We start from the raw sequence: 72089 nt of genomic DNA on the forward strand, positions 1-72089 counted from the left end.
GCCCTGTTTCCAAAGCGAAACCCAGACTGACAGAGGACGGAGAGTGTACCAATGGAAGTCCAGTGAACTCGAGTAAACATAGCTGTGCTGCATTCGGGGTACTGGGAAGTGTCTCTGCCGACCCTCAAAAGCACACCACTGGAGACCTACTGTTAGCTGCGATTGGAGGGGATTGAGGCCTTTCCACTTCTCGATCCAACTTAATGGATCTTTGGTTGCAGCTTAACAGAATGGTCCTAAGGGTGTTTACTCAAAAGTAACATGAGGCCCAATGAGTTCAATGCACTCCCTCCCTAGCTTACGACTTGGAGCCTAAGTCATCTAGAATCTTGCTCCGGGATCTAGCTCCCTGTCAACAACTTCAGTTGCAACAGAAATATGAGCAATTTAGACTTGCTTCTGTTGAAAGCCCAGAACCAGAAGAAAGCCCATAAGGAACGATCTTTCCATCATCTATCCATGCAGATTTCCTCCCTTATGGACATTTTCTGCAGGCCCCTCCAAAACCAGCGGCGTGCATCTCCAGTTTGCTCCCAGCCAGTCTATGCTAGGATGACTTTATTGACTCTTAGGCTTACACCAAAGTTCTGAACTTCACCAAAGGGGCGGGGGGGGGGGGAGCTCTGTCAGGCTTAAGTGTAAAGATATGTCCAAGACCTTTCTTTCCTTGGCCTCGTTTTGCGGACTCAGGTTTTTCCCAGGGTGTTGGAGGAGAGAGATCCTTAGATCAGTCCTCAGAACAGGCCCTGACGTTTCCTTCCGGCAGAGGCCAGCAGCTGCGGTTTTCAACCCAACCCCCAACCCGATCTACTCGGGTTCCCGTTTCCAGCTGCTGAGGTTTTCAGATTCGAACAAGGTTCGGCTTGATCCAAGTAATCCACAAGGGGTGTGTGAGAGAGCAAGAGCGAGAGCGAGGGCGAGAGGGAGAGCGACAGACAGACAGACAGACAGACAGACATTCCTTCCTGGACCATTAACCACAGTTTTAACAACAATTCCTAAAAGACATGTCCTTTCGCTCAGAGGGCATCCTGCTTCAACTAGGAACTCTGCTATTTCAAAACAACCCCAAATGAATAAATAAAAGTAACAATATCAACAATAACAGCATTTCTATAATGGATTCAACTGCTCAAAGCAATTCGCTCACATTCCCATTTTCCAAATCCTTACAAACAACCCTGCAAGGTGGGTGTTATTATCCTCAGATGCTGGGGCTAAAGCAGAGTTGCTTGGCAGGCCTAACTAAGGCCACCTCTTAGCAAACTCATGCAGAGGCCAGATTGCAACCGGGGACTTCCTAATTCCTAGCTTAGGCTGAAGTCCTGTATATTAACACATGCCCATTCAACTCATTAATTTAATGTAATATAGGGCCCACCCTTCATTTTTGGCTTAGCAGCCCGATTTACTCAAAATCAAAGTGCACTCGGAGGAACACGAAGGCTCTTTGTTTCTTCTTCTTGAATTTATTGATCGTATTTAAACTCATTTTTAGTGGCCGGCTGTTGTTTTCGGTAAGCCGTCTCCAGTTTGGGAAAGGCAAGACAGAAATGTTTCACAAATTAAAACAAAAATAGTCTCCTGGATTTTCATGAGACGTGCCTCATGACCCATTTAAACATCTTTATTCAAAAGTACCCATGGAAACGTGCCTTGGTCACATCTTTCCGTTAATGCTGTGTCAGGGAACATCTGTCATAATATATGGTGGAACCGGGTAGTGAGCTTGCAGAATAGGAATCAGCCAGTTGTTATAACGTCGCATATAGAAACGCATTTGGGATAAATGTCCAATCTTTCCCCCTCTCTCTCTGTCTCTCTCTCTTTAAAATCCCTTTTCTTTTTTTGACTTGGTCTACATTCAAATTCCACTTGCAGCCCAGTTTACGCATGTTTATTTGGCTGCTAAGTCCTCTCAAGACAACGTGAAAGCCTTCGGCTGCAGTCCTAAACCTATTTACTCGAGGGCAAGCCGAGAGGAATTTCAGAGGCCTGACACCTGAGTAACACTGTATAGTTCTGGACTGTTAGGCTGCCATCCTATGCACACTTACTTGGAAGTAAAGCTTACGGAATCCCGTGTTTGCGCTGCAATGAGGATTGCAGTCTAGATTTATTAGAGACACAGCGAGATGTTTTTGTTTTGAAAATTCCCCCACCCGCTCCACGGATCAACGGGAAGCGGATTGCGTACTTCAGCTTCGTCTGCGCGCACTTCCTGCACCCAGATCTGAACTCCATTATTTAGATAAGGTATATCGCTCTGAAATCGACATGACCTTTGGAGGGAATTTGCGTTCAGGGTCAAGGTACTGACCGCACACCGTTGGAGGCGCAGGCAGCAGTCATGCCGGAAGAAATCCCGTTAATTCAGCGAGATAATTACCAGCCTGAAGTTGGTCTGGCTCTAAGGACTGCAGAGAACAACAAACAGTAGGTTTTAAACCGATTTAGTCCTCTGTTTCGGCTGCAGTCAGGGGGAAAAACCCTCCCCTGTTTTTGTTTTTATTGTAGCCTTCCGGTGTTACTGAGCTCTTCAAAAAGAAGTCGAGTTTTCCCAACAAGATCTAAAACTCTTTCACAGGTCTAGCGGAGTTTATGCCCTGAGAAAGAAGATGAGAAGAACCGCGAGAAAGAAAATCTCAAGCTGTTGGTGAAATCAGTCAATGAATGAATGAACGAGCAACTGTTCCATCCACGCCCAATTCAAGCTTCTCCGCGCGAAGCCCGGGCTTCCCAGCCGCGGATCCTGATGATTCCTCTCAGTTCCACTTCCAGCAGAACTCCGGAGTTCCCAAGTGGCCACTTTCCCGCGAGGCACCAGCTCCAAGCTGATCTCTCCTCCTCCCAACTTGACCCAGAGTTCTGGAGGCGTGTGCGCGCCGGAGGCCTCACGCTGTTGTCTCGCCGAGAAAGCGCTTCGGAGAGACCCGCAGGGTGGAACTTGCTGAGTTGTCGCTCGTGCTGTGTAGGATCACGGCACAGGGGATGCCCCGGCGCTTCTGAGAGGGGTCGTTGGGTTTCCCACGGTCCGGGCTGGAAAAAGAAAGGGGTAATAGCTCAATGGCTTCAGAAGTGGTGCTCCTGTGAATGTACGAGAGCTCCTCGCCGGTCTTCACCTGCTTTCGATTCTACAGTTATTTGACAAGAGTTCCATGGAGCATACGCAGAATACTTTTCCTTCCACCGGTAATTGCGACCAACTGTGCGCGCGGCTAAGGCCTTGGCATTCCAGAGAATGCGGCTTCGAGACGGTTTTGAAGACTGAGCACTATGGATCTGCCTCCGTCTGCACTAGTCAGGATGAGGGAAAGTTGACCCTCCTTGTAGGAGACCGAGGAAATTGGGACTAGCGAGATAATTTGCGGAGCGTTTGCGGGGCTGAGGGCTGGCCTGGCTGAGATGGGACGAACTAATGCGAGCTGCAGATCTCGGGCAAAATGCGATCCCAAAAGGCACCCAGAACTTTGAGCTCAGGCACCTCTTGTTCATTGAAACTGCCTCTGACGCACACGTGAAGCCGAACACGGCTGCCGATCTCCTTTCCTCTCTCTATCGCCTTCATTACATTTTCTATTTGGAGCGAAGAGGTGAAATTAACAGATGCCAAGGAATAAAACGAGGGAGAGGAAATAGACGCTCATATCTCTCTATCTTAATAAACGGCCCGCCGATTATAAGCAAAGTGTGCCTGGATAGAATCCCTATTCTGAAGACTAGGTGTTTTGACTTCAGTGGGATTCTTCTATCTACGATGGGGTAGATAGGGAGGTGGAGGGGTGGGGAGGCAAATCTGCAATATTAAGATATAACCAAAAGATACTTTTTCTAACAGGCACCCCGGTTCTAAACACAGGAGGCTATTTCCCAATAAAGTGTGTTTTCTGTTTAAACTTATTCACCAAGTCACTCCCTCTAAGCTCCCCCTGCACCGCCCCCGGCAGAGAGCTGTACTAAATACTTGCCAAGTTAAGTGGACACAGGACTAGAGCGTAAATCGGTTTTAGAGTTTCCGTGTTAGGCTGCATACCTCCCCTCCTAAGAAGAAAATTACACTGAAATTAAATCTGCTTGTCATCGGGTCAATCTGCTTCATTCAATAAAAGAAATGTGCGTCATTAAGAATGGATGCGCCCCGCTACAGATGCACCAACATTCCAGTTAAGCTGCAGTTGGGGTGATAGCGAATTAAATTTTCCTTAAAACCCTAGCATTAAGTCTTTTACACTGAATTTGAAAAAAAGAATAAGGCAGGACAGTTAATGACTGGTAAAAGCGAACGGGTTATAAGCCCGGGCGTTTGATTTTTTTTTTTTTAATGCAGTTCAATTACTCCCAATGAATGTTCTAGGATCAAGGAAGAGGCAGTGTAAACGCTTTGAATACTGTTGGTACTTTCGTTTTCATAACTTACTACAGGGTGGAGGGACCGTAGGAAAGATGACCGCTGCAAAAGTTTGGAACTCTTCATCCACACGGAAGCTTCCAGTAAGATTTTCCAAAATTTCAAGACGCTATGCGTGCACACCCCCCCCTTTCCTCCAAATTTGAGATTGTTTCGAAGTGAAAAGCATCAAACTAGAAGTCGAAACGGTAGGATTGGGAGACCTGTCGGTGTTGTAGCGCCCCCGCTGTCAGTCAGCGGTCAGGCCTGGGTGGGACTCCCCCCTCTTTCCGTGTTTTGCAACGTCAATCACAGCAGACATTTATTTCTCTCCCCACCCGCTCTGCTTTCTCTCCCCCTCCCCAACCAGGCATCTTCCACTTCTTAGTAATATCCCAACTCTAAAAAAGCCCTCCTCCGAGTGGCTCAAAGCAATCTGTCAACCGAGCCGGGGAGCCACCTCAAAACAGATCGGGTTACTTTTGATTGACAGCGTCACCATGGCAAATAATTTGATTAAAACAATTGTCTTCTCCTTGGCAGTCCCCGGGTCAAATAACTGGACCAATCACAGCGCGGCTAATCACTTTTTCATGCCAGTTAGAATAATATTATTTAGTGGGGGGGAGGAAAGAGAGAGAGAGGGAGGCGAAGAGAGAGGGAGGGGAAGAAGAGGGGGAGGGGAAGGAGGAAGAAAAGAAAAAAGAGAGAGGGAGAGAGAAGACCCGGCAAGAAGAGAAGGGGAGGAGAGCGAGGAGACGAAGAAGATGAGGAAGGAGGAAGAGGGGAGCAGGACTTTTTAAAGTACTGGATTACATGTAAAAGATCCTATCGCTGAAAGCGGGGAGGGGGGGAGGGAGGAAGAGAGAGAGAAGAGAGGAGCGGAGAGAGGAGAGTGGAACTCGCAAGCCCGGCCAGGGGGTGGGGAGAGCGAAAGTTCCACTGTTGCGAGCGCCGCAGCCTCTCACACAATAGAGCCGCAAAGTTTGCTGATCGGAACTCCGGGACTTACAAACCAAGCGGGCGGTCAAAAGCCGAAGAGGCAGGAGGAGAGCAAGCGAGAAGAGGTGAAAGTGAGCGCTCGCCTCGCTGTGCCTTTGATCCTCCCCCGCGCGCGAAGATTCTCTAAGCTCCAGGGGCGCCGGCGCAGCGGCCCCGCCAGCGCTGACCTAAGCCCGAGGGCTCCATTTGTAAGTAGGTTAGCCCCGGCGCTCTGTGGTTGGCTGGCCCCTTGCGAAGCCCTCTCTCCATTGGTGCCGGCTGTCGCGCGCGCGCGTCCCGGACACCCCCCTCCCCCGCACGACCCGCCGCCGCCAGTTCTGCCCCCCAGGCGGTGCCTGCGGGGCGCTCGGCCGCGTTGCCCCCCACCCGGAGTGGCTGCCCCCTTTCGGCCAGGGCAGATGCGCTAAGAGGCGGCGGTGGCAGGAGGAGCAGGGCCTCTCCCGGGCGCCCGCCACCATGTCCATGCTGCCCACGTTTGGCTTCACCCAGGAGCAAGTGGCGTGCGTCTGCGAGGTTCTCCAGCAAGGGGGCAACATCGAGAGGCTGGGCCGCTTCCTGTGGTCGCTGCCGGCTTGCGAGCACCTGCACAAGAACGAGAGCGTGCTGAAGGCCAAGGCCGTGGTGGCTTTCCACCGGGGCAACTTCCGCGAGCTCTACAAGATCCTGGAGAGCCACCAGTTCTCGGCGCACAACCACCCCAAGCTGCAGCAACTGTGGCTCAAGGCGCACTACATCGAGGCCGAGAAGCTGCGGGGGCGACCCCTAGGGGCGGTCGGCAAGTACCGGGTCCGCCGCAAGTTCCCCTTGCCCCGCTCCATCTGGGACGGCGAGGAGACCAGCTACTGCTTCAAGGAGAAGAGCCGCAGCGTGCTGCGGGAATGGTACGCGCACAACCCTTACCCGTCCCCTCGGGAGAAGAGGGAGCTGGCCGAAGCCACCGGGCTGACCACCACCCAAGTCAGCAACTGGTTCAAGAACCGGAGGCAGAGGGACCGGGCGGCCGAGGCCAAAGAAAGGTACGAGTAAGTACTTCCTCCTGGCTCCCTCTTTCGACCCCCAGCCCCTGCTGAAAAAGATTTCTGATTTGGGGACCAGGGGAGGGGCGGTGTGGTGCCGGACTCTTCCTAAATTTGCTTAACCATTCCAGGCCAAACTGCGCGGCGCTGAGACGCGCACAAAGGCGCTTTTGTCGCGTAAGCTGCCTTGAACTTAGGGAGCACTTGCTCCCGAGTAAACTCGCAGAGGATCAGGCCACGGGGGAAAGCGCCACCGGCCTTGAGGTTCGCTTAAGGCGAAGGGAGATGGCAATGAAACTAGAACGTGGCGCTTCATTCTCTTTGTAAAACAGGCATCTTAACTTTTCGCCGTTTCGTTCATATAATGCTATCGGAAAAGCAGGAACACACAGGTCCCAACCAGTTGACTCCCCGCCCCCCCCCCCAAGGAACTAGTTTTACTCGAGAGCAACACTGGGTTGCCCCGCCAAAGCTAAATCGCTTTGCTTCGGCTTCTCTACCAGGCCACTTCCTCGGAAGTGATTTGGAAGAAATGGAGCAGAGTTTTAAAGTAAATGGAACAGGAGAAAGCTGGATCTTCCTTCGTTTCTTTTCACAATCAGGCCAGCTTCCTATTCTGACTGTTTCTTTTCCGCTTCCCGGGAAAATATCTGTAGTTTTCTCAACTTTAATTTACTTCGCGGCCCCATCCTTATCTGCTTGGAAGTAAGCGCCATTGAATTCAATAGGGAATACTTTAATGAATCAGTGTTGGACTGCAACCTTGGCTACATATTTAAGTAACAGAAACGTGTTGAGTGAGCCGTTTCTCCGTGCAGGAAGAAAGCAGTCAAAACAATACTAAAAAAGGGGGAGATAATAATTCTGCTAGTAAATATCTCTAATGCATATTGAACAAATACACCTGAACACTTTACAAGACCATCAGGTCCTTCCTCGCCAGCAAAATTAACCACGTTTAATACACAATCCCGAACACACGAACTCCTGGTGGGAATCAAAATTAAAAGCTGCAATCCTAAATTCACTTACCTGGGTGTAAGTCGCATTCGAATCGGTGCTCCTCAACTTCCAGCGCGTGGGATTGAGCTGCATGAGTTATATTCTTCCTGCCCAGCCCGAGTTTCCGCGCTGTTGCCGGCAATTCTACTCTTTGCAATGGGACTCCACACCAGTGTAGTAGTTTAAAGTGGAGGAAAGGTTTTAAGTAACTTCACGCAGCACTGTTGGAAAAAGCTGCTTGCTTGTAGAATGGTCCCAGTAGGCCCCCAACTCTATAAAAGTGAACTTCTTTGCCCCTGGGGCCGGTGAGTGTGTGGCTAAAGCCACGATCAGCAATGATTTTAACCCTTGGTGATGATCACAATTAACACGTTTCCTGCGGCCAGCTGTAAATCTCTTTCTCACTTTGACAAGCCCTTGAATTCACTTAGGATACCAGCTGAAGACAAAGCCAGGGTTTTCAAAATGCGTTGGGCCAGCAGCACACAGACGTACCCCACATTGTTCAGAAACTGCACATTTTCAAGGGAAATAAATCTCAGGAGTTTCCGTTCACGTTAAAGTGGCTGCTTATCTATCCGGATACAAGTTCCCTTTCATTCCATTGCTTCAGTAAGAGGGATGGGACAGACTCCAGATAGTAGATGGAAGGATAATAATGAACTGTGGGACAGAAATATGCTATAATAATTTCATCTTAATCAGTGTAAACGCCTCCCATCAATTACTAATAAACTGTGAACACAAGAGTGTTCGTATAAGTCAGAACACTATGATCTAGAAGAAAAATCGGCGGATGTTGCATTATGTTTTAATTCTTCTTATGAAACTATCTTCCGAGATGGAAATAGTTGTTCAGTAGCTGACTCTTAAGGAGCAATGAATTGGCGTTAAGACAGGGCTAGCCTAGAATAAATGGGCAGCTTTTCGATCGTAGCACAGGTCCGAAACTGCGGCCCTATGTCGGCTGAATCGGATCAGACCGACCTGGGGGCCTTAACTCTTGAGTAAATAAATACACACGCAGTTGCGCTGCCCCTAACGGCATGGATTCTCTCCCTGAGTAAAGCAGCCTCGTATACAAACCCGTAAAGGTTTACCCATCCTGTTTCGAGGGGATATGAAATTAGTGGTGGAAAACGAACCGAACTGGCTCCAAAGGGATTCTGAAGGCTGCAGGCATCGAACCACATTGAGACAGAATCGAATAGAATCTCGACGCCAGAGAGAAGAGCCGAAAAGTTGGACACTGCTAGCTTAGGCCTTAAACGCATTATAGGAAGCCTGTTTAACGTGGACTTGCCAGCAGCACCCGAGCCGCCACGGTATTGTTAGCTCTGTCGGCGGATTAAGGAAGCCCACGTTGTTGTGATAGCCTAGCAACTCAGATAGAACTACTCTGGAGTAAGTGGGTGGTTGTTTGGAGTTTCGGGAGGCCATCCACCGCTACTAGCGTCTTCCCATCCCTCCCTTGTAGTTCGTACCGGGACACGGGTCCCTTCGAACAGGATGGATTTCTCAGTAAATTCTCTGTGTGAAGCCGTGGGGCTGTCAGTGCTCCCGAGCGGACGCTTGTACGTTGCAGCCGCGCACCGCGACCCTAAACTCTTTGGCCGAGCAGTCATCCCCTCTGATTTCGAGTGAGTCTTTTGTTTTGCTGAGGGGCACTTTCCCTAATCTCTCATTGTGTAACTAGCTAGCTTGAGAGGGTCCCCCCCCCAAAAAAAAAATTATATTTAGAAACTGGGTTAGGGGAGCCGACGGAAAATAACTTCAGAACCTTGTTAAACGGGCCTGAAATGGAGAATATAATATGGCTTTAAAAACAAATACGGAGTCTAGAAGGACGGGTGAGCCGAAAAAGCCCAGTCTAATTCCTCGCAACAGAAAGCTCGCAGCAATTTCGAAACCCACTCACACAGCCAGAGAGGGCAAGTGTCAGCCTTTGTACAATTAACACGTGTGAAAGAGCCAAGCAGCCGAATACCTGGAGGACCCGGACGCGCACCTTTGATGTGCAATTCTTCCGCGGGCCGGCTGAATTCACTTTTGGCACCCTCCTGCGCCATAAGTGAGTTCAAAGGTATTTTCTGGTGAGCTAGCGTTGGTAGAAAATCCAAAACATAGTCGCGGCTCCCTCTGCTTCTACCCACATGTGGGCCTAATAAAGCAGATATCATCTGGTTGGACCGGCGCTCTCTCTCCCTTCTACTGTACTCTGAGGCGGCCATCCAGAAACCACTCTCTTGGAAGACTCGCCGGAGAATCTGGGTTCCACTTTAGAGGTGGCCGGCTGGATTTTGCATGCAAAAGTGAACTTCGTCTGGAGGTCCAAGAAGGGCCACCCACAACCCCAAAGGGAGCCGGATCCCATGCGTGCCTTCACCGGGAGGCACCCGATCACCGGGCTTACTCCCCAATAAGCGCGTGCATTGATGGGATCGCAGCTTTTATTTGAAATTAGCACCAGGATCCCGAACATTTGGGAAGCGGGGGTGGCGTAAGGTATAAATCCAAATTCCTGCGTACTTGAAACCCAAGCGCCAAGGTGATTTCAATCCCTGCTGTCTTTAACAGGGCTGAAAATCGCTTTGAATCCAAGTCGTCTGTTTTTATCATTTATGCACCGAGCTGTTGCAAAAAAAAAAAAAAAAAAAAAGGCGCTAGTTTCTCTTGAGCAGATTCTGCCTGGGTTGCAGGCGGGGCTCCGAGCTGCGGGACAATCCTTTCCGCCCCGCGGAGTTGAAAGGAGCTTCCTGCAGCGCGCGTTTGTCACTGCGTGGGTCCAAATTCTGAGAATATCTACCTTTGCTGGTCTTGACTGGGAAGAGGATCGCCATTTTGCGCGGGTATCTAGGGACAGGGGGCTCTGCCCTTTCTAATGAATAAGCGGCCTTTGGGGCGTTGGGCCCTTGTTTGAGAGACAGGTGGCAAATCTGAAAGCTGTTAGCAAGCCTCTGTGAATTAAAACGCAGTTTATTCTCACCCCAAACCACCGCCGCTGCGCAATTCCGTCTCCCAAAGCGTCTAACCAAGTAGCTTGATTTTACTAGAACCTGCTAAAGGTGACATCTCTTTCCCATGACAAAATTCAGGGTCGCCTTCTCCAGAAAATGCGCTCTGGAGGCTGCAACGCGTGCACGCCAGTGTCCTTGAAGGCAGTTTTCCCCAGTCTCCAAATATTATGTTTATATGAGTAACTGGCAGCAGCTGAATCTAGAGGTCCGGGAGGAATTTACGTCCGGGACAAGACTAGCACTTGTGCGCTTATTTTCGATGGGGGTCAATAGGTCTAGGATCGGGCTAGTCGCTCTGCGCAGAACGTTTAACCCGATTCTAGATACGTTGCCCCCTGTCGAAAATAAGTCCCTCTGAGTTCTAAGTCCTTGCGACTTAATTGTCATAACGCTGCTGCCTCAGTGGAAAACACACACATTTTGAAACTGTTAATGGCTCAGGTAAAGTAGCCGAGCGGAGTTCAAGGCAGGCGGTTTGACTCGATTCGGTTCGCGGCCTCCATCCATTTCGCTAAGTTGACATAAGCTTATTTTCTCCCGCGGGTGGAAAGCGGAGAGACTCGCCTGGCCAGTCTAGGATTGGTGAGATGAAAGATGCCCATTTACTGCTAATCGGAGGAACACATCATAGGCGCTCTCTCTCGCTGAGGTGGAAGAGAATTAGCATCTTGAACAGGATACTGAATCCTCTTTAACAGACGGCAGCGTCCCGCAAGCAGGGTGGTCCCTCTTACCGAGCGATCTCCGTTTTTCCAGATGAAAATGGGACAAATGTCCCCTTTCCCCAATATCACCCTGCCGTGCCCATAGCTATAGCTTTAGCTTCGCCTGGACGTCTGCAGTTTGATTCCCAGCTGAGTAACGCTGCGCGCTTATAGGTGTGATCACAGGGCATTAAGCCCTATGCCACTGGGTTATCTGTGGAGACTGCTAACAACCTTCCTCAACCTGGTGCCCACCAGATGCAATGCTTGCGCAGTCCTGGCTGAGAGTTATAATGCAACAACATCTGGAAGGTACGGGACTGGCGAAGGCTGATGTCAGGCATTGACGTATTTTCCTTTACCTGGAAGAGAACGTTGCCATCATTACAAGTGACGCTTAGGATAACAGTCCTAGAGTTAATTCCGCTACAGCCAGTGGGGATAATATGATTTTACAGCCCAATTTTAAACCAGTCTTCTTAAACTCAGTCCCACTGGGTTCAGTGAGATTAACTCTCTAGGGAAGGTGTTTAAGAGTGAAGGCTTACTTGGGAGTAAAGTAAGGCAGCCTTCTTTTGGGCACTTACGAGTTAGCTGTCCTGACCTCGACGGGACTTACCTCCGAGTACACATTTTATTTATTAGCTAGTTGTACTTTTATTCTGAACCATCTGTGTTCACAGCATGTAACCAGAAAACATCATACCTGTATAGCTCAATTGGTTAGAGCATGGTGCTCATAATGCAAAGGTTGCTGGTTGGATCCTGGTACTTGATGATCCTCGGGGTCCCTTCTATGATTTTATGAAATCTACTATCAAAGTAGGCATTAAAATACCAAAACCATGCCATGAGATCAGAGTTCGTCTTTAAAAAAAAATACATATGGCATGAAGAAAGCGGATAGACTAATAATAATAATAATAATAATCTCTCATAATACTGCAACTGGTTGACATCCAATGAAGCTGAATTTTGGGAGATTTGGGACAGATCAAGGAAAGTACATCTTCACGCAGCGCACAGAGAATCCTATGGGATCCACTTCCCCAGCGGGCAGAGATTAACCACCAACTTGGATGGCTTTAAAAGGAGATTTGGTGGAGAGGGCTACTAGCCACAATGGTTATGCTCTACCTCCACAGTTCTTGGCAGCAGTGCTTGCAAATACCCGTTGCTGGAAAGGAGGGAGTTACTCTTGTGTTCATGTTCTGCTCCCTCGTTTCCCATAGGCATCTGGTTGGCCACTGTGAGAACCCGATACTAGATTACATGGGCCTTTGGCCTGATCCTGCAGGCTCGTCTTGTGTTCTTATGTGGTGAACAGTAGGTCTTGCTTGCAAATAAAGGTAGTTAAGGTTGGCAGCAATTATTGTCAATTAGCAATTACTGCTGATTGTTGCGAAACTTTGCTTAGGAGTGGTGTGCCGCTTTCTTAAATAATTAGGCTGTGCATCCATACTGAATCACCCGCATGTCCTCAGCTTTATGAACAGCGCCGTCCTGTATGTGTCTGCTCAGTGGTAAGAGCTATTGAATTCAGTGGGAATTGTCCCCCGTGCGAGTGTGAACAGGATTGCAGCCCGAGCGCGCTTGGATTTGAGTCGAAGTCTCCTCATTGACTTCAGTGGAAACAAGTCTACTTAAACGCGTGGATGTATCTTGAGTTTTAAATCGAGCTTTTAAAGGGTTACATTTATATAAACGCATAACTTTATTAAATAATGTTTCAAGAGGCGTGTAATACAACGTGGATGTCCTATGTATTCTGAAATATCCAAGTACAATACAAAATGCGTTGATGTGGATTGTTTAATCCTTCATCTGCATTTAAGTGAAGAAAGGCCGGCGCATCATAGTGCTTAATAACAGGTTTCTGCTCATGTCTACTCCGAAGTAAACGCCATCGGGTGCAATGTGGCTTGCTCCAAGGTTAATAGGCATAGATCGTAGCCTAACAGCGGTGGGTTTGAGCCTAGTCCTGGAATTTCCTCGGTAGGATTTGGCTGGTCTTAGGCAAACCAATATATCTCAGTCCTCACCCATCCATACCCCCAAATCTGTAAAATGGAAATGATAATGTAGTGACCTGCCTTACAGGATTAGCGATCTAATGCATGTGAAAAGATCTGAATCGCGACGGGAAAACCCAATTTAAAGATAATATGTTGCCAAGGAGAAGGTCAGCATGCTACATATTTACACGCAGCCCACAACCTATCCACATAACCCAGCAGCCCAGTTGACTTCAATGGGGTGGGTGCTTGCAGGGCTCGGTCGTTTCCCAAATCGAGCGGGTAGTCTGAGCAAGGACACAGCAATACTGAAGAAAGGGGTTAAAATGCATTTTGTTGCAAAGGAAGCCGTGCGGGGAGAGACCCAAGAACCCTCCGAACTGCATCGCCTCGTGAAAATGGGATGGTTTCCGCAAAATAGCTTGCGGCAGAAATAGGAGGGAAAGTATATTCTCCAGGCCTTGGAAGCGTTCAGGGTGGTGAGAGTTGGAGTAGTAGCCTAACGAGCTAGTGATACCACTGAATTGTTAGGGCTAAGAATCTACCAGATAAAACTACAGCACAGTGCAGGATTTCAGATAAAGTATTAGCAGCGCCTCGATGGGGCGCTTTTCTGCCCTAATAAGGAAGCCGCTTTTGGTTCTCAGTTCTAGAAGACGACCCTCCTCCGCTTCTTTCCGAGACTTGTGGCACCTGGGAGCCTAGCCATTTTATGGTGGCTTAATTTTCGGCCGCGGAGAAGCTGCTACTTAGATGGCGTGGAGTGTCCAGCGTAAAGACGATTCATCCGCTTCCTGCATCCAAGGAAACAGGCTCTCTCTCCTATCCACGCTGCAGAAAAAGCGAACTGCGAGTCTTCCAGTTGCCACAACACTCTTCGGCTGCAGTCTTGCGCACGCTTAGTCTCAGTGAATTCCGCAGGAGCGTCTTCTGAGCAAACGCGCATGCCGATCATCGGGGCTGGTTGTTGATTTATTTCAAATAAACTCCTTTACAGCGATCTCCTTCTGTTAAACAAACTTTATTGGAACTCGGTGGCTTTCGCACTTAATCCAGCGGCTGCTACCCTAAACTACCCTAAAAGTTCTCTTGAAATGCTGTGGGGTGTACTTCTGAGTCAACGGATTTAGGATCGCGCAGTTTAGCATCGAAGTGTTAGGCTGCGAACTTAAGCGTGTTTACCTGGCAGTCGGATTCCATCAAAATGACGCCAGTTGTGAGACTCTCAGCATACTTATTTAGAAGTAGATATTTTCTCCTCGCTTCCTTCCCGCTTCCGATGGAGCTCAAATAAACGGGTTTAGGATCGCGTTCTTATTTGTTGGGAAGCCAGGGCAACTGAAGCCAATTCCGCTCCCCTCCTCCGGCCCCAGTAGTGTGTGTAGCCACCGAGGTGTTGCCGGATGAAGGAAATATTTGCGTGCCACGAGCCACGGAGGGCATTTCCGTTCCTGAGTCAAGAAAATAAAATGCCTCTCGTTTGCTACTGTAGGTTGGAATGTATTTCAGTATATATGTAGACACACACATTCGAGCTTCAGAATGGACGGGGAGGAAAAGGGTTTAACCCCAGCCGAGATCTGAGGAAGGGACCCCAACGCAGATATATTTTTCCCATTCCCATATTTGCGATGTTAGATTTAGCCGGAGCAAACGGCGGCCAGAATGCGCTGCTTTTCCTTTCTGGGCCGAGGACTGAAGTGCTAACGCGTCCGCTTCTCCCACCCTCCAAAGGCTTCCTAATCTCTGCAGGAGAGAGAGGGAGGAAAGGAACGTTTTTATCAGACCACACTTTTTTACTGAGCCGGCCGCAAACTGTTTACAAGACCCGAGATCGACTCAACGAGGCCCTGGGGGGTTGCAGGGCAGGCAGAGGCTGTGGAAGCCCGAATTTTATTTTCCTCCTCCCTATCCACAGCCAGTTAAAGCAGAAATCAGATAATTGGCATCTCGGTTCTAAATCAGTGGGACATTATTTCCAAACGTGTCATCCGCCAAACTCTTTCTTTTCGCGCCTTTACGCGACTGCTTCAGGATGTGACACCTTGGATGGGAAGTTAGTATGCGCAAAGCACTGCGCGCAGTGAGCGGTCTTGTGAAGATGGCTGCACCCAAGATTTCCTGCCTAGGGAACAGGGCGTAGGCCGAGATCCTAGAGGCTCCAGTGAGTTGAGAAAAGAAAAGAAATGTTTGTGTTGCAGTTCCGGGAAGGTTAGACTACAACTCTCTTCATCCTTGTCCAGGTGCCCTGCTGGCTGATGGGAGTTGGAGGTCAGCAGCATCTAGAGGGCCAAAGCTCTGACTATTGAGAATGGGGCTCTCTTTAGATGATAATTACCTGGACTTTGGCCCCCACAGTTCTGCTCGGAGGGCACCACAGTGGAGAAGGAAAGAACATGAGTGTTTCTAGCAGGAGGTAGCTAGAATAGGAGTGGTGGTCTTGGAGTCATACAAATTGCTCACTGCCAATCAGAGACCCCTTTACTCTATGTTTATATGTGTGTGTGTGTGTGTGTGTGTTTAAAATAAAAAACAAAAACAAATTGGGCTCCAATGATAAAAAAAACCACAAAACAGAAAAGTATGAATTAGTTATATGAAAAAACTTTATAACAAGCAAATGAAAAAATCACTATAGTTTACTATTCTTTAATCAAATCAACCTTAACGTAACTAAACATTCTGCATTCTTCAGTGGTCTGTTTTAGAAACACACATAGAATATTAATGTACACAAAGAATGTAGTGATTTAAAATGCCCTATAGAACTTGAGCAAAAGAGAAAAAAGCAAATCAGAGTAATCATACCTGCAAATATGAAAATGTTGTTGATGATGATGATAATTAAATTTCTATACCTCTCAAGGATTACACTGCAGTTTACAATATAAATACACAAAAATGCATATCATAGTAACATGCAAAATCAATACCCCCCACAAACAGGCCATTACTTGTTTTATTAGCCAAAGGCCTGGGATTAGAGAAATGTTTTTGCCTGGTGCCTAAAGATATGTAACTAAGATATAACCAAGATTCCACCATAGAAAAGGCCTATTCTTGTGTGGCACAGATCTCTTGTGGAGGAGGCACACAAAGGAGGGCCTCCGATGGTATCACAGGCTCCAGATCAGTTCATATGGGGAGAGCCAATCCTTGAGGTATTACGGTCAGGGGTGGATATACTATGCTATGAAACTAGTAAAGCTTCAAGGCACCTAATCCTGGAGGGCCCCCAGAAGTGACTTTTGTCCATGTTGCTTAAAAAAATTGGGCCTAGTAGATCCAATTTGAGTTGCATGACTCAAACTGATTAATTTTTTGTTGTATGTCTTTTAACAAAAGTTCGAGAGTCAGCAGCACAGATGTTGTGAAGGTGGAACGGCCCCATCAAAGAAGAAAACAGTTGTTACCTAGATCTTGTTGTTGGTTGCAAAGTGGACCTGAGCTGCCACCTTTGCCAGGGTGATGTGTGGGTCCCTGTGGAAGCCAATGCCTACATGGGGTGCCTGGTTGTACCCCCTTAGAATTTTGTGCCTCTGACCATGCCCCCCACAACACCACTGGCTGGGGAAGGGGTTTCCTGCAACCCCTACTTTGGGGGGTTTGTTTCTCACCAGAATGCCCTTAAAATTGCTGCAATCCCATCTTCTCCTCTAAACTGGAGATGTGTATCACACTTTTCATACTCTCAAAGGAGATCAGAGTGATGATTTCACACCCACATCTCAAGCGTGGTTGCTCTGATTTGACTGTGCACTTCCAGGAATAACTGCCCTTAGGATAGCAGTTGTGCAGCTCAGGTCCACGAAACATATTTTCCAGTAAGTGTGCAGCTAGCAGGAAGTCAGTCGACTGAAATAAGGACAATACCCTGACAGCTGACTTTTGAGTAAAGATTAAAATGCATCAGATCCGTTTGTTATCCTCACAACAATCCTGGTAGATAGGTGGGGTCTGAGAGACAGTGGATAACTGAAGGCTGCCCAGGAGAGATTAAGAGTTCCGCAGGGATGCCCAAATGTTTTTCAAAGAGGGCCAGATTTGATGAAGTGAACATGCGTGAGGGCCGACCAGGATTGAAGGTAAAGGTAAAGGGACCCCTGACCATTAGGTCCAGTCATTACTATGTCCTCACTCTGGGGCTGCGACGCTCATCTCGCTTTATTGGCCAAGGGAGCCGGCGTACAGCTTCCGGGTCATGTGGCCAGCATGACTAAGCCGCTTCTGGCGAACCAGAGCAGCGCACGGAAATGCCGATTACCTTCCCACCAGAGCGGTACCTATTTATCTACTTGCACTTTAATGTGCTTTCGAACTGCTAGGTTGGCAGGAGCAGGGACCGAACAACGGGAACTCACCCCGCGGCAGGGATCCAAACCGCCGACCTTCTGATCGGCAAGTCCTAGACTCTGTGGTTTAACCCACAGCGCCACTGAGCTTTTTGGGGGATTTTGCCCCAGGACATAAACTGCCACAGATTAAATCGACCGGCGGGCCAGATTAGGCCCCTGAAACGGACTTTGGACATGCCTGCAGGGTCTCATACCTTGGTTCCTGGTGTAGTACTATAATTACAAGAGGTACCTTTTCTGAAGACCTAGATCAATGGGGATTTAGACCTGGGTTCCAAAGACTGTGTATCCAATGAGCATTCAATGGGATGAAACACACTTAAATACGTCTCAATGGGTTGCAGATTGTGGGAAATTGTACCGTGTGATTCTAAAGTTAAAAAAAAAGGAAAGAAATAAGCTAAAATCCAAATTTTGAGTGGCAGGAATAAAACAAACCTAACTTTGGGGTCATTTTTTTGGGAGAAACTGTAATGTAGTATAGAAACATAGGAAGCTCTAGCTCAGTATTGTCAACACTGACTATAGCAGCAACTATCCAGAGTTTTCAGGCAGAAGACTTTGCCAAACCGATCTGGATATGTCTGAGGATGAACCTGGAACTGGATGGCACTGTGATCTAAACAACTGAGCCTCCTGGGCTTGCTGATCGGAAGGTCGGCGGTTCAAATCTGTGTGATGGGGTGAGCTCCCGTTGTTCTGTCCCAACTTCTGCCAACCTAGCAGTTCAAAAGCACACCAGTGCAAGCAGATAAATAGGTACCACTACGGCAGGAAGGTAAACAACATTTCCGTTTCTGTCATGGTGTTGCGTTGCACCAGAAGTGGTTTAGTCATGCTGGCCACATGACCCGGAAAGCTGTCTGTGGACAAATGCAAGACAAAGTGAGATGAGCGCCGCAGCCCCATAGTCACCTTTGTCTGGACTTAACCGTTCGGGGTCTTTTACTCTTTTTTTACCTACCTGTATGCTCTACTACTGAGCCCTTCAGTAGGTCATAGTGAACAACAACAACAACAACAACAATTTTATTATTTATACCCCGCCTATCTGGCTGGGTTGCATGGAGTTGTATAGATTATGATTCTTCCCCTTTCCCATGTTATTCTCACAATAACCCTAGGTGTGTGGTTGAGTCCAGGTAAGTGCATTCATGCTCTACCACAGAGGTTTGGCCCTTTCTCTCAACAATGTCAGGTTTCAGGATCCAAAGGGAGAAATGGAATCAGCATCTTCGTCAGTGACAGACGTGCAGCCCAACTCGTTCCATCATGGTGTCCCGTTTTGCAAGAAGCGGTTAAGTCATGCTGGCCACATGACCAGGAAAGCTGTTTGGGGACAAACGCCGACTCCCTCGGCCTGAAAGCGAGATTAGCACTGCACCCCATAGTCGCCTTTGACTGGACTTAACCGTCCAGGAGTCCTTTACCTTTTACCTTACTAACAACCATAACTCTGTGAAGGGTAAGCTACAGTTCTTTGGAGGGCATGTGCTTTATATAATAATAATAATAATAATAATAATAATAATAATAATAATAATATAATAATAATAATAATAATAATAATAATAATCTATTATTTAAACCCCGCCCATCTGGCTGGGTTTCCCCAGCCACTCTGGGTGGCTTCCAACTGAATATTAAAAACAATACATGGGCCCTGGATTAGTGCTGGCCCAGGACATTTTGGCACCTGAGGTGAACCACAAAATAGTGTCCCCTCGCCCTGCCAGGGAAGAAGGGATGAGTGAATATATCAGGAGCAAGGAGGGAATAAAGATCTACATTGGGATCTACTGCCCCTGTGGGTCTTGCTGCCGGAGGCGATTGCTTCACCATGGATGGACGGGTCCTGCCGTGGACTGCCCTGCAAGTCCCCTTCATTGCAGAACTTACTTCTGAGAAAACATATGCCTATGGTTGGACTCTGTGCTTGGGTCACGAACTCAAGCGAGACTTGCTTCAGGGAACCATGCATTCATTCCGGTCGATACCATCTGCATGAAGGGGGGGCGGGAAGGGAAGGGAAGAGACTGGTCCCCTTTTACATCCTATTTTTCCTCTCTCTTTTCCTTTTCTCCCTTCTAGGGAAAACAACGAGAATTCCAGTTCCAACGGCCACAACCCGCTTTCCTCCTCCCTGAACGGCAACAAGGCGGTTTTGGGCAGCTCCGAAGACGAGAAAACGCCCTCGGGGACGCCGGATCACTCTTCGTCCAGCCCGGCTTTACTGCTTAATTCGAACCCAGGCTTGCAGCCGCTCCACAGCTTGGGTCACCCCCAGGGTCCTAGTGCCATTCCTGTACCCAGCGCGGACCCTCTGCACCACCACAGTTTGCAAGACTCCATCCTCAACTCCATGTCCTCCAACCTGGTCGACCTGGGCTCTTAAGACGTTCGTGGCACCCATGATGTCCCTTGAATCCATGCTTCCCACTCGGCTTTTTATTATTATTTCTTTTTTTAAAGAAACAAAACACTCATACCTATTACCTGAAACATTGAAAGGGATAGCAAGCTCCTTCACACGGATCCGTTGTCTGGCTTTGGATCAAGGCTTGGTCGGCTGACTAATGACTTTGGGGGAAGGTACTGTAACCTCAAGACCCTGGCAAGTCTTACGAGGGTTTGGCGAAGCTGGTGGACTCTTCCTTAGGAGTTGTTGCTGGGTGTGTGGTTTTGCAGGGGTGGGGATGGTGGAAGGGGAGCAAAGGAGGTCAGGGCAGCCCCTCTCTATGGGAGTTTATCAGGTCCAGTTTGGGGGTTGCCAACTTCTCAGCCGGGCTCTGGAGCTGTGCTTGAACCCTGATCAGCAACAAGTGAAGCTTTGTAGGCCTTGAAGAGAGAGACCAGAAGGTTCACCAGGCACCAGCAGCACCGTCTTCTCCTCCATGGCCAACCAGAGGCCTCTGGGAAGCAGAGAGTTGCCCCACTCCCCAGTTCTGAACCCCATTCTGAATGTCGATTGCATCCGGTAACATGGTCTTCAGAGAGGCGTCTGCTGCCTCTGACCGGAAGCTTCCATTGCCATCACGGCTGGCGACCTCCAGATTGGTACATCTATTGTCCATCCAGTTAGTTCTAATCCCCTTTCAAAACCATCTCTAAAGCCATTGGCCCTCCTCGTTTCCGCATCTGAAGCCGCAGAGAGTGGAGGGAAGGCCTATTAATCGAGCGCAGATGCTGCTTGCGAAGTTGGCAACTCCATCCCATCCGGTTTGTCCTGCTTCTGAATCTTGGGAAACAACGTGCTTGGGAATAATGTCTGGCTGAAACCAGGGGGGCTTCTTTCCAAACGGGAGGCTTCTCCCCTCAACCCCACCCCGCCCCAGATTTTTGGATCGGACTCCAGCCTAGCAACCCTGTTGATTGTAAAGGGGCTACTATAGCCTGAGAATGACAGAGTGCACGTTGCATCGTGGGGCTGGATCCGAAGGCTGGTGAGGAGAGTAGCAGCTGAAATTCCAGCGCTGCAGTTGCTGCCAGCTGCCGTATAGGCAACCCCAGCATAGCTGTCAACTTTTCCCGTTTTTTAAGGGAAATTCCCTTATTCCGAATAGGATTCCTCGCAAGAAAAGGGAAAAGTTGACAGCTATGAACCCCAGCCCTTATTCTTCTCCTTTGTAGCTGATGCTAGGCAAAGAAAGTGGGGAAGGGGGAGGGACTTATTTCGTCTTCTTCGTGTGGTCCCCCCTCCCTTAAGCCATTCTTTAGGTGTGAAGGACGAGCAAGGTGCGATCCACAAATCGCTTAAGCCACAGAACTTGCCTTCAAGCCGATCCAGCGGCTCCAGAGTTGGACTTGGAAGCCGGGAGATCTGGGTTGAGCTCCTCGACTCAGTGGCGCTCTTCAGCTTCAGTTCCCTCATCTGTAAAATGGGAACAAAGGCGAACTACCTCGCAGGGCTGTTTGTGAGGATAAAGACTGTACAGCGTTTTGCACATTTAACATTGAGATAGCCTATATCACCCTTATTATTAATAATATTTTTATTCATAATAATAATATTCCCCTCTATTCCTTCCCCTTCGGAGTCTGCGGGGCCACCCAGGATAATGAGCGGAATTGTCCGGGCTTGTGCGCCAGGCCCGGACTCTGACCCGCTTGGAGCCCACGGCACCCATTTCAAATCATAACAGGGCCAAGAGCAGGCGTTATATCTCTATCTCTACCTATCTATATGTGTATATTATAATAAGCCATTGCTGCTCATCGAAACCCAAGGAAAGTTATCACGCGCCAGCGAGGCCCCCTCAACTTCTCTGTATTGTTTATATTATGTGAATACGGTATTTGGAAAAAAATAATAATATTTCTGCTTCTATTTTATAATAAAATCGAGAAATCCAGCCTACTGTGCAAAGGGATCCTGGGTTTCTTTTTAACCGGCGCATTTTCCCCTTTTGGTTATAATTGCATACGTATCTGCACTATGAACCAGAACCGGTTTAACTGTCACGGATTAACACACACACACCCTTTTCTCAAGAAGCTTCTGCTGGGAATGAGAATTCCAAAAGGCGGCGAATGTATCCAAGCAGACAATTGTGCCACAGTCGAAAAATACATTTCCCTAAATCTTCAAGGAAGTCTTGACAGTTTAGGCAGTGTAAGTGGACGCTTGTGGTTTAGTACAAGTAAGAAACTGAAGCTTTCCTGGAGATCTCTCCTCTCCGACCCCGTGTTCAGAAATAATAATTAAGCGGGCCCTGCCCATTTCCTTCATTTATTGCCTAACCAATCCTTGAACGAAACTCGTAAAACAAACAAAAAGAAAAACCAATCACCTGAATTAGCCTTAAAAACTGAATGTTGGAGTATTAAGTTGACAGCTATCATTTCCCTCTCCCATCTATTTACCAGCGCGTTTTCCCATATCCCACTTCCACTCCTCAAGTTCCTAGTCCTCCTTGAGAAGAGGGAGAGAGGGCGGAGGAGGCGAAAGTCCCCCCCACCCACTTTGAAAAGAAGAGACTCTATCGCTTATTGTGGCGTGGTGTGAAGCTCCCGAAGAACTCAGAAACTCTTGCGGTGTGGGGTTCGATAAAACGAAGAAAGTACCGGTTGTGTTAGGGACATGATTGAGTTGATTTAGAAAGATGCAGTTGGATACAGGCAGCAGCCGCAGTGGTTGGAGAGAAGGGGCCTTGTTCAGTTGTAGAGCATATGTCATGCATGCAGAAGGACCCAAGTTCAATATCTGCATTTTCGGGTAGAACAAGGAAAGTCTCCATTGGAAACCCTGGAGAGCTGCTGGCAGTCAGTGTAGACAATAGTGGGCTAGATGGACCAGTTGTCCAACTCGGTATAAGGCAGCTTCCTATGTTGGGCCGGGAGATTTGGAGAAATAGGGGTGGACTGGAGCGGGAGAAGGGAAGAGAAATGTACCTGTTTAGCAAAGAAGAAGAAATGTGTGTGTGAGAGAGAGCTGCAGAGAAGATACGGATGGAACCCCGGAAAGGTGGCGTCGCGCAGAGTCTTTCAGAGGACCCAAAAGTTTAGAAGAGTTTGGGGAAGAAGGGTTTTGAGGGATCTGATAGGCAGGCTGCAGACCACAGACGTGTGTGGCACGTTAAATCCATTTTGTTGCGTCTACTGTTGTAAACACACGATTTTACAACATCACCCCCAACCTACCCAAACCACCTCTTGCAATAAACGTTTTGCTGGATTTCACCCTTGGTAATCTGTTTAGCTGCATCTCTGCGGTTGCGGTGTTTTGAGGGCCGTTGTTTTGGGGGGTTTTTGGAGGGGAGGGGGTTCTTCCAACCTGTACACTTTGTACAATCAGCAGTGATGGGGAGAGGGGAAAGGACACGCAGGAAGATGGTTGGACAGGAGGGAATTGAGTTGCAGGGAAGCGATGGCAGTGCAGTAGAAAATGAAGCGCGGCTGAGGGAAGAAAAATGGTGTGTGTGTTTGTGTGTTTTAAAAGGGATCTCTCCTAGCGCAGGATTGAGAGGCAGCGGGGAGGAGGGGGTATATTGTTTGGTACACATCCACCCAAAGGTTAAAGACCATCACATCGGTTGATCACACTGCGCCTGATTTTCATTTGCAAAGGGTGGGGAGAGGCAGAGGATTGGATTCTCCCCCCTCCTCCAAGTAATGTCCCTGAGAGAATGAGTTCTTTGTACGTTTCACTGCTTCTGCCGGTTGCTAGTCAATTCTAGCTCTGTTATTTCCTGTTTCTGGCCCTAACAGACTTGCTCTGCCCCCGCAAGGAATCCTGGGAGATGCAGCCTGGGGGGAGCAGGGAATCCTCTCTTAGGTCTAGGGCTAAATTCTGAAGTAGGGGAGCTCTTTGTGACAGCTCCTTTAGCCACGCCCCTTCTGAGACGATGCAGCAACATCGTTTTTTAAAGTTGTTGTTGTTGTTCTTTTAGTAATACAGAATTATGGTTTCAACACCGGCTTTTGGGGATAGTCACTTCCCGCTCTCACTTTCCTTAACATCCAGCCTAAGGAAGATCTCTGGTGGTCTCTGAAGCTTGCGCACTACCTGTTGAACATTAGCTTGGTCGTGGTCTAGGGAGCCTGGAATTTGTCAAAGTAAGAGAGACAGTTTTAAGACTTAGCCTCTCTGCTAATAATGAAGCCTCTCTGCTTAGCTTATTTGCCTAGCTTGTTTGGCATGCAATGGATTGGCAAATCGCCCCCCAAGAAATAATAATAATTTATTCTTTATACCCCGCCCATCTGGCTGGGGTTCCCCCCTGCTGTGAAATGAGCGGGGGCGGTTGTCCCTGCTCCATTACATCATCACCATCACCACCATCATCATATTTATACCCCGCCCATCTGGCTGGATTTCTTCTGCCACTCTGGGTGGTTTACAGCATATATAAAAAAACAATCAAACACCCAGCATTAAAAGCTGCCTTCAGATGTCTTCTAAAGTTGTGTAGTTCTTTATCTCCTTAACTTCTGAAGGGAGGGAATATCATCTCATGAACTTTGTTTCTTGTTCTCCAACTCTTGAAGCACAATAATTCACGTCAGGTTCCAACACCTCAAGCGCCAAGATGCGAGAAGGGAACAGGTGAGCTGAAGTGTAAGTTTCCCTCCTTCCACCATCTTCACCTTGGTAGATGGTGATGCAGAAATACTACTTCTATGATCTCAACACCATTGATCCCATGAGTAGAAGTGATGGCTATGTTGTGACATTGTTTCAGATTTCTTCAGTGCCTACTGAACTTCACGGTGCAGTCATGTCGGTAGGTGGACAGGAATTTGAGAGGAACGGAGCACGAGGAAGCCTTGCAGTGGGGTTTCTCTACATGTGTGGGGGGGAGGGGCAGGGGGAGGCATTTGTGGCCTCCAGAAGTTGTTGGACTCCAGTTCCCATCATCCCTCACCAGCATGACTAATGGTCAGGCACTATGGCAGCTGTAGTTCAACACCATCTGGGAGGGCACAGGTGTCCCGCTCCTCACCCAGGATGCCCTGAGAAGACTGTCCAACTGTTTCAAGCTTGTAACTAGACGTGCCCTTTAGTCGCCTCCAACGTCACATCAATTTAGGGTCCGTTAGGTACTGTCAGAAACGCAAAATTCTCAGAATTATGCGAGGGCAATTGTCAATGTATATGGGCTTCTTGTCAACTTTTACACACGCGCATGTGATTAACCATTAGACGATCCACAGCTGAACATCCTGTTGGGACCTTATACCGGGCAACGTGGGAACTCGGTTCTGTGGAGCTCAGTCTCTGCTCACAAGCAGGGATTCGTTTTTGCACGTTGCTTGCTGATAAAAGATGCACGTGTGAACGAGAACCTTTCTGCTTATTTCATTATGGAGGCGTGCTAATCATACTGGGATTATCTTTCCGCTCATAATCAAGCTTGATTTTTTTTAAAAAAGAAAAGTTAGAATCTCTTTTGGAATATCTGTTTATTGGCCACCGTAAATTCTGTTATTGCTTGAGAGTAGCTGGACTTGTAACCAAACTTTATATTGCGGAGTGATCCTTGCTCAGGTTTCGAGCCAGCTGACTCCAGTGCCGCTCCTCCCTCCCGTTTTCTGCGGCCCCTCCCCAGCTTTTCGTGGCCCCTGAACATGCTGAGCCCTCGTCCAGGTGTTTTTGAGCGGACACCCTCTGTTTCCCCTCCATAATACTCATTCTTCTTGCCCTTCTGCAAACCTGTGCATCCCCCCCACGCTCAAGCCAGACGAGGGGTCCCACCTGTGCATGGTTAATGCATTTATTTCTTTTTACTACATAATGAACGGCCCTCACAGCCTGAACATCAGGAGTAGAGGGAATAATGAAGGAAGTGTCTGCTTCTCAACCTAACAAGTACAAGGTAAGGATAGGACAGGGAAAGAAGCGAAGGTCAGCTGGGAGCCAGTGCAGTGACGGGAACTGAGGTTGCCTGTCAGACAGGGAGGTCATTTCAGTAGGGGAAAGTGGTTTAGATTCCCCGTTAAAAGTAGACGAGACCTCATATGTACCATACATTTAAAGCAGTGTCATGTGACTTTAAACAGCCATAACATCCCTCAAAGAATCCTGGGAGTTGTAGTTTGTTAAAGAAGCTGAGAGTTCTTAGGAGAACCCCCTATTCCCACCCGACAGCTAATTTTCAGAGTGCCCTGGGATGAAGAATTGACTGTTAAACCACTCTGAGAATTAAAGGCGAGGGGTTGTCCTAAGAACTCTCGGTAGTTAACAAAGAGGGCCAGTGTGGTGTAGTGGTTAAGAACGGTAGTCTCGTAATCTGGTGAACCGGTTCGCGTCTCCGCTCCTCCACATGCAGCTGCTGGGTAACCTTGGGCCAGTCACACTTCTTTGAAGTCTCTCAGCCCCACTCACCTCACAGAGTGTTTGTTGTGGGGGAGGAAGGGAAAGGAGATTGTTGGCCACTTTGAGACTCCTTAGGGTAGTGATAAAGCGGGATATCAAATCCAAATTCTTCTTCTTCTTGGGGGAAGCCATGATTGCTTAAAGTGGGGGCGATGCTGCTTTAAATGTATAGTGCAGGCTTAGCCTCTAAGGCTGCAATCCAGCCTTGTATTTACTCGAGATTAAATAGCAAACAACAACAGAACAGACAAAAAAAACCAAACAAGACACAAACTGCAAAGCACTTGTTTTTAAATAAGTCAATATCCTTTAATAGCATCCTTCCAAGCAGAAGTCAGCTTTCTGGTTTAAAAAAATAATGCAAAGGGGTTTGTGCCTTTGTCGTTAGTTTATTTAATAGATCCATAGGGGCCATAGGACGAATATTTGAGGGGGTCAGCCCCCCCCCCATCTGATGGCCATTGCCATTCAAATGGTTGTGCATCATGTGATCGGTTATGTGGGGCGGGGCTTTCCTGCCCCTCCTCCAATATTTTATTCAAGGGGGCACCCCTGAATGAATCGTATTTTTTCCATTCACTAAAGCTGATGATGAAGCCTCAGTCCTTCCGTAAATTCCTCATAAAGTAAACGGCTTGTAAGTAGACCATTCTTGTACCCGATCCGCGTGTACAACCAGCAGTACCGGTGGTTTTGAGAGAGGAACGCGTAATAATGCACATACGGTAATCAGATAATAATCACAAGCTCCGCATCCGAGCTCACCAAAGCGGCGCACTCGTCTCCTTGGAGACCTGGCTAAAGATGTGAAGGGGCAATGTTTGGAGGCAATCGCCCCTCCTTCAACAGGGACCCTGTTCCGTTTCCTTTCCTTTCATGGCTGTCGAGAGCAGAATCGTTTTATACACGGGACAGGGAAGGGCATTCCGGCTTTGCAGAGGATCTCCGTGTTCCTTTGGGTGGAGTGCAGAAGAAATCGATGCCGGTGTCTTGCTCGGTGCCTTTGAGGACAAGGTGGAATTCGGACGCATTTGGCGGTGGAGAGATCACGCAGGGCCAAAACGCGGCAAAACACCAGCATCTCGCTTGCAGGTCAGAGTATCCAGAGGTCATCCAGTCTAGCTCATGCTACCCAACAGGTTAAAATGTTAGGTTTACTTCTCCTCGGGATTCATTAAATCGGGATAGTGACTACTACTGCCACTCCATTTCTATATTTCCAAACTCTAATGCGGATTAAGAGCATAGCTGTCATCTTTTCCCTTTTCTTGAAAGGAATCCTATTCGGAATAAGGGAATTTCCCTTTAAAAAAGGGAAACGTTAACAGCTATGATTAGGAGTCCTCCATCCAGTGTTTCTCAAACGTTTGTCTCCAGTTGGAATACAACTCCCACCATCCCTTGCTAACAGGACCAGTGGTCAAGGATGATGGGAGTTGTAGTCCAACTGCAGCTGGCGTAGGAGCCCACTCCTAGGGGCTGAGGTCCCTTCGGCCCCCACCCAATAAAATATGTGAGGGGCCCGGGACCCCCAAAGTTGATGGGCATTGCCACTGAAATGGTGTACGTGCCTTGTGATCGATCATGCAGGACAGGGCGTACATGCCCCCCCCCCATTTTATTCAAGTTGGCACCCCTGTCAGCTGGCAAGAATGAAAAGGGCATCTTCGGTTTTGCCACCCAAATGAAGACACTTGACGGTTGTTGTTGTTTAGTCGTGTCCGATTCTTCGTGACCCCATGGACCAGAGCACGCCAGGCACTCCTGTCTTCCACTGCCCAGTGGCGTAGCGTGGGGGGTGCAGGGGGGGCCGGCCACACCGGGCGCAACATCTGGGGGTTAGGGTTAGGGGGCGCAAATCCACGGGTTAGGAGGCGCAAATTACTTGCCTTGCCCCGGGTGCTGACAACCCATGCTACGCCACTGCCACTGCCTCCCGCAGTTTGGTCAAACTCATGCTGGTAGCTTCAAGAACACTGTCCAACCATCTCGTCCTCTGTCGTCCCCTTCTCCTTGAGCCCTCAATCTTTCCCAACATCAGGGTCTTTTCCAGGGAGTCTTCTCTTCTCATGAGGTGGCCAAAGTATTGGAGCCTCAGCTTCAGGATCTGTCCTTCCAGTGAGCACTCAGGGCTGATTTCCTTCAGAATGGAGAGGTTTGATCTTCTTGCAGTCCGTGGGACTCTCCAGAGTCTCCTCCAGCAACATAATTCAAAAGCATCCATTCTTCGGCGATCAGCCTTCTTTATGGTCCAGCTCTCACTTCCATACATAATTACTGGGAAAACCATAGCTTTAACTATACGGACCTTTGTTGGCAAGGTGATGTCTCTGCTTTTTAAGATGCTGTCTAGGTTTGTCATTGCTTTTCTCCCAAGAAGCAGGCGTCTTTTAATTTCGTGACTGCTGTCACCATCTGCAGTGATCATGGAGCCCAAGAAAGTAAAATCTCTCACTGCCGGTTAGAGGATAATATTACAAGGCTGGGGAGTCCGTAGCTTTGCAGAAGTGTTTGTCCTTCGTTCCTATCAGTCCCAGTCAGCAAGGCCAGTGGCCACGGATGATGGGTGTTGGAGACTTAACAGCTGGTGAGCCACAAGTTCCCGATCCCTGCGGAGATCTTGAGACGGCAATTCCTCCTTCCTGCAACCCTGTGCTCATTTACCTCAGAGTAAGGATGCACTCCTACACATACCTACTCAGAAGTAACCCTCCACTGAATTCAATTGGACTTGTTCCCGGGTGTGTGCATAGGTTTGCGTCTAAGCCTCAATGATCGGATTTACTTCCGAGTAAGCATGCATAAGATTAGTTTATTAGCTTCTCGCGGTGCTTAATGGAGATCTTTTATGCACCCTCACCCCCAGGAATTTGCCATTCAAAACGCTTTGGCATTTCAAAACAATATTTGGTGGCGTGTCAGCTCCGAAGATCGCGGCCCCACGATTCCAGAGGGCGGTTTAATTTAATATGTGTATTTCACAGCTGTTATTGTGCCAACTGGTCTATCCGCAAGGGAGCTCAAGCGAGTTTAAAATTCAGATTCGGGATTCTCTGATCAGTGTGTCCTGGCCGAAATGCCTCGTTTGGGTGCTTGATGGTCGGTTTGGCTGGCTGGCTGCTCGTGTCCGACGTGAAGTTGAACACTTTTATAATTAAAGAGAAAGACAGAACCGTTTCGGCGAAAGCGATCTGCACTACAAACGGCTCACTCTGCCTCTTGCAATTACCCCATCAAAAGGTTCACAGAAATATGTCAGATTGGATCCTGAAGAATAACGTCGCAGTGTCAGTGGATTCTTGGTGGTTGCTTTTTTAAAAAAAAAAAAAATAATAAACAAATCAGTTCATGAACTAAACCATTGGGTAGGATATTTTAAAATTATTATTATTAATTTATATATAAAAAGAAAGCTCAGGCAAGTTTTCTGTCTGGACGTGCTATCTTTCCAACCGATTCTCCCTCCTCTCCCTCCAGGAAAAGTGCTACTTAAAAGCATTGAAAAAAATGTTTTTAAAGGTGTGTTTTTTAAGGTTCCAGACGCTGTATGTTGTAGAAAAGTAGAGTGAAAGGAGGCAATAATTCACAATAAAAGGGAATGCAGTTATAACGAGGCTATGCGCGATGCAGCGTTGACTCGAATGAATTAAACCAGGCATATGCAAACTCGGCCCTCCAGATGTTTTGAGACTACAATTCCCATCATCCCTGACCACTGGTCCTGTTAGCAAGGGATGATGGGAGTTGTAGTCCGAAAACATCTGGAGGGCCGAGTTTGGGGATGCCTGAATTAAACAGCTGAAACCCGAAACAACAAAGACCTCAACAGAAGGATCCTATAGTTCAATGGGGCTTCCTTAACTGCAGTGATATTTCCAGGCGTTCCCAAATAGATTTTTTCCTCTATACAGTGGAAAGCCACTTGGGCCCCGCCATTGATATCAATATAATTTGTTGCTAACTTGCTCCTTCATTTCCACCGAACATTCGACGCTGAAAATCTGGATTTTCTCCTCAATACCTTTCCGGAAGAGTTCCCTTGATTATATAATGGTCCTTAACTTTCAAGGGATTGAATGTGAGCATCGCGGTGTGGGCGGATACAGAATCTGAAGGCGCAATCGCCCTTGCTACAAATGCGGTGGTGGAGTGGAAGAAGGGAGAAAACGTCGCCCGTTCATTTCGGTGGGGGTTGAGAAGAGGGGTGGCTTTCATAAATGTCCTAGGTAGATGGGCTGATTTAATAGGATCGCGAGATTTATTTATTTAAATCTTTCCTCCACTTCTTTGAGCCCCCATCGGACATCGTCCAAACTCCATCGCGCAGTTTCCCCTTGATTTTTGGATGCGCGCTTTTCCCATTTTATTTGTTATTACGTTTATACCCCGCCTGGGCCGCCTTCCCTCTCAAAGGAGCCCAGGGCGGCAAACAACAATACGTACAGGCGTTGCGAGGGAGTCCAAGGAGGAGCTGGAACCCAGAGGGATACAGGCTTAAGATGCCATGAAGATGAAAGGGACCACACACACACGCTCAGAGCAAGACAGAGATCTGTCAACAGCTATTAGCCACTGCCATTCATTCGTGGAAGAGATTCATGAATGGAGCCTCCCTATCACTAGGCAGTACACCTGTAAATAGGACGGGCTGGAGACAAAGGGCAAGCGACATAGGAGCCAACTCCTAGGGGCCGACGGGTCTTCGCCCCCCTTAATAAAATATTTGAGGAGGGCCGCCCCCCCCCCAAGTTAGGATGGTGCTGAAGGACCGTGATAGGGTGGTTCCTGTTTTTTCTCCTATGTTAAGTGTAGCTTCTACTGGAGCGTAGTCTGTGATTTTAATGTTACTGTATAGATTTAATGTTACTGTATTGATTCAACCAAGGGGATCAGGGCTTGTGTGAGCATAATGCTATTCAGTCTGGACACTGTGCCGTGGTGCCGGGACTGGGATGTGTGGCTGGTATCTCCCTGGTTTTCTTTGCCCCTATGTCATAGAGACCTCTGTTTTATAGCATTTTTGGCAGTTTTACAAAGAGTCTCTACTCCTCACCCCCCAGTTGATGGGCATTGCCATCCAAATGGTGTGGTGTGCGTGCAAAGTGTCATGTGACTGATTATGATTTGGGGCAGCCCCCCTATTTTATTCATACGAGGGTTTCCTGAAGGTACCATCTCCTGAAAGCTGGAGGTTGGAGGAGATGTAGACCTTCAATCAGGTCTAACAATACATTTTTCAACTTTCTCCTCAATAATATGGAGGCTGCTTCAATAGTCGGTCGAACAGCAGAAGATGCGATTTGGTCTGGCACAGAAGGCTACGTCGCTCAATAATTATAATAATGACAACTTATATTGAATTTAATATTTGTATCCCGCTTTTCCAGCAACAAATGTTGAGCTCAAAGTGGCTCATAATAATCACAACAGCACTAAAAAAAACCCCCCAAGAAAAGCTGCAAGCAAGCATTTTATAGCTTTATTTGAATGTCTAGGGGCGATGTCCAGATTAGAAAGGCTCATCCGACAATGGACTCGATCCAGGAAGAGTTGTTGCTGCGACCCAGAGAGCGAGGTAGGCAGGTTTCGCAATGTAAGAAGGCAAACGTGAGGGTGGATAGCAGAATTTGTTATGCAAAATTTTCGCGTAATTCTCTCCCCCTCCCTCCCGCTTCTCCTTCACCTTTGTGTTGCAAAAGCCGAAAATCCCTACATGTTTCGACTCACTTAGGACAACCTCGCGCTTGTCTTGGCAATTATGTTTTTATACAACCAGTTCAGCCGCACCCGCAACCCCGCACACAAACAAGCGCTTGATCCGCTGCAAACGCCGTTGCGTTTCGTAAGAGAAAATTTAGATGCGGAAAGTGACGTCCTTAATCTTGGATTTCCAAAGGATTAAGATCTGATTCATCAGCAGTGAATTCTGTGGCGGGGGAGGGGCGTAAAATCCGATCTTGGGAATGTTTGCCCGTAGTAGTATTGGCTTTAATAATTAAATCCTTAAAGTTCCAACTTAAGAAATCCCTCCTCGCAAGAGACAAACCAGTCAAGAAGATGTCTGAAAGAAAGGCATTTTGGTCTCCCACAAATTCTTCCCTGCGGCAGCGGAAAATAGAATCTGCATCAGGTATACACAGGCCGCACGTTTCTGATCTCTGTCAATTAATGTGAAATTGTCCTCTAGGGCAGGTATTTGGATGGTGGTATTGCTCCTGTTGTGACCCTTCTTGGATCAGGTCGTGACCCACAGGGCCCCCATACTAGGTGAAGACCAGTACTCTAGGGCAGGGTTTCCCAAACTTGGGTTGCCATTTATTTTTGAATTACTCCCATCATCCCTAGCTAGCAAGAACAGCGGTGAGGGATGATGGGAATTGTAGTCCAAAAACAGATGGAGAGCTAAGTTTGAACAACATTGCTCTAGGGCAGTGTTTCCCAACCTTGTGCCTCCAGCTGTTTTTGGACTACAATTCCCACCATCCCTTGCCACTAGTCTTGCTAGTCAGGGATGATGGGAGTTGTAGTTCAAAAACAGCTGGAGGCACAACTTTGGGAAACACTGCTCTAGGGCAGTGTTTTTCAACCTTTTTTGGGTAAAGGCACACTTGTTTCATGAAAAATATCAAGAGGCCTGTGCCTATATTGACTATATATAAAGTAATTCTCTTGAATAGGAATCAAATAAACACAAAGAAAGTATTTTATAATTACTTTATTATGAAATAGTAAGTAAACAGAAATATGAAAAATTATAAAATACTTTATTTTTAAATCTTTCGAATTTTTCAATTTTTGCCATGGCACACCAGGCAACATCTCGCGGCAAACTAGTGTGCCGCCGCGGAACAGTGGTTGAAAAACACTGCTCTAGGGGTTGAGTCACAATTTCAACTCAAGCAAGACTAGGGAAACCGTGGCCCTTCCTCCAGATACTGCTAGACTACAGTTCCCATCATCCTTGACCATTGGCCATTCTAGCTGGGGCTGGTGGGAACTGGAGTCCCACAACCTCGAAAGTTCTCCTTCCCTGGCTTCCCCATTCATGATCTAACACATCTGAGTCTATACTTCTTGACTGGTAACTAGCAGTGCAATCTTACAGAGGTAAGACCCACTGAGTTCTATGGGGCTGACTCCTGAGAAAGTATGCTAAGAAGTGCAGCCGAACCTTCAGAAGATAAGGCCAATGAAATTTTGTAGACAAAGGTGGAGCTCCTGGGTGGACAAATAGGAGATAAATATTTACCACACAGCACATATTTAAACTATGGAACTTGCTCCCACTGGAGGCAGTGAGGGCCATCAACTTAGATGGATTACAATAATTAATGGAAGAGAAGGCTATAAAAGACTGCCAGCCAAAGCGGCTTTGCTCTGTCTCAACTGTCAGAGGCAGTAATACTTCTGAATACCAGTTGCTGGAAGGGAAGGGAGGGAGGGGAGATTGCTTCTGGGCATCTGGTTGGCCACTGTGAGCATAAGATGCTGGATTAGATGGACTACTGGTTGGATCTAGGAGGTTCTTCTTATGGTCTTATGGGAGCATATTCACCCAGTGCTTTACCAGTTGCGCTGGCTCCCGGCGGAGTATAGGGTCAGGTTCAAGGTGCTGGTCTTGACCTTTAAAGCCCTTTGTGGCTTAGGGCCCTCGTATCTATGGGACCGCCTCCCCTGGTATGCCCCGCAGAGGACTTTAAGGTCCATGAACAACCATAGTTTAGAGGTCCCAGGCCCTAAGGAAGTCAGACTATACTCCACCAGGGCCAGGGCCTTTTCAGTGATGGCTCTGACCTGGTGGAATGCTCTGTCCCATGAGACCAGGGCCCTTCAGGATTTAACCTCCTTCCGTTGGGCCTGTAAGACAGAGCTATTCCGCCTGGCCTTTAATTTGAATTCAGCCTGATCTTTTAGTTCCCTTTTCTTCCCTCCCCCTCCCCTTTTATGAAGATCACCCGCTCTGAGACCCCACAGCTAATTCTCCCCTGGCCTCCTCGCTGGCCCAAGTAGGACCAAATTCAGCCAGCTAGCCCTGGGGATTATCTAATTGATTTTTGATTTTTATTGTTATTCATGTTTTTATACTGTATTTTATGCTGCTTTTATAATTAAGCATTTTAAAGTATTTTAAATTTTTATTAGCCATCCTGAGTCCAGTTTCTGAACCGGGAAGGGCAGGGTATAAATAATTTTTATTTTTATTATTATTATTGTCAAGCCTCCAACACACCTCTCCACTTTGTCACAGGATTGCCGTGGGAATAAGATGGGAAGAAATTAAAATAATAATTCAGAGCAGAGCTCCATGCAAGATGAGCTGGGAAGCACTCACTGGTAGAGGATATGCTTTACATGAAAAAGGTCACAGGTTCAACCCTACAACAAATCATCTGGCACCCTTCTTTATGGGTAACCTCTACAGGAGGTCTGGAGGGTGGCAACACAAGAACAGGCCTTCTCAGTGGTGGCCCCGCACTTCTGGAATGCTCTCCGAGAGGAGGCTCACCTGGTGTCATCATTACAAGAGTTTAGACACCAGGCAAAAACATTTCTGTTTTGCCAGGCCTTTGGCTTTTACTTATCTGTGGCCTGTTTTAACAGGTGGGATGCTCTAATCCTGCCTTTTTAAAATCTGAATGTGTTTTAGAGTTTCCAATGTTTTGGGAATGCCCCATGTTGGAGACCCTGGAGAGCTGCGGCCAGTCATTGTGAATAATATTGAGCTAGATGGACCAGTGGTCTTCCTCAGTATAAAGTAACTTCCAATGCTTCTATGGATCAAAAATGTATTAAAATGGAATATATATATATATATATATATATTCAATTTTTATACATTTCCCTAAAATTAATTTGTATGAAAGAGTACGTACCTCTGATTTACATGTGGATGAACACAGCTTGATTGCAGTTCGAAAGCATACCAGTGCAAGTAGATAAATAGGTACCGCTGTGGCAGGAAGGTAAACAGCATTTCCATGAGCTCTGGCACTCATCACGGTGTCCCATTGCACCTAAAGCAGTTTAGTCATGCTGGCCACATGACTCAGAAAAGCTGTCTGCAGACAAATGCCGGCTCCCTCAGCCTGATAGCAGAGATGAGTGCCTCACTCCATAGTTAAATTTGACTGGAGTTAACCATCCAGGGGTCCTTTACCTTACCTGATTGATTGTTAACTTGACACTTGATGTCTGTCAAATGAATCTGCAAATTGTCTTTATTGAGCTGGCATCGGTGATATGAAAACCACGCCTGCAAGTACAAAGTGGGATGATCCCAGTCTCACAAGCAAATAATCCTTTGGAGAAGAAGAAGAGTTTGGATTTGATATCCCCCTTTATCACTGCCCTAAGGAGTCTCAAAGCGGCTAACAATCTCCTTTCTCTTCCTCCCCCACAACAAACACTCTGTGAGGTGAGTGGGGCTGAGAGACTTCAGAGTGACTAGCCCAAGGTCACCCAGCAGCTGCAGGTGGAGGAGTGGGGAATCAAACCTGGTTCACCAGATTACGAGTCCACTGCTCTTAACCACTCTTAACTCTCAGCTGCCCTGGTGAACTGGCTATGGCTTCTGTGTCATGTAAGTGGTTTAAAACTAAGCTCTAGGCTGTTCAGTAGCATTAGAGCAAATGGGTCAGTCTGTAGATCATGAGACCCCAAATCCCAGGGTTGTGGGTCTGAAAGCTTCCTGTTTCAGAGGGTTGGATTAGATGACCCTCGTGGTCCCTTCCAACTCTACACTTCTATGATTACTCAGGAATATGTTGCCTTATTAGGAATTCCAGAGACATGCATTCTCATCAGAACACTGTGTGTGATTACTCTGTTTCAAAACTGAAAACGTTTGTTTGAACCTTAACAAAAATTATAATTCACTAAATTAAAACAAACAAACAAAAGGCACTGAACAGAACAATTTGTCTTTCTTCCTTTTAGTGTGAAGCAGTCCATGTCCTGGAATAACATTATTTTTTTGGAAGTACACCACTATCCATATATTGAGGGCTCCAGTTGAAAAGTGGAGAGAAATCTAGTAAATAAAATTAAAACCTCCCACAGTGCTGCCAATCAGTGTAGGCAAAACTAACCTAGATGGACCAAGGGACTGACTCAGTATAAGACAGCTTCCTATGTACCTCTGCAATCTAATGGAAGAGCAGATATAAGGATAAAACAAATATAATTGTTATTACAGCTCTATGCACCTTGCTTTGCTCTACTTTGGGCTATCGAACAATCAAACTTAAAATCAATTAAGGAAATCATGGATAAAACAAAGCAACACAATTACAAATTAACAAAAATAGAGATAGCAGCAAGAATTTAGGTAGGCAAGGCATTATTTAAACCCATAAGCATGGTGAAATTATATATATATATATATGAGCTTGCTGAAGAGTGGCAAGGATTTCAAAAGTCTGTGTGCTACAGATGAGCAGGACATGTCCTGCATACTCACTCAGTCTGACCCTTATGTTTCCCTCCCCTTATGGTTTTGCTCTACGGGCTACTATTAAAATGAGGCTGCATTTTAAATTGTATTTTAACCCGTATTTTAAATTGCCCCCCCCCCCATTTTTTCCTATTAAGTTTTTATTGTAATTTTACTGGTGTTAGCCGCCCTGAGCCCGGCTCTGGCCAGGGAGGGTGGAGTATAAATAAAAATGTAAGCCAGGATTTGTCCTATTGGAGCTCAAAAAGTAGATCTATGATAATGATTGTGTTCCTTCTTTGTGCATTATGATGTATAAAGTCATGTTGCTGATGTTGTTGTTTAGTCGTTTAGTTGTGTCCGAATCTTCGTGACCCCATGGACCAGAGCACGCCAGGCACTTCTGTCTTCCACTGCCTCCCGCAGTTTGGTCAAACTCATGTTTGTAGCTTCGAGAACACTGTCCAACCATCTCGTCTTCTGTCGTCCCCTTCTCCTTGTGCCCTCCATCTTTCCCAACATCAGGGTCTTTTCCAGGGAGTGTTCTCTTCTTGTGAGGTGGCCAAAGTATTAGAGCCTCAGCTTCACAAACTGTCCTTCCAGTGAGCACTCAGGACTGATTTCCTTCAGAATGGAGAGGTTTGGTCTTCTTGCAGTCCATGGGACTCTCAAGAGTCTCCTCCAGCACCATAATTCAAAAGCATCAATTCTTTGGCGATTATTATTATTATTAAGTGCAGATCCAGTGGTGGTGTCAGGTAGCAGAGAACCCATGGTAGGTTGCCAGGAATGGACAAGACCAGGGAAAGTTCTTATCAACAGCATTTTATTCGATATTCCTAGAGAGAGGCTTAGAAATGCAGCTTCTTGGATTAATGGCATTGCTCCAAGTAAATTTCCCCTCCCCCTATCTCCCACTTCTTCATTCATCATCCCTTCTACAGGTAGCATTGAGGGCCCTTTGCTTCTGAGCCCTTTGCTCTCCTACTTTTAAGGCTTGCCAGGTTCTGGGAGATGGAGGGTCTGGAATGCTCTCTAGTGATAAAGTGTCAGTCACTTACTCCAGTTCTACCTCCTCTCCTATTATTTCCCAACTTCTCCCCTCATCTTCCTCTGTGATCTCCCTCAAACCCCTGTTGTAAATCTGAACTGTCTCCTTCTTCTTTGGAGGGGTCGGGCTCCACCATTCCTCCTCTGCCCAGTCCCTGACATCTGGTCAGAAAGGAAACGGAGCCTCTGAAGATTATCTAAATGTATGGGCAGGAGGATCATGTAGGAGAAAGTGGGTTTTTCTTTTTTAATCAGGAGGCCTTGCTCCAAAGCTCTGCTTGGGGCCCCTATATGCACAGCCTGCTTCCACTGACTTGACAAAAAACTGCTTTGTGTTTTTATATGTGTTGGAAGTCACCCAGAGTGGTTGGGGCAATCCAGCCGGATGGGCAGTGTGTGTGTGTGTGTGTGTGTGTGTGTGTGTGTGTGTGTAAAGGTAAAGGTAAAGGGACCGCTGACCATTAGGTCCAGTCGCAGATGACTCTGGGGTTGGGGCGCTCATCTCGCTTTATTGGCCGAGGGAGCTGGCATACAGCTTCCGGGTCATGTGGCCAACATGACTAAGCCGCTTCTGGCGAACCAGAGCAGCACACGGAAACACCATTTACCTTCCCGCCGGAGCGGTACCTATTTATCTACTTGCACTTTGACATGCTTTCGAACTGCTACGTTGGCAGGAATAACTGTACATAAATAAATGTTGTTATTGCTATTACTACTACTACTACTACTATTATTAATAAAGAGAAGTACCGAACCCAAAGGGTGCTCATCAATGGTTCCTCTTCATCCTGGAGAAGAGTGACTAGTGGGGTGCCACAGGGTTCTGTCTTGGGCCCGGTCTTATTCAACATCTTTATCAACGACTTGGATGATGGACTCAAGGGCATCCTGATCAAATTTGCAGATGACACCAAACTGGGAGGGGTGGCTAACACCCCAGAGGACAGGATCACACTTCAAAACGACCTTGACAGATTAGAGAACTGGGCCAAAACAAACAAGATGAATTTTAACAGGGAGAAATGTAAAGTATTGCACTTGGGCAAAAAAAAATAAGAGGCACAAATACAAGATGGGTGACACCTGGCTTGAGAGCAGTACATGTGAAAAGGATCTAGGAGTCTTGGTTGACTACAAACTTGACATGAGCCAACAGTGTGACGCGGCAGCTAAAAAAGCCAATGCAATTCTGGGCTGCATCAATAGGAGTATAGCATCTAGATCAAGGGAAGTAATAGTGCCACTGTATTCTGCTCTGGTCAGACCTCACCTGGAGTACTGTGTCCAGTTCTGGGCACCACAGTTCAAGAAGGACACTGACAAACTGGAACGTGTCCAGAGGAGGGCAACCAAAATGGTCAAAGGCCTGGAAACGATGCCTTATGAGGAACGGCTAAGGGAGCTGGGCATGTTTAGCCTGGAGAAGAGGAGGTTAAGGGGTGATATGATAGCCATGTTCAAATATATAAAAGGATGTCACATAGAGGAGGGAGAAAGGTTGTTTTCTGCTGCTCCAGAGAAGCGGACACGGAGCAATGGTTCCAAACTACAAGAAAGAAGATTCCACCTAAACATTAGGAAGAACTTCCTGACAGTAAGAGCTGTTCGACAGTGGAATTTGCTGCCAAGGAGTGTGGTGGAGTCTCCTTCTTTGGAGGTCTTTAAGCAGAGGCTTGACAACCATATGTCAGGAGTGCTCTGATGGTGTTTCCTGCTTGGCAGGGGGTTGGACTTGATGACCCTTGTGGTCTCTTCCAACTCTATGATTCTATGATTCTATGATTCTAAGTACAAAGAACACTCATGTTCTGTGTGAACATCATGCATATGTCCCTGTATTACATCCAGGTTCAATAAAGTCTTTGGTCTGAGACCCTGAGACTGTTGCTGGTCAGAGTAAATAGTACTGGCTTGGATGAGCAAGTGGCCTGAATACATTTAAGGCAGCTCCCTTGTTTCTATTTTATACCACATTTCCTCAAAGAAGCTCAAGGCAGCATACACAATTTACCCACCCTTTTGATCCTCACAACAATCCTGTTAAAGTTGATCGGCAGAGAGAGGGGGGTGGGGGGTGGGGAAAGGGAGAGAGTGAATTTGGCCCAAGATCAGCAAGTAAGTTTTGTGGCACATTGGGGTTTTGAATCCTTACATCGCTGCTCCAGATATGACATCCTAGCCGCTGCAGGACAATAGGCTGCCCTAGGACATGGACCTACACCAGAACTTTACAACTTACAAGAAGAGAACTAGAGTTGCGTCAACCAGAACCCACCCAACCCCCAATGGGACCCATGGATCAGGCCGATTCCCCCTGTGCCACTCAGACTTACTCTTTGATTGCAGGGGAGTTTAAGCCCCCGTGTCAACATTGGCTCTTGCTGCTGTTTGCCACAGACCTGTGCTTGATTGGACCTGGCTGGGCTGGGCTGGTGAGGCTGGGGCCGTTCTTTCCCAGAAAGATCAGGTCACCTTTGAGTCACGCTTGGGCGAAACAGCCAACCTTCTCCTGTAACCGGGACTTAAGGGAGAACAAAGGGGCTCCGTTCTGCACTTAACGAAAACAGGAGAAGGAAAAGGAGAGCAAAGCACAACTTTCATTGGTTTCTATTCAGAAGAAAACAGGTATGACCGGGTATGGTGGGAGAGCTTTCACGGCTGCAAGGAGCTTGTGGCCGATATCTGTTACACACACAGCCTTGTGTAACTCAATCCCAGAGCACAGAAGGGGCTGTCAGAAATGAGACATGGTGTGCGGGGATGGGGGGGGGAATGACATGCTAAAACCAATTCGCATCGATATACAAGTCCTTAACATTCACATTATTATTATTATTATTATTATTATTATTATTATTATTATTAGCATTAGCATTTATTCATTGCATTTATATAACATGTTTTTCTCCATTGAGCTCAAGATGGTGTATATGGGTCTGTCCTCCTCGTGTAATTCTCACAACAACTCTGTTAGGTAGGTTCTGCTTGGAGGCTGAGACTGGCCCAAAGTCAGCCAGTGACATGAGAAGCTGATGAACTATACAGAACTGGCAAAAATGTCAGACAGACTAAGAGAAAAAGACAACAGTGACTTTGAAAAAGAATGGGAACCATTTATATTATACTTGCAGAAACAAAGAAAGTCTATAGACTTGATGGCAGCATTTAAATAAACATTCACATTATTAGTATTAGAAAATGTGTAGAAGATAGAGAAATAATATGGTGTACTCATTGTTATTTTTATGTTTGTAGGTTTGATGTTCTTGTATAAATATGTTATTAGTAATTTTTTCTTTTAGGAGGTAGCGAAGAGGGAGAAAGGAGAAACAAATCAGAAGCGGAAGTTGGGGGAAGCCCAGGAGGGGAGGGAGGAAGGAATGCATAGTAAATGTTATGAATATGAAAGAAAGACCCAAAAAGAATAAAAGAAAATTTCCTCAAATTCTACGAGAAACTGTACAAAAAAGATGAAGACTTAGTCCAAATAGAAAAATATTTAGAAGATTGCAGTGGGAAGACCATAACAGAAGAAGAAAGAATTCAACTAAACAAACCTATAAAAATAGAAGAGATCCAGAATGTGATAAGAAAAATGAAATTAGGGAGGGCCCCGGGACCGGATGGTCTGTCTGCCAAATACTACAAGGTTTTAGAGAGTCAATTAACACCAGTGCTTTGTGATACTATGAATAATATTTTAAGAGGAGGAAGAATACCAGAATCCTGGAGAGAGGCCCATATTACGCTAATTCCTAAACCAGATACGGATAAATTGAATATTAAGAATTACAGGCCGATATCATTATTAAATAATGATTATAAAATCTTTGCAGAGGTTATGGCGAACAGATTGAAAAAGTGTTTAGTAAATTTTATTCACAAAGATCAAGCAGGATTCCTCCCAAACAGGTTTTTGAAAGATAATGTAAGACATACTATAAATATAATTGAATATTTGGAAACTAAAAATGAAGTACCTGCGGCGTTGATATTCATAGATGCAGAGAAGGCATTTGATAATGTTTCTTGGTCGTTCCTACTAAAAAGTATGGAAAATGCAGGGATAGAGGGCGAGTTCTTGAAAGGTATAGAGGCAATATACTCAAACCAATCCGCCAAATTGATTATAAATAACAACTTTACAAATACATTTAGAATCGAAAAAGGGACGAGACAGGGATGCCCTCTCTCCCCGCTTTTGTTTATTATGGTATTAGAGCTGATTGCGAATAAAATAAGAACAGTACCAGAGATTCAAGGGATTAAAGTAGGAATAAAGGAATATAAACTAAAAGCCTATGCGGATGATTTGATGTTATCCTTGGAAGAGCCGCAAAAAAGTATCAGCGAAGCGCTGGAAATATTAGAAGAATATGGCAAACTATCTGGCTTTAAATTGAACAAATCAAAGACAAAAATGATGATTAAGAATCTGGGAAAGGACGGAAGAGAAAAATTAGAGATACAACATGGAATCAAGGTGACTAAAAAAATAAAATATCTGGGAATATGGCTTACACCAAAAAACATAAATTTAATTCAAGACAATTATTTAACAACGTGGAAAGAAATTAAAAAAGATTTAGACGTCTGGAATAGAGTTAAACTTTCGTGGATAGGTAGGATGGAGGCAATAAAAATGAATGTACTCCCAAGAATGTTGTTCCTGTTTCAAAATATACCAGTTATTAGAGGCTCTAAAATATTTAAGGATTGGCAGAAAACTATTTCGAAATTTATATGGCAAGGGAAAAGGCCAAGAATTAGATTCAAATTACTTACAGATCAAAAAGAAAGAGGGGGTTTTTCGGTCCCGAATTTAAAATTATATTTCGAGGCCGCCTGCCTTTGTTGGGTTAAAGATTGGATAACTTTGGAAAATACCGACTTATTAGATTTAGAAGGATTCAACAATAGGTTCGGCTGGCACGCCTACTTATGGTCAAATAAAGAAAAGGCACATAAAGGGTTTTCAAGCCATATTATTAGAGGACCATTATATGAAGTTTGGGAGAAAAACAAAAAAAATTTAGAATGGAAAACACCGTGGTGGTTGTCACCAACAGATATCCTAATAATTAAAAAAGCAAATATGGAAGGGCAAAGATTGACTTACGAAGACCTACTGATAAGATCTGAAGGCGGCTGGATATTAAGACCATATGAAGATCTGAAAGGAAAACTAACAGGCTGGCTACAATATCATCAAATAAATGCAAGATGGACGGAAGACAAAAAAGTAGGAATAAACGAAAAGAAATCCAAATTTCAAATAGAAATAATTGAGAGCAAAATTAAGTTACTATCCAAAATGTATGACATATTATTGGAATGGGACACTAAAGATGAGGAAATTAAGGAGGTTATGATAAAATGGGCGATGGACCTGGGATATAATATAGAATATGAAAAATGGTCAAAACTATGGAATAATGGAATAAAATTTATGGCAAGTGTTGCAATTAGAGAAAATTTAGAAAAGATGATATATAGGTGGTACATAACGCCAGTAAAATTAGGAAAGATGTATAAAACAGGAAACAAGGCCTGCTGGAAATGTAAAATAAAAGAGGGTAACTTCCTTCATATGTGGTGGACATGTGAGGAAGTGAAGAAATTTTGGGACTTAATTTATAATGAGTTAAAAAAAATATTTAAATACACCTTTTCTAAAAGACCAGAGGCCTTTTTATTAGGAATTATTGGGGATGAAATTAGAAAAGAAGACAAAACCTTGTTTCAATATTCGACAGCAGCGGCCAGAATACTAATTGCACAAAATTGGAAAAGTACAAATATACCAACGGTGAGGGAGTGGCAATCTAAATTATTTGAATTTGTTGAATTAGCAAAAATGACACAAAAAATTAGAAACCAAAAAAATACAAAGTTTATTGGCGACTGGAATAAATTTATGGTATATATCGAAGGAAATCATAGAAACTTAACAACTATAGCAGGTCTGTTATAAAACTTACGATGTACAACCCAGTAACAATACCAGCTGCAGAAAATGGAGTTTTTAATTAAGAAACCCGAATCCAGCAGGGAAGGAAGTCAATTTGTATGTCTGAAACGGTTTTTGTCATGTATATCTGCTTTTGTTTTGTTATTTTCTTTCTTTGTTTTTGTGCCTTTCTAATTTTTTCGTCTTCTGTGTTTAGTTTTTGACATTTTTATTTGTTTAATGTTCTTTGTTGGTTGTAAAGGAAACTCAATAAAAAAGAATTTTTTAAAAAATGTTATGAATATGAGATATATGAAACCTTCATGGCTGAGTGGGAATTCGGACCCTGGTCTTCTAAGTCTTAGTCCAACAGTTGAACCACTACCCCACACTGGCTCTCTAGTTTGTTGCTGACATGTCTACAAAAAGTATCAAAGCACTATGGAACTAAACTAAGCTTTACTGCCTGCGCAACATTTTTCTGAATGCTGTATGGAAAAAGCACATGAATCTGACCTTTGGAGAGTTTGTAAGTAAACAATTTGTAACTTACCAAACGTGTGGTCTTTTCCCATTCTAGGGAAAGAGAGAAACTTTGGAATTCACTTTAAAGGGCATATTTTAAAGGTCTAAGAGCCTATAATTCCACACTTTATTTTGCTGCATGTTTTGTGTCTTTAAATCTCTGATGGGGTTCTCTCACCAAAGGGTGCTTGGATCTTGGCATCCAGGAATTCTCCTTTTATATCTTTTTCTATTATTATTATTATTATTATTATTGAACAAACAATTACAAAGATCTAGAAGGCATCAGGCTAGGGAAGGGTGTGGTACAGTAAAAGGACCATAGCTCAGTTGCAGGGCATATACTTTGCATGAAGAAAGTTTCGGGTTCACTGCGTGGTACCTCAAGTTTAAGAGGGTCAGGAGGGGAAAGCCATTCTTTCCTTGAGGTCCTGGAGAACTGCTGCCAGTCAGATTAAACTAGGGATCAGTGATGGCTGGTGCTTATTTGAACTGGTAGGGCAGAAGGCAGGGAGTCTAACAGTAGGTAGTGCCAGAGCCAATGAACAGGCAGGCAGAGCTGACAAATTCTAATTTTCCCTCATTCCTTCATCCCTACTGAAGGAGAATTACATGAAGATGATGTACAGATGGTACACAACAGCAGTGCAATTAGGGAAAATGTACAAAACTAGTTCAAATATATGTTGGAAGTGTAAGGAAAAGGAGGGGACATTTTATCATATGTGGTGGGATTGTAAGGTAATTAAAAAATGTTGGGAAATGATATACAACGAATTGAAGAAAATGTTCCATTTAACATTTGTTTAAAAACCAGAAGCATTTTTATTAGGGATTGTAGGGAAAGATCTGCCAAAAAAGCTGAAAAACATCTTCATGTATGTGACAACGGCTGCGAGAGTTTTAATAGCACAAGGATGGAAGACTGAAGAAACCCCAACTAAAGAATCATGGCAAGAAAAATTGATGGACTATGCAGAACTGGCAAAACTGACATACAAGCTATGGGACAAGGATGACTGTGTCTTTAAGGATGAATGGGAACCCTTTACAAAGTATTTGAAGACACAACAAAGTGAACTGGACTCCTTGGCTGGTTTTGAATAAACATTCACAAACTTTTTATTGATAATAATCAGCTAAATAGTTTGAGGATCTATACAACTGTGTAACATGTAGAAAACAGCATTTTTATGAAATATTTAATTGAATTAGAATACAAAAAAGGGAGGTGGGAGGAGGTCAAGGAAACAAGCAAATGAAAGATATACTATGTGAAGGTTTGATGTGTTTTTTGCTTTTGTTTTTCTTTTCTCTTTGATCTTATTTTTTGTTTCTCTTTTTTTTCTTACTTGTATGGTATTTTTTCTTTTTTTAATGTGATCCATTGTTTTGTTTTTTGTTTAATTTGGTGTTTTTCTGTTTTATTTGTAACCTTCAAAACCCTAATAAATATTATTAAAAAAAAGAAAAAGAAAACAGCATTTTTAGAGAAATCAAAGACTGGAACTGAGGGAAGTCGGGGGGTGGGTTCTGTGGGGGGAGGGAGGGGGAGGGAGGAAAAATGGGGGGGGGATAAGGATGATATATTTTTGGATAATATGTTTTGTTTTAATTTTGAATAAAAACGTTATTTAAAAAAAAATAGTTTTCCCTCATCCTCTGTGCTGAGTTCTACAAGGGCAATGCTGTGGATAAGGAGGAAGGGTATGGCAGCCTGTGCCATCCCAAAGATTGGTTGTAAGCAAGAAGGCAGACAGGTGGGAGTTCACTGAGGGCAGATTGAGGTTAGTGGGCCTAATGGACCATTTCCACTGCTGTGGAACATCCTAATTGACAAGATTCTAGTCCTTTTGACTAGAAGTCAAAAGTCACGAAATTGAAAAACGCCTGCTTCTTGGGAGAAAAGCAATGACAAACCTAGACAGCATCTTAAAAAGCAGAGACATCAGCTTGCTGGCAAAGGTCAGTCTAGTTAAAGCTATGGTTTTCCCAGTAGTGATGTATGGAAGTGAGAGCTGGACCATAAAGAAGGCTGATTGCCGAAGAATTGATGCTTTTGAATTATGGTGCTGGAGGAGACTCTTGAGAGTCCCATGGACTGCAAGAAGATCAAACATATCCATTCTGAAGGAAATCAGCCCTGAGTGCTCACTGGAAGGACAGATCCTGAAGCTGAGGCTCCAATACTCCAATACTCATGAGGGCCACCTCATGAGAAGAGAAGACTCCCTGGAAAAGACCCTGATGTTGGGAAAGATGGAGGGCACAAGGAGAAGGGGACAACAGAGGACGAGATGGTTGGACAGTGTTCTCAAAGCTACAAACATGAGTCTGACCAAACTGCGGGAGGCAGTGGAAGACAGGAGTGCCTGGCGTGCAAGAAGATGAAAACACAGAACACATAATAAAAAGAAAAAGAAAACAAACATCCCACAAAACACATTTAAAAGGCTATATTCTATAGGATGTTAGTCAGCCCAAGTACTAGTTGAAGAGGAACATTTTTGCCTGGTGCCTGAAAGTGTATAATGAAGGCACTGGGTGAACCTTCCTTGGGAGAGCATTCCACAAACGGGGAGACACTGCAGAAAAGGCGCTTTCCCATGTTGCCACCCTCCAGACCTCTTGTGGAAGAGCCACACAAAGAAGAACCTCACATGAGGATTGCAGGGTCTGGGTAGGTTCATATACAGAGAGGAGGTCCTTCCTTGAAGTATTGGGGTTCTGAGCCATTTAAGGCCTTAGAGGTCAAAACCAGCACTTTGAATTGGGCCCAGAAACTAATTGGAAGCCAGTGCAGTTGGGCCAGGATCACGGTAATATGCTCAAACCATCTCGGCTCGGTGAGCAAACTGGCCACCAAATTCTGCAGCAGCTGAAGTTTCTAAACCATCTTCAGAGGCAGCCCTACACATAACTTCTTGCAGTTATATGTAACTGCACACGCCTGAAAACCTAATATCAGCGTGTGATTCTAAAATACAGGGTTCCTTGAGAATGAAGGCACTCAGATATCCTAGCTCAGGGGTCAGCAAACTTTTCCAGCAGGAGGCCGGTCCACTGTCCCTCAGACCTTGTGTGGGGCCGGACTATATTTTTTTGGGGGGAATGAACTAATTCCTAGGCTCCACAAATAACCCAGAGATGCATTTTTTAAAATAAAAGCACACATTCTTCACCAGGCAGGCCCCACAAATAACCCAGAGATGCATTTTAAATAAAAGCACACATTCTACTCATGTAAAAACACGCTGATTCCCAGACCGTCCATGGGCCAGATTTAGAAGGCGATTGGCCTGGATCTGGTCCCCAGGCTTTAGTTTGCCTACCCATGTCCTAGCTTCTGCCCCAAACACACAGACAGATACTCTTACATGTAAGTAAGATGGAGTTCTTTATGTAGACAAGTAATGGCGCAGACTGAGCAGCAGACAGAGCGCTCAGGAATCATGTTTCAGGAGTTCGGGAGCAGAACAAAAAGAGAGGATGTGGACTCTCTTTTATTGGAGGTTTTGAAGCAGAGCTTGGATGGCCACCTGTCATGGATGCTTTAGCCGAAATTCCTGCATTGTAGGGGGTTGGACTAGATGACCGTTGGAGTCCCTTCTAACTCTATGATTCTATGGTGAAACTTTGGAGACTGACAAAAATATTTTGAAATGACAGCATGACAATGAGAAGGGGCAGGCTATGGAAGAAGCCATTTAATAAATAGAATGGAAAAAAATTGAGAGGTCATAAATAATTTTTGGCATCATGGCATCACAGGTTTCCTGTGGGGGCTGTCAATTTTATATATTTAAATAATGACAATAAGAATAAGAATAAGAATAAGAATAGCTTATTATTTATAACCTGCCCATCTGGCTGGGTTTCCCCAGCCACTCTGGGCGGCTCCCAACAGAATATTAAACAGAATAAAACATTGAACATTAAAAACTTCCTGAACAGGGCTGCCTTCAGATGTCTTCTAAAAGTCAGATAGTTCTTTATTCCTAGACATCTGATGGGAGGGCATTCCACAGCGCCACCACCGAGAAGGCTCTCTGCCTGGTTCCCTGTGACTTGGCTTCTCTCAGTGAGGGAACCGCCAGAAGGCCCTTGGCGCTTGACCTCAGTGTCAGGGCTGGACGATGGGGTGGAGATGCTCCTTCAGGTATCCTGGGCCGAGGCCGTTTAGGGCTTTAAAAGTCAGCACCAACACTTTGAATTGTTCTTGGAAATGTACTGGGAGCCAATGTAGGTCTTTCAAGACCGGTGTTATGTGGTCTTGGCGGCCACTCCCAGTCACCAGTCTAGCTGCCGCATTCTGGATTAATTGCAGGCTCCAGGTCACCTTTAAAAGTAGCCCCACTTAGAGCACGTTGCAGTAGTCCAAGCGGGAGATAACTAGAGCATGCACCACTCTGGCAAGACAGACAAATTTTGGAGGATAGGTTTTCGGGGTGACAAAACATATTTAGGCGGGGTAGATACGGCTCATGGGTTAGCAATTCCTGCTTTAAATAAAAACAAAATGACCAATGTATAATAAGCCTGATTATTTAGGGTTAAACTTGATGTACCTGATGAAGTGGGCTATGGTACCTGAAGGCTTATGCTTTAATATATTTGCAGCCTTTAAGGGGCTACGAGATTCTTTGTTATTCTTCCTTCAAATGTCTGTACAGTGGTACCTCAGGTTACATACGCTTCAGGTTACAGACTCTGCTCACCCAGAAATAGTACCTTGGGTTAAGAACTTTGCTTCAGGATGAGAACAGAAATCGTGCTCTGGCGGCGCGGCGGCAGCGGGAGGCCCCATTAGCTAAAGTGGTGCTTCAGGTTAAGAACAGTTTCAGGTTAAGAACAGACCTCCAGAACGAATTAAGTACTTAACCCGAGGTACCACTGTACTGGTCAGACATGAGGTCTCTAAGATGAGTTTTAAAAGATTCCCCTTTTAATAATATCTACAGGGTCCGTCAAATCCCTGGTGTCACTCTAGTTATTTTAGCTGTGCGGATTTGCTTGATTTCCCCCTGCTTACGTTCCTCCGCCTCCTGCACTCATTTAGCATTTGATTAAAGAAAGTGCACGGCTAAGATCTAGCAATTCATTAATTAATTTTGCCTCCATCTGCTGGAAGGTCACAAGCATAGCCTTTAAATCCAGTGTTTATAAGCACCTCTCCTATTACAGGACATTACATGGCACCATTTCTGTTACCCGATACAGCTAATGCATGGCATGGCAAACAGTGCCAGGTTTGGCTCATTGAGAAATACCAGGCACACACTGAAGAAGCTGGTGGCCTAACTAAGGCTTGCATGGGAGGATTATATCAGTAAATATATCAGCTTAGAGATGCACCAGCAGATTAAAAAAACCAGCACCAAGCACATATACTCAAGACTACGCAGAAAACACTGCTCTTTTTTCTGCACGTATTGACACAGAGATCCATTTTCATGTAAACTTATTTAAAGGTATGGTTGCTGCGGTGATCCTAGAACATACCATTTAACAGGCTAAAATCTTCCTGTTTATCACTTTCAACCTGGGTGCTCCTCTTTGCTTCAAGCTGTTGACTGAGCTGCCAACATACCACGGAATATTCACAAATATTCTTGCTGCAAAAAAAAGGAAAGGAAACTCTTCTTACTTTTCAACCAGAGATATGGATTTTAAACAACTCACGTGAGTGGCTTAGGCTGTAGTTCTAGACTCATTTACCTGGGAGTAAGCCCCATTGAATCCAACAGGACATACTTCTGAGTAGACACAGATTAGTATTGTTCTATGAAAGTGAGAGCTGGACCATAAAGAAGGCTGATTGCTGAAGAATTGATGCTTTTGAAGTATGGGGCTGGAGGAGACTCTTGAGAGGCCCATGGACTGCAAGAAGATATAACCTCTCCATTCTGAAGGAAATCAGCCCTGAGTGCTCACTGGAAGGACAGATCGTGAAGCTGAGGCTCCAATACTTTGGCCACCTCACAAGAAGAGAAGACTCCCTGGAAAAGACCCTGATGTTGGGAAAGATGGAGGGCACAAGGAGAAGGGGACGACAGAGGACGAGATGGTTGGACAGTGTTCTCAAAGCTACCAGCATGAGTTTGACCAAACTGCGGGAGGCAGTGGAAGACAGGAGTGCCTGACATGCTCTGGTCCATGGGGTCACAAAGAGTCAGACACGACTAAACGTCTAAACAACCACATCAGCAACATGACTTTATACATCATAATGCACAAAGAAGGAACACAATCATTATCATAGATCTACTTTTTGAGCTCCAATAGGACAAATCCTGGCTTACAGGATTCAGGGCATCATGTGACTTCCATCCTCCAGAATGACTCAGTGCATGCGCCCAGACCTTTGTCACAAACTGTTAAGGGCACATAGTGGCAGCTAAAGAAAATAAATCCTCAGCCCTAATATTGAACTGGTATCATGACAGCAAAAATCTGATTGTACTAGGGAAGAAACTGTGCACAGGGTCTAGTGATAGGAAACTCTCTTTACTCCAGCAGGAAGGGGATGGGCCAAGAGGCTGTGTGAATGGCAACCATGGAGTCAAGTGAGTCATGGGTATCATATATGGATTTGAACAGACTGGCCAAACTCTTGACTATGGGCAGTGCTATTTTTCTAGAAAAAGAGGTGCCAGAACTCAGCATGAACACCTCGCTTGTTCTATTATATTGGCAATGGTGCCCACCTGAGAGGTGCCAGAACTGAGTTCTGGCTGGAAAAAAAGTCCTGGCTATGGGTCTGTATTGTTATCAGTGCAATTGGTTTTTATACTTGTAAACCGCTTAAAAGCCTATTTTGAGACTAAGCAGTATATAAAGCAAAAAAAAAAAGTTATTGTGTTATTTATTTATTTATTTATTTATTTATTATGTACTTTATTATAAGGGACGCGGGTGGCGCTGTGGGTTAAACCACAGAGCCTAGGACTTGCCGATCAGAAGGTCGGCGGTTCGAATCCCCACGACGGGGTGAGCTCCCGTTGCTTGGTCCCTGCTCCTGCCAACCTAGAAGTTCGAAAGTACGCCAAAGTGCTGGCTGAGGAAGCCGGCGTACAGCTTCCGGGTCATGTGGCCAGCATGACTAAGCCGCTTCTGGCGAAGCAGAGCAGCACACGGAAATGGCGTTTACCTTCCCGCCGGAGCGTTACCTATTTATCTACTTACACTTTGATGTGCTTTCGATCTGCTAGGTTGGCAGGAGCAGGGACCGAGCAACGGGAGCTCACCCCGTCGCAGGGATTCAAAGCGCGACCTTCTGATCGGCAAGTCCTAGGCTCTGTGGTTTAACCCACAGCGCCACCCTTTCCTTGCAGAGTACTTTCTGCTTTTATTCTTAAAAGTCTTTCTGCAAAAGCAACTGAGCAACTGTACACACATCAACCCTACTAACTTTCACTAACCAACCAACCAACCCAAAACAAAACAAAACTAACATTTCTCACTTTATATATACAACTACAACCCAGTGAAAGGCTGCATGACTCATGCTGACGCAGCTTTTTAAGCATTAAAGAAACAGTGGACAGTCTTATAAATAAGTAAGTACCGTATTTTTCGCTCTATAAGACGCACCAGACCACAAGACGCACCTAGTTTTTGGAGGAGGAAAACAAGAAAAAACATATTCTGAATCTCAGAAGCCAGAATAGCAAGAGGGATCGCTGCGCAGTGAAAGCAGCAATCTCTCTTGCTGTTCTGGCTTCTGGGATAGCTGCACAGCCTGCATTTGCTCCATAAGACGCACACACATTTCCCCTTATTTTTTAGGAGGGAAAAAGTGAGTCTTATAGAGCAAAAAATACACTATATAAATAATTTTCACAGAAGTTATGCTGACAAATAATTTTATCTCAAGGCTTGAGCCGTATCTGCATATAAAGACAAAATGGAAAATATAGATAAATATGCTGACCGAGGCCCCCTTTGGAATCGGAGGTCCAGGCCAAGTGGCCCATATGGCCACCCCCCTCTGTCTGGGCCTGTCTGTGAGAACACACATATACTACCCTGCAGAACAAAGGTAAAATTCGCATTCATTGCTCTGCCTACTTGAGCCTCTGCCACCCACCCACCCACCATGAGCATGTGGGTCCCAGGAGGGAAGGAAAATGCCAGCACAATGGGTGCACTTTTTAACAGAATCATAAAATCTCAGAATTGTGGAGCTCAAAGGGATCCATGGGTCATCTAGCCCAACCCCTTGCAATGAAGGAATCTCACTATCTCAGCTAAAGCCTCCTTGACAGAAGGTCTGGGGGAACAATTAGCTCTTTCTGCCCTGGAGATGACATTGGAAGGGATTGAACCTTTTCACCCCTTTTCTTCAGAAGTTTTCATTCTTTTTCCCCCAATTTTTTAAAATTAATTTTCCAAAAAATTTTAAAACACAAACACGCAAACAAACAAACAAACATACACCCTATTGAAATCTTGGTAACATTATTTAGTGACTTCCTCAAATCCCCTTGGTTGAATTTCATTATATATCATTTTAACAGTTTTCCAAATTCAATTTTATCAGAAAGTTAACTTAGTTAACTTAACATCTTTCATTCTTTCAAATTTGTCTTTAAACATCTTAAATTTGTCTTTAAACATCTTAAATTCTATACTTACATACTTAAATCCTAAGCCTATCTAGCATTTGAAAGCTTTTCTAATTAAATTATTTTGACATATTTAGCTAAATAGTCTTTAAATTTAATCTGTTCTTCCTGGTAGTTCTCCTCCTTCTGGTCGCGGACTCTTCCAGTCAGGTTGGCCAGCTCCGCAAAGTCCATCATCTTCATCTGCCAATCTTCGACTGTTGGTACTTCTTGTGTTTTCCAGTTCTTCGCTAACAAAATTCTAGCTGCGGTCGTGGCATACAAAAATAATTTAACATCTTTCTTGGGCAAATTCCAATCCTGTCAAAGTTTTTATTCTTTCCCAAAAGGATGGCTTTCATTTTCTTCTGTGGGGAAAGCTGCAAATGGCCAGAAAACTGAATCTGTGCATTGGTTTTTAAAACACCATCTTCTCCTATGCAGTTTTTATTTCCAAACCTTATCTTATTTTTATTTATTTGTTAAGTTTTCAGCTAATCCTTTCATATTATTAAGGTGGCCTTGCTTGGGGCAACATTTGTTTCGGTTTTGTCAAGGTGAGCGATTCTAGCGCGGTATTACGTTTCCAGAAAGGCTTGCAGAAGATAAAGTCTCAGCGCCATCTGCTGGTAAAATGGAGAATACGCATTCAGGACTTAGCAAGCCATTAGGAGCTGACCGCAGTAGAAAGAGAAACGACCCATTCCTCAGTGGGTGCTCCTGTCTGTATAGATGCTGCATTTCAAAAGGGACACTCTGCATAATAACATGTGTGCCTGCTTTCCCCCTGACTTAAATGCCTATTTATTAGGTTTGTGCCCTGTGGAGACTGGTTATTATATAACATAGCTGTGATAATAAACCCAGCAGTGGCACTTGCAATGCTTGCTATTTCATGCAAATGATTCTCCTCTCAAAAGCAACCTGTTGCTCCCGACTCTCTCTTCAGAATTCTATGCAGCCACTTGACAAGGAAATGTAATGAAATAAATAAAAATAATAGTTTTTATTTGCACCCTGCCCATCTGACTGGGTTGCCACTCTGTGCAACAGAATATAAAAACACAGTAAAACATTAAGCCTTAAAATTCCTCCCTATGCAGGGCTGCCTTCAGATGTCATCTGAAGGTTATATATTTACTCATATCCTTGACATCTGATGGGAGGGCGTTCCATAGGGAGGGCGCCACTACCGAGAAGGTCCTCTGCCTCTTCTCACAATAAGGGAACTGCCAGAAGGCCCTTGGAGATGGACCTCAGTGTCCAGGCTGAACAATGTGGGTGGAGACGCCATTTAGGGCTTTAAAGGTCAATGCCAATGCTTTGAATTGTGCTTCGAAACATACCGGGAGCCAATGCAGATCCTTTAAGACTGGTGCTATATGGTCCCATTGCCCACTTCCTCCCCAATCTGAGTAAGATGGCTCAGATGACATTCCAAGAGCTCAATTATGGTGTCCCAGATCTTATTTATTTATTTCATAAAATTTATACACTGCTTGATTTTTTTAAAAAAAAAAACCCTCAAAGAAAGAAACAATAAAATTATCAATAAGAAAAATTAACCATGATAATTTAAGACATCCAAAAAATTAAAATAACAAGAGACTAAAAACAGATTAAAACTGGCACCAACTTTCTAAACATCTGGGTAAAGGTAAAGGGAAGCCTGACCGTTAGGTCCCGTAGCGGACAACTCTGGGGTTGCGGCGCTCATCTCGCTTTATTGGCCGAGGGAGCCAGTGTACAGCTTCCGGGTCATGTGGCCAGCATGACTAAGCCGCTTCTGACAAAATAGAGCAGCCCACGGAAACACCGTTTACCTTCCCGCTGGAGCGGTACCTATTTATCTACTTGCACTTTGACGTGCTTTCGAACTGCTAGGTGGGCAGGAGCTGGGACACAGTAACGGGAGCTCACCCTGTTGTGCGGATTCAAACCTCCGACCTTCTGATCCGCAAGCCCTGGGCTCTGTGGTTTAACCCACAGCACCACCCGCATCCCTAACATCTGGATGGCTTGTGTAAACAGAACTGTACAGTGAAGTTTCCTACCTGATATCAGTAGGCAGGGAGTTTCAAAGTGTTAAGTGCTACCACACTAAATGACCGAGTTCTTACAAATGCAGAACAGTTATTGTAGCTCGTTCAGCAGAGCATGAGATGCTTCATCTCAAGGTCATGGGTTCGAGCCCCACGTTGGGCAAAAGATTCATGCATTGTAGGGGGTTGGACTAGATGACCCACTTGGTCCCTCCCAACTCTGCAATTATTTGATTCTATATAGCACCTGTAACGGTGCTGGTTCCACTGATTGAAGCAGTCAAAATGGGCAGAGGACACTGGCGTTCTCTCCCAGAATGATGATGATGATAATTTATTTATACCCCACCCATCTGGCTGGGTTTCCCCAGCCACTCTGGGTGGCTCCCAACAGAATATTAAAAACATGCTTTAGTGCGTCTCCATGTTTTTATTATTGCTGGTAAGGTAAAGGACCCCTGTACGGTTAAGTCCAGTCAAAGGTGACTATGGGGTTACGGCAGTCATCTTGCTTTCAGGCTGAAGGAGCTGGCATTTGTCCACAGACAGCTTTCCAGGTTATGTGGCCAGCATGACTAAACTGCTTCTGGCACAATACGACACCGTGACGGAAACCAGAGCGCACGGAAACGCCGATTACCTTCCCACTGCAGCGGTACCTATTTATCTACTTGAACTGGTGTGCTTTTGATTGCTGATATAGCACAGTTGAGAGACTCTTCTGGGAGCCCTGGGTTTGATTCTCACCTCTTCCATGAACTCACATGATAGATTCAGGGAAGTCATATCCTTTTCCTGACCTGGAAATATAGGAACAATAATACTGACCTACCTTATAGCGACAACAGGGATCTTCTGACGCAGCAGTCTAATTAACCCCAGCAGGAGTTCCAGAGAAGCTAAGCTAGGGGGTCCCTTCTGTTCATTCTGCTGAGTGGGGACCTTGACGTCTGCCACCCAAGTCCTACCCTGATTTCACCACTGCTAAGAAGCTCACAGTAGTATACCTTCCCCCACTTTTATCCTCATTATATAACCACTTGAGGTAAGTAAAGGTAAAGGGACCCCTGACCATTAGGTCCAGTTGTGACTGACTCTGGGGTTGCGGCACTCACCTTGCTCTATAGGCCGAGGGAGCCGGCGTACAGCTTCCGGGTCATGTGGCCAGCATGACTAAGCCGCTTCTGGCGAACCAGAGCAGCACACGGAAACGCCGTTCACCTTCCCGCCGGAGCGGTACCTATTTATCTACTTGAACTTTGACGGGCTTTCAAACTGCTAGGTTGGCAGGAGCAGGGACCGAGCAACGGGAGCTCACCCCATCGCGGGGATTTGAACTGCTGACCTTCTGATCAGCAAGTCCTAGGCTCTGTGGTTTAACCCACAGTAGATTAGTCTGAAATATAGTAACTGGCCCAAGGTTACTCAATGAGCTTTGTAGCTGAGTAGCTATCTGAATCCAGTTCTCTCCAACACGTTTGACTGTCATATCACACTGGCTTGTCCTTTTGTGAAACTCCCATCTATTTTTTCTGTTCACCCATATCCCAAGAGCAGAGTGACTTTTCAAAACAAAAGATTGCCTAACGTCTCTCACTTTTACTGCCTGCCAGGAGCGCAAATGTGCTGGTGAAGCAGCGAAGGAGTCTCAGTTTTAAAGCTGTTTACTCAAAAGCTACCCAGGATGGAAATTAAGAAGCTGAAGATAGGCAATAAATACAGGTCCACAGGAAATGGTCTCCTTATATTAGGTTCCGTTCACGTGCACAAACTCTGGGAGATTTGCAAAGAAACAGTAAAAATATTTTATCGTAATACCATGAAAGAATCTCCTATAGCAGATGGTGGGGAGAGGCAGAATGCTTACCTGGCCCCCCAGCAACAGAGTCGCTGCTACTTACCAAGTGGGAAAGTGTGAGGGCCTAAGCGGCAGAGAGGTTGGTGCTGTGCGAATGCAGTGGCAGAGTCAATTCAGAGCTCTTGACAGTGTGTTTGCACTCTCCACTCCCTTAGCACTCTCACTCTTCCTCCTGGTAAGCAGCAGAGATTCTGCTGTTGGGAGATCAGGTACGCACCTTGCCCCATCCTGCCATCCACTACTGCTCTGCTTAGAACAAGATAGAAGGGGGTTAGAACACACGAGGGGCTTTTTCTGTGGTGGCACCGTAGAGGTGGACCTCCTTACCACTTGAGCTTAGTTAGACGATCTTCCTCTTTCTTTATGTTGCAGTAGAAATAGAAACCATCCCTTTTGAAGCAAGCGTAATATTCTGTTGCTGCTTAATATATTGATTGCCATTTGTTTTTCATTGGGTTATAATGTATGTTTTAACAGCTGGATCATTTAGGTTTGCTTTCATATTTATAAGCTGATTTAAACAGCTTCTTCTATTCTGCCTTGGTCAGACCATACCTGGAGTACCGTGTCCAATTCTGGGCACCACAGTATAAGAAGGATGTTGACAAGCTGGAATGAGTGCAGAGGAGGGCAACCAAGATGATCAAGGGTCTGGAAACGAAGCCTTTTGAGGAACGGTTGAAGGAGCTGGGTATGTTTAGCATGGAAAAGAGGAAACTGAGAGGAGATATGATCACCATCTTCAAATATCTCAAGGAGTGTCACAAGCTTATTTTCTCCTGCTCCAGAGGGTAGGACTCAAACCAATGGCTTCAAGTTACAAGAAAGCAGATTCCAACTAAACATCAGGAAGATCTTTCTGACAGTAAGAGCTGTTTGCCAGTGGAACAGTCTCCCTTGGGAGACTGTGGACTCTCCTTCCGTGGAGGTTTTTAAGCAGAGGTTGGCTGGCCATCTGACATGGGTGCTTTAGCCGAGATTCCTGCATTGCTAGATGACCCATGGGGTCCCTTCCATCTCTACAATTCTATAGTTCTTTGATTGATGGGGGTACAAAACCTAGGTATAAATCTTCAGAATAAATAAATACGGGCCACCAAAAAGCGTCTCAGATCCAGCTGGCTCTTATTATGTTCTGAACAGTGTTAAAACTAGACCCACAATGGCACCCATAATTCATGGGGGGTGAAATTAGGGAAGCCATTTCTTTGAAATGCTCACCAGCAGAGAGCACCTTTCGGAATCCATGTCTCCTAGACAGTGTCAAGCGTTGCTGCCATTTTACTCACTGCTTTCAGCATGAAATGTACGGCAAGCCAGTTGTTCACTAGGCAACTCTTTTCCTGGCATGGGAATTCAGTGATGGAGAGCTTTACCTGTTGATTTTCTGCTTGCTGTGCAGCTGCTGGGGGGTGGGGGGGCATTCATTCTCTGTCAATTAAAACAAAACAGTGAGGTAAGAATCTGAGCTTTTTTCCTTTTTCCTGCTCAGCCCTGAAGCATGCTGGGATGGCTGTGGCCCAGAGCGGGGGCGCTCAAAGTGCTTAACGCATTTACACTATGTTTTACACTGCATTAGGTTAATGCTCTTTATTCCAGACCACCTTGGGAGATGACCCAGGGTAAAATACTTTAAATGGCACTGAAGCATTTTCAAAAACAGTAAGTGGCGTGGACACTTACTGGTGTTACAATGTTATAAGCCACTTAAAGTGCCAATGTGTGAATGCAACCTAGCAGTCTCTCTCTCTCTCTCTCCCTCTCTCTCTCTCTCTCTCTCTCTCTCTCTCCATCCTAAAATGGCCTATGAACATCAGATTCCAAACATTCAGCTGCTACACTCCTGCAGGCAGCTAGAGATGTGCTAAGTAGCAATAGCTGGCGGACGAGCTCCTGGCCAGTTCAGCAGACAAAACTCATATTTTTCAGATTGTTAAGATTACCAGATTTAATGAGAGAAAAGACTTATGTCTCTGTCCTCCTAAGATTCTCACCTTTCTCACATTGAAGAGTGGGAATTGCCTGAGCCACCCCCTAACTTACTCTTCTTAAACTAATAGGTAGTCAGTGATCAAATTATGGGAAGATAATGAAGCCCTCAATGAAATCCACAAGCCCTACGGCTGAACTTCTCTAATATTATTATTACTATTATGTTGTTGTTGTTGCTGCTGCTGTTGCATTTAAATCCCATCTTTTTCAACAAGAAGCTCAAGGTGGTGTAAATGGTTCTTTCTGGGGCTTTTTTTCAGCCAGAACTCACCAGAACTCAGTTATGGCACCTCTCAGGGGGGTGCCATTGTCATAATAAGAGAGGCGTTCATGTTGAGTTCCCCCACCTCTTTTTTTAAAAATAGAAAAATAGCACTGGTTCTTTCCCTCCTCATATAATCCCCACAATATCTGTCAGGTAGAGAGAAGGCTGATCGCTGAAGAATGGATGCTTTTGAATTTTGGTGCTGGAGGAGACTCTTGAGAGTCCCATGGACTGCAAGAAGATCAAACCTCTCCATTCTGAAGGAAATCAGCCCTGAGTGCTCACTGGAAGGACAGATCCTGAAGCTAAGGCTCCAATACTTTGACCACCTCATGAGAAGAGAAGACTCCCTGGAAAAGACCCTGATGTTCGGAAAGATAGAGGGCACAAGGAGAAGGGGACGACAGAGGATGAGATGGTTGGACAGTGTTCTCGAAGCTATCATCATGAGTTTGACCAAACTGTGGGAGGCAGTGGAAGACAGGTGTGCCTGGCGTGCTCTGGTCCATGGGGTCATGAAGAGTTGGACACGACTAAATGACTAAACAACAACAACAAGAGTTAGGCTGAGAGGCACTGACTGGCCCAAGGTCACCCAGTGAGCTTCATGACTGAGTGGGGATACAAACCCTAGTCTCTAAGGTCCTTGTCCAACACTCTAACCACTACACCACACTGCCTCTCAAATTGTGAAATAGCCGAATCATGTCCCCTTGCAGCCTTCCAAAGCAGTAGCTTAAGGGAGCCACCATATTAGAGAGGGGCTGAACCCCACTGTTCCTTATAGTTCAAGAACAGTAAATCCATTTGGTTTCAGGGCTCATTAGAATGGGGTTCCCCTGGATCTCCCCCATTTATCCCATCGCAGCCTAGACCAGAGGTAGGGGACCTCTCTCTTACCTGAGGGCCACTTTCCCTCAGTGGAAAGTGGTTGGGGGCTTCTCGGGGTTTCTGGCCCCTCAACCTCACTTGTCTACTCTCACACGCACATCCCTGTGTTCAGAGCTGGCCCAAGACTTCTTGCTGCCTGAGGCAAAGGACATGCCCTTCTTACATGTTCACAAGGTGACTGGACTGAGAGCGGACTCAAACTTCAACGCCAGCAGCAGGATAGCAGCGTCCCCTGGCCCACCTGTGGGCTGCTGGCTAGTTTAGGGAATTCAAGGCAGACCACCCAGCACAGCCACTTCTGCACTCTTGACAGAGAGGACGATGCCAAGGAGGAAATGCTGCTGCTGTCCCTCAGTTACTGCCACCTGAAGCGGTTGCCTTCCTCTGTACAATGGTCATGCCAGCCATGCCTGCGTCTGTGTTCCTTTCATTTCTTCACTGCCACCGAGTCCTTCAGAATGCTTCAAAGCCTCTAGTATGTTAGTCTTGGACACAAGGTGTACCAGAGAGAGGGTGGGAATTTTGTACACAAAAGGGAGAGCGGATACACTAACTGGGAACTCAAAACTGCCTGTTGGCTGTTGCTGTAGACTTGAGAGCCATTGCTCCTGGTGCAAGCTTCTAAGTGCTTTTTCCCTCGAGCCAATTTCTCCTAATCCTTCACCCCCCTCAATTACCTCCACACCTCTCTCCAACCAACTCCTCAACTGTTCCTCAGCTGACAGTGATTCTCCGGGGTTTCAAAGCTCTTTTGCAGTCCAACCTGAAGATGCCGGACATTGAACCTGGAACCTTCTGCATGCAAAGCATGGTTTGCCATGCATGTGGTGCTCTTAAAAGCTTAAGCAGATGTCGCTCATTTATTTTTCATGCTGAGACCATATTATGAGCCCAGGCAAGGCCTGACACAGCTTCCGAGTGCCTTTGTCCGCAGATTCTTGGCATGTCCTACATTCTGCCGGCGGCTTCTCTGCATTCTCCGGCACAATGATCTCAATTGTTCGGGACAAAACAGCTGCTCCCCCAACGAGATGCAGCCAATGTGACAACTGCGGAGACCTTGCAAACTATCTGCTAAAAGTCTGCCGTGGTGCCCTCTCTGGCTCTGAATGAGTTGACGCATTAGCCGTGGCTCCAGTTATCAAAATTATCCCTTACCCACTTCAGCCGAGGAGGAGGAGGAGGAGGAGGAGGAGGTTGATAGACACAGACCCGGCCGCCCTTGCTGCAATTGTCTCCCATGCAAGGAATCGTTTCAGACTCAGGTGAAACCAGAAGGAATTCCTCCCTCTCTCCCTAACAGCCTCCATAAATGGTTCTGAGGTTCAATTGCAGGGATTGTGTTATTATCTGTCCCTTTTCCCAATAAGACAGATCAGAGATTCTCAAGCGAGAGGGGGAAAGAGAGACAACAATCTCCCCCATCACTAATGAGGGTATTGCAGTGCTGGTCTCCCTTCTGCTATCGTCTCGAAATCTGTTCCACGGCGCTTGGCAGAAGCCGCAGCTAAACTTCTAGCTTTCCTCTTTATTGATAAGTAGGTCACTGAGATAATGCTGAATGTTGCACAGGCAGCAAGAGGCTTATTACAACATGGTTTTGCCAGGGTGTTCTCTGGAAAAAACCAAGCAGCTGCGTGTCACATGCTGCCCAGGCCTCCAGCACTATCAATCTCTTCAGCAAACGATACATTTCAATCTTAGCACAATGCACTCTTCTCAGGGTGCCTGTATTGGTTATTCCACTTTCAAGAACCATGGAGCCTCAATGCAAACACTGGAATCTCTCTTTCCCTCTGTGTTTTAAAGTAGACTTCTTAAAGTTTCATTTTATTTTATTTAGAGCTATATAGTTACTTGACCAGGATTTCATTCTCTTTGTCCCACAGTGAGTATTGCCAGTTCCAAGTTACAAACAACTGACATACTTCATTAAAAATGAAAAACAAGGCATTTCTGGCCCATCATTTGCATATTGATACATGTACAACAACAGTGTGTGCCCAATCCTTAAAAATATCATATCCAGGCGGGCTGAATTCTGTGACCTCTGTGATTTATGTAAATTGAGTCACATAGTTTATTATGGCTCTGCTAATCATGGGAAGGGGCAATGAGCTATGCAGGACAATGAAGCCCTTTCCCAGATCACTGGAAACCTTATTCCCCCTTGCCCCCTTCAGAAGGCATTGTTCATACATTTCCAAGAATGGCCGAAGCCTTGAGGTGTTAGCTTCTTTCCTTTCTGCAAGTTTCTAATCCTTATGCCATAAGGACTAGTAACTTGCAAAGGAAGAAGGAAACTTGACATCCCAGGAGTGCCTCTCTCCCATAGACATCGTACAAAAACAAATACAGTGGTACCTCGGGTTACAGATGCTTCAGGTTACAGATGCTTCAGGTTACAGACTCCGCTAACCCAGAAATAGTACCTTGGGTTAAGAACAGTTTCAGGTTAAGAACAGACCTCCAGAACGAATTAAGTTCTTAACCCAAGGTACCACTGTACCTTGGGACGCAGGTGGCGCTGTGGGTTAAAGCCTCAGCGCCTAGGGCTTGCCGATCGAAAGGTCGGCGGTTCGAATCCCTGCGGCGGGGTGCGCTCCCGCTGCTCGGTCCCAGCGCCTGCCAACCTAGCAGTTCGAAAGCACCTCCGGGTGCAAGTAGATAAATAGGGACCGCTTACCAGCGGGAAGGTAAACGGCGTTTCCGTGTGCGGCTCTGGCTCGCCAGAGCAGCGATGTCACGCTGGCCACGTGACCCGGAAGTGTCTCCGGACAGCGCTGGCCCCTGGCCTCTTAAGTGAGATGGGCGCACAACCCCAGAGTCTGTCAAGACTGGCCCGTACGGGCAGGGGTACCTTTACCTTTACCTTTACCACTGTATTTATGGACCTCTAGTGGCTATGGTGGCTCATTTACCAGACAAAATGTACCATATTTTTTACTCTATAAGACTCACTTTTTCCCTCCTAAAAAGTAATGGGAAATGTGTGTGTGTCTTATGGAGCGAATGCAGGCTGTGCAGCTATCACAGAAGCCAGAACAGCAAGAGGGATTGCTGCTTTCACTGCGCAGCGATCCCTCTTGCTGTTCTGGCTTCTGAGATTCAGAATATTTTTTTTCTTGTTTTCCTCCTCCAAAAACTAGGTGCATTTTGTGGTCTGGGGCGTCTTATAGAACAAAAAATACGATATTTAGTGTTAACTCTGGAAGTGTATACACGATTCAGACCAAACTAAGACTCCTAGGCCTTGAAAATTTGTGTCCCAGGCTTTTTAGACCTGTCTTCCCATTGGTTGCCAGAAGTGAAATACACTGGCATTATTTTCAGCTCTCCTACCCCACTGGTAAGCAAAGCTTCCCTTTCAGCAGGAAGCTACTGCATACCCTTACCCAGGGATTTTGAGGGAGTTCTGAAGACATGGAATCCTGTAGTAGTAGTAGTAGTAGTAAGAATAAGAATGATTTATTATTTATAACCCACCCATCTGGCTGGGTTTCCACAGTCACTTTGGGTGGCTTCCAACAAAAGATTAAAAATATATTAAAACCTCAGTCATTAAAACTTCCCTAAACAGGGCTGCCTTTGGATGTCTTCTAAAGTCAGATAGTTGTTTATTTCTTTGACATCTGATGGGAGGGCATTCCACTACCAAGATGGCCCTCTGCCTGGTTCCCTGCAACCTCACTTCTCGCAGAGATGGAACCACCAGAATGCCCTCAGCGCTGGACCTCAGCGCCTGGGCTGAGCAATGGGGGTGGAGACACTTCTTCAGGTATCCTGGGCCAAGGCTATTTAGGGCTTTAAAGGTCAGCACCGACACTTTGAACTGTGCTTGGAAACGTACTGGGAGTCAATGTAGGTCTTTCAAGACCAGCGTTATGTGGTCTCGGTGGCCGCTCCCAGTCACTAGTCAAGCTGCCACATTCTGGATTAGTTGTAGTTTCCAGGTCACCTTCAAAGGTAGACCCACGTAGAGCGCAACACCTTTATTCATTCAAAGCCTCTGAAGTGCCAACAAGATAATATTTACAACAACACACAGCATAGCATGGGATGCAGAATGCAAGGTATGCTAATGGCACGGCAGGAAATGCAATGTACTCTCTTTAGAGACCTTCTAAGCACCACTCCAGGGACGCAGGTGGCGCTGTGGGTTAAAGCCTCAGCGCCTAGGGCTTGCCGATCGAAAGGTCGGCGGTTCGAATCCCTGCGGTGGGGTGCGCTCCCGCTGCTCGGTCCCAGCGCCTGCCAACCTAGCAGTTCGAAAGCACCTCTGGGTGCAAGTAGATAAATAGGGACCGCTTACCAGCGGGAAGGTAAACGGCGTTTCCGTGTGCGGCTCTGGCTCGCCAGAGCAGCGATGTCACGCTGGCCACGTGACCCGGAAGTGTCTCCGGACAGCGCTGGCCCCTGGCCTCTTAAGTGAGATGGGCGCACAACCCCAGAGTCTGTCAAGACTGGCCCGTATGGGCAGGGGTACCTTTACCTTTACCTTAAGCACCACTCTGCATTAGGGACGCGGGTGGCACTGTGGGTTAAACCACAGAGCCTAGAACTTGCCAATCAGAAGGTTGGTGGTTCGAATCCCCGTACCAGGGTGAGCTCCTGTTGCTCGGTCCCAGCTCCTGCCAACCTAGCAGTTCAAAAGCATGTCAAAGTGCAAGTAGATAAATAGGTACCGCTCCGGCGGGAAGGTAAACGGCGTTTCCGTGCACTGCTATGGTTCACCAGAAGCGGCTTAGTCATGCTGGCCACATGACCTGGAAGCTGTACGCCGGCTCCCTCGGCCAGTAAAGCGAGATGAGCGCCGCAACCCCAGAGTCGGCCACGACTGGACCTAATGGTCAGGGGTCCCTTTACCTTTACCTAAGCACCACCCTGAGGCTGAGCAACTACCCCCACCCAGGATCTGCCCGACCAAGTCTGTGGCTCCCTCTCATTGCCCATCCCACAACACCATCATTTGGCTTCTCAGCACTGTGTTGCACTTGGGCTATTCCTTAAGCACGCCGTACCAACTCTTTCACCTCTCTTGACAGGTAACATAATCTCTTGCCCGCACCTTGATGTAAAACTCGTAAAGGATTCCAGGCAGATTTTTAGGTAGCTCAACAGGGAGCTGCTTGGAAGAGACATGAACTTGGGCAAACAAGGCCCTTGAGGCTGACTTGGAAAGATTTTGCAGGCTGGCTGCCATTTGCCCGATAGGCTTGGAACGAAAGGCAGCTCTGAAGAGAGGCATCATGCATGCATTTTCATTTCAGTAAGTGAATGGTCTGTGTGCATGTGCGTGCATGTGTTTGGTACGAGGAGAAATTCAAATTTGTTTGCATTCTAATAGCAAACTACCTAATTCACACTTCTTGGAGCAAAACATGATTATCATTCGAAATGTGCAATGCTGAATTTGCAACGGAGTTCTCCTACCAAACAAGGTGTGCAAAATGAATACATGAGGGAAAGGCGTGCACAAAGATGGGTGAAAATAACATGAAAAAAGCATGATATTAGGGGAGATTGCTTGCAAAAATGTGTATATAGGGAAAACTGCATGCAAAAATGTGTGTGTGTGTGTGTGTGTGTGTGTTTAAGTGCAAATTTCTCTCTCTCTCTCTCTCTCTCTCTCTCTCTCTCTCTCTGTCTGTCTGTCTGTCTCCCTCGGAGAATTTTGCACTTAAATGCTGATTAATTATCAAGTGGATTTTTTTTTTTAAAAAAAATAGAAATTGCTGTGAAAATGTGAATGGAATTTAAGAGACCAGCGAGAGAAATAAAAACTGACAGATTTGACTATCCCTAGTTTGTGTGAATGTAAACACATGCATATCCCAGACCTTTCCTGCTGAATTTCATGTTGTATAAAAGGGCTTTATGTTGATCCTTAGTGAGGGTTCTATATGAAGCTAAAATGTCATCTGGGGTCACCATGCATTAATGATCATGGCTCCAAAAACTGGTCCTTTTGATTGGAAAGAATGCTAATGGATATGCTGAATATCATATTTTATCAGCAGTATCTATTTTGATCTAGGCTACAAACCTGCATTGAGCAAAATGGCTTAAATCTTCTTGCTCTCAATAGGAGTTGAGCAGCCTAACTGCATATAGGATTGCAGCCACAGTACATGTCGCTTTTTGGTTTACATGTTCTTTTTTAAAAAAAAAATACTTTTCATTTAGGTATTAGTAACAAATAAATCTTCTTGCTGTAATACAACAACAAAGGAAAAATATATTTGGTCTGCATGTTCTGAGAGCTCAGCTGATTTGTATGTTGACATTATTAAACTTTTTAATAAATGTTAGTTGTTGTTTTAAAAGCAAAAACACTTTCACCCTGGCTTTGAAGGTGGAAGAAATATTGTTTTTGATTTGCACTGGCACAGAAATTAGTGTGTGAGAGGCAGGGAGTGTGGAGAACCCATGCCATGGTGTGCTCTTTGCAAAAAGATTTGATTCAATATATTTGTGCAAATGTCCATGGTATTCCCATCCCAGACGAATATGTACAATGGTACACGGTAGTGTCAGGATCCCATCCTACTCTCGAATAGGACCCTGGAAGAGACACATGCCTGACTGGCATGTTCCCTCCCTCCTGGTCAATCGTTCTGGAGCTTCAAAAGCTTTCTTCTGCCCAAACATCACAGCGACCGATGCCAACAGACATCGGTGCACTCAGGGATCCTCAGAGTTTGCGCAGTTCACGTAACAGACCTCAGCAACTCAGCATTTTGGCTAATCTACTTTATTTACATATAAACACACACGGAGCAGTGCAACATGACTCCCTCTCTCTCTAGCATCAGACAGCAAAGAGAAAGAACAAAGGACAATAGTCCCACTTCACGGAACACAGTAACACAAACATCCTGTCTCCATCACTTCCCACTCTGTGGAGTCAAAACATACACTGTCATGTGATAGACAACAATCCCATGACTGCAATCACGGAGCAGGAATCTTAACAGGTAGCACTGTTTAGCATCCTAGAATCATCAGGTTGGAGGCATTGGGTCATTTAGTTTCAACCCTCCCCACTGCAGAGTGTCCTCAACACAGAACCATCCAGCCTTTGCTTTGAGACCTCCAGGGAGGAAGGGTCCGTCACTCCTCTAAGGAATGGAAGTGATTCATCATTGTGCTCTTCTGATTTTTCTGTCATGGCAAACATTTTGGATTTCTAGTCAGAACGGTCCCCTGCTCCTTCCCCTACCCTGGCCACTGTTCTGGTGGTTCTCCCACCCACCCCAAGCCAATTTCAAGGGCATGGGGGGGGGGGGAGGGGGAACCTATTTCTGCAAGTGGAAGTCCTTGAACAGGGCTCCCACTGATGGGGCTCATTAGCTGAAACTAGTGCTATTTTTCTAGAAAAAGAGGTGCCAGAACTCACCATGAACACCTCCCTTGTTCTCTTACAATGGCAATGGTGCCCACCTGAGAGGTGACAGAACCAAGTTCTGCAGAGTTCCTGCTGGGGAAAAAAGCCCTGGTTGAGATCCATCCAATAATGCCATTAATTTTTAACCAAAAGCTACCTTCTCTATAAGAAGGGATGGCTGAATCTGTCAGTTGGTGCTTCTTGTTTTTCCAAAATTTCTCACATTTTCACATCAGTTTTTCAAATCCTTGTCACATTTTCACATCAGTTTTCAAACTGATATTTTTTTAAAGTCCTCATGAGAATGCAACAATATTTTAACACACATTTCTCCTTATAATTTTGTCTGCCATTTTACTTAGACATACCCATTTTTGCAAGCAGCTTCCTCTAATATCATGCATGCATGATATTTTCACCAATATATGCATTTTAAGGAACACTTTCTCCTATGATACAGATTTCTGCATGTATTCTGCGGTTCAAGAAGTGCATCATAAAATCCAGAGAGGCGCGCATTTCTAAAGACAGATGTGCTTTGGTTATCCAAGTGCGAATTAGAGACGTTTGCTTTGAAATATAAACCAAACTAAATTTATCCCCATACCTAGCTGCAACCTTTAGTTCGTCAGATTCAGTCCTGGCCTTTTAGGCAGCAGCTTTTGCTCTCTTCTATCTGAGCTATTACTAAGCATCATGACAAGGCTATTAAAACTGAGACATATTCTTCCCTCTGGCATTGCCACTGCTTTGAGAAAGGAAAGGAACTCAATACACAAGACCAGCTGAACCGCTGCTGCAGAAATGTGTGTCGGCCTTTTAACAGCTTTTGACTGGCGTTTCTCCTTGGAGGGCAAACTCATTTCTGATTCTTGATGGGCAACTTTGGAAGGTGACATTATTGTTACCTGTGTGGCTCCTTCAGAGCGGGGAGGTTGACCTGAGCAGCACAGGTTGTCGTGGGGAAAGCAAGCCTGCAAGATTATGTCACACCCTGCTCCTTCCCTCCTTTCCACTCAGAGATTACCGTATTTTTCGCTCTATAAGATGCACCAGATGACAAGACTAGTTTTTGGAGGAGGAAAACAAGAAAAAAAAATATTCTGAATCCCAGAAGCCAGAACAGCAAGAGGGATCGCTGCGCAGCAAAAGCAGCAATCCCTCTTGCTGTTCTGGCTTCTGGGATAGCCGTGCAGCCTGCATTCGCTCCGTAAGACGCACACACATTTCCCCTTACTTTTTAAGAGGGAAAAAGTGAGTCTTATAGAGCAAAAAATACGGTAATTGTCACCACTCACTGTATTTTGCCTGCCAGTTTTGATCAAGCGCATCTAGAGAGGGATGCATAGCTCAACTACCGCAGCATGAGTAATTTGAATCAAATACAGGTTTGGGTTAAAGCTTTAGTGTATTATTTGTTGCTGAACTTATTCTAAATCCTCAGGGCTTGTCATTAGGTAGTGGGATGCCATATCCCGGCCAGAATGATGATTGAATCTGAAAGCAATTCATCTTTTATATAATAATACTTTCCACTCCTGTGGGTTGGGTGGTGTGTTTTTTTTTCTTCCCCTAACCAAAAAAAGAGAAAAATCTCACCAGGCATTCAGGGCTTAGAGAAAATTTGGCATACCAGTCACATAAAAATTAGAGGACACCTGCGATTCCATTCTTTTCTCATTATTGTGCTGGTGCAATAATTACTACTGGTAAGACATAGTGCTATTTCCTTGCGTTGCACCATTTGCATTTGAAGGAGCGTCTCCACTCCATTGTTCAGCCCAGACACTAAGGTCCAGCTCTGAAGGCCTTCTGGCGGATCCCTCACTGAGAGAAGTGAGGTTGCAGGGAACCAGGCAGAGGGCCTTCTCGGTAGTGGTGCCTGCCCTGTGGAACGCCCTCCCGTCAGATGTCAAAGAAATAAACAACTATCTGACTTTTAGAAGACATCTGAAGGCAGCCCCGTTTAGGGAAGTTTTTAATGTTTGATGTTTTATCATGTTTTTAATATTCTGTTGGGAGCCTCCCAGAGTGGCTAGGGAAACCCAGCCAGATGGGTGAGGTATAAATAATTTATTATTACAGTGGACGCTCGGGTTGCAAACGTGATCCATGTGGGATGCATGTTCACAACCCGCAGCGGCACGTCTTCTGCGCATGCGCGACCACTGAAACCCGGAAGTAACCCGTTCCAGTACTTCCGGGTTTTGGCGGGTGCATAACCCAAAAAAACACAACCTGAAGCAGCTGTAACCCAAGGTATGACTGTATTATTATTATTATTATTATTATTATTACCTGGTTCACGAGATCAGAGATGGGGAACATGTGGCTCTCCAGATGTTGTGGGACTCCATTTCCCTTCATTCCCAGCTAGTATGGCTAATGGTCAGGGATGATAGAAGATGGCGCTCAAAAATATCTGGAAGGCCACAGGTTCTCCAGCCCTAATATAGGCCTAGTACATGTCTTCCAATATTCCTCAGATGAAAATAGGGACATTCTATTCTACAACTGTATCACTGCCTGTTAATATTTTTCTTAAAGTTTTTCATGATACAGACAAACCTCCACAAAGTCCAGCTAGCTCCAGTGCCCACCCGCAACCCCATCAGCAATCAGCTTCCTTAGTGCACACACAACTCAATGGAAGATGGGACTGCAAACATTTGCTCTAAAAGACATCTGACTTAGTTGGGGTTTTTTTTAAAAAAAAATGGCTGGGATTTTTACACAATATATTGGCAAGCGGTCAGCAACCTGGTCGGATCATGCTCACCCCACCCCTCTGGTCTGTTAGCAACGCTAACAAGAAAAGCAATAAGGGAATGACTTGACTCTGCCTTCTTTCCTATGAAAAGTCCCTTGAGAATGCCACATGCAAAGAGAAAGAACACAGGACATTGATTAAAAATCATTTCTTTTCCTTTTAGCGACAATTGCAATAAAAAGAGGCCAGGAATTAAATGAAGTGACCTTTTCCGTGGCGCCTACAGCTATAGGATCTGATCCAATTCCATAGGAAGTCGATGGAAGGCCTCTCATTGATTTCAACGGGGCTTAGAACAGGGCCTACAAATGGAGTGCCATCCGTGATCAATTAATAACCCTCCAAAAACAAGTACATCGTTTTGTTTTTCAGCCCCTGCTATACTACACTATGAATCAAAATGTGTTCACCAGAGGCGCTGCAGAAAACCTGCATGTTAGGGATATGCTCGGAGGGGCTTACTTCTGAATAGACATGCAGTAGCTAAGCTGTTGTCCTGTGCATACAGGTCAGCTGATTTAACTGCCCAAACTGTATCAGCCATAGACGCAAGTTGGGGTTCACATGAATGAATTGTTCACCCAGCAGCAGAAGTGACTGGCTAGGTGGTGGCTGCACTGCTACACTAGCTTCTTGGCAGGCGGGCGCTGTAGCTTATGGGGGTAGTAGTGGTAGGGAGGTTGGTGCAGTGCAAATGCACCAGCAGAGTCAATGTAGCCCTCCTGCTGGAGTGTTTGCACTGTGCAGACATCTCCTTTGCTTTTCCTCTGCCTCCTAGTAAGCAACAGCAGCCCACCTGTCAGGAAGCTTACGTAGCAAATCCAGCAGGGCTGGATTATCCAAGAGGCACATTCAGCATGTGTTATGGGGCACCAGCAAAGCAGGGACACACAAAAAATGATTTTTTAAAAAGATTATTGATATAGATATATATAGATATAGATACAGATATAGATATTTAATTGATGCTTTTGAATTATGGTGCTGGAGGAGACTCTTGAGAGCCCCATGGACTGCAAGAAGATCAAACCTATCCATTCTAAAGGAAATCAGCCCTGAGTGCTCACTGGAAGGGCAGATCCTGAAGCTGAGGCTCCAATACTTTGGCCACCTCATGAGAAGAGAAGTCTCCCTGGAAAAGACCCTGATGTTGGGAAAGAGGGAGGGCACAATGAGAAGGGGACGAGAGAGGACGAGGTGGTTGGACAGTGTTCTCGAAGCTACCAGCATGAGTTTGATCAAACTGCGGGAGGCAGTGGAAGAGAGGAGTGCCTGGTGTGCTCTGGTCCATGGGGTCATGAAGAGTCAGATACGACCAAACGACTAAACATCAACAACATTAATATTTAATAATATAGATATGTAATAATATAGATATTTAATAATGCACCAAAATAGTTTTTAAGGGAAATATCAAAATTTTGTTAGACTTCTTTACATGCCACCATGCACCCATTTTTCCATCCCCCCCCTGCATTATTCCTCCCCACCTAGAGCAGGAGACATCCTACCAATGTAAGATTTCAAAATATTAATTTCAAAATGAACAATTGTGGGGGTTTCTTAAGCAACTTTCGGGGTATCCTGGTTTTTACTTTTTTGAAATATGGCAACCCTATCTCATACCCATCAGTGCTTGGGACTTATAAGAAACCAAAAAATAAGAAAAATAAGAAACCAAGTTACAGGGAACCAGGCAGAGGGCCTTTTCGGTAGTGGCGCCCTCCTTGTGGAATGCCCTCCCACCAGATGTCAAAGAGAACAACAACTACCAGACTTTTAGAAGACATCTGAAGGCAGCCCTGTTCAGGGATGCTTTTAATGTTTGATGTATCATAGTATTTTAATATTCTTTTGGAAGCCGCCCAGAGTGGCTGGGGAGGCCCAGCCAGATGGGCGGGGTATAAATAATAAATTATTATTATTATTATTATTATACTTACCATATTGAAAGCAGTGGTTAAAATCAAGACAGTTTTTGACTATCTTGATTCAAAATGATGTC

The 72089-nt window shown here is 45.6% G+C and overlaps 1 protein-coding gene across 2 annotated transcripts; it reads left to right on the forward strand.

Moving 5' to 3' along the window:
- The first annotated feature begins 5720 nt into the window (after positions 1 to 5720).
- On the forward strand, positions 5721 to 21864 carry SIX2 (SIX homeobox 2). Of its 2 annotated transcripts, none has more exons than XM_079970907.1 (2): positions 5721 to 6411; positions 19590 to 21864. In XM_079970907.1, exons 1-2 carry the CDS (start codon positions 5846 to 5848, stop codon positions 19891 to 19893), a joined length of 870 nt encoding a protein of 289 aa, XP_079827033.1. In that variant the 5' UTR covers positions 5721 to 5845; the 3' UTR covers positions 19894 to 21864. The 2 variants fall into 2 exon arrangements, with proteins under 2 accessions (XP_079827033.1, XP_079827034.1); XM_079970908.1 differs by having other exon boundaries at positions 5721 to 6405.
- The last annotated feature ends 50225 nt before the right edge of the window (positions 21865 to 72089 follow it).

The sequence above is a fragment of the Podarcis cretensis genome (genome assembly GCF_951804945.1).
Source record: "Podarcis cretensis genome assembly, chromosome: 3".
NCBI classification, from domain to species: Eukaryota; Metazoa; Chordata; class Lepidosauria; order Squamata; family Lacertidae; genus Podarcis; species Podarcis cretensis.

Excerpts from the sequence above, each read along its gene's own strand:
- SIX2 (XM_079970907.1), top strand. The coding sequence starts at position 5,846 with ATGTCCATGCTGCCCACGTTTGGCTTCACCCAGGAGCAAGTGGCGTGC. Across the intron at positions 6,412-19,589 it reads GAGGCCAAAGAAAGGTACGA|GGAAAACAACGAGAATTCCA; the intron begins GTAAGTACTTCC and ends TCTCCCTTCTAG.